General features: G+C 36.6%; 6 protein-coding genes and 2 long non-coding RNA genes across 13 annotated transcripts; 4 read left to right on the top strand and 4 right to left on the bottom strand.

Annotated features, from left to right (window-relative positions):
• Positions 1-259: 259 nt before the first annotated feature.
• Positions 260-924, top strand: LOC130718367 (monothiol glutaredoxin-S11-like). The gene has a single exon (XM_057568952.1). It carries the CDS (start codon positions 395-397, stop codon positions 707-709), a length of 315 nt encoding a protein of 104 aa, XP_057424935.1. The 5' UTR covers positions 260-394; the 3' UTR covers positions 710-924.
• Positions 925-7,437: 6,513 nt separating this feature from the next.
• Positions 7,438-8,606, top strand: LOC130719846 (F-box protein At5g07610-like; the record flags this gene model as incomplete). Its single annotated transcript, XM_057570449.1, has 1 exon — positions 7,438-8,606. A coding segment is annotated over one exon (1,116 nt), but the record flags the coding sequence as incomplete, so codon positions are not given.
• Positions 8,607-13,640: 5,034 nt separating this feature from the next.
• Positions 13,641-14,905, bottom strand: LOC130718892 (uncharacterized). Its single transcript, XR_009012858.1, has 3 exons — positions 14,684-14,905; positions 14,049-14,129; positions 13,641-13,931 (listed from the first exon to the last, which is right to left on the bottom strand). It is a non-coding gene; the product is annotated as an uncharacterized LOC130718892 (long non-coding RNA).
• Positions 14,906-15,120: 215 nt separating this feature from the next.
• LOC130720302 (F-box protein At5g07610-like) lies at positions 15,121-19,681 on the top strand. Of its 6 annotated transcripts, XM_057570932.1 has the most exons (4): positions 15,121-16,978; positions 17,122-17,189; positions 17,946-19,039; positions 19,143-19,681. In XM_057570932.1, the coding sequence occupies exon 1, from the start codon at positions 15,252-15,254 to the stop codon at positions 16,419-16,421; it is 1,170 nt and encodes a 389-aa protein (XP_057426915.1). In that variant the 5' UTR covers positions 15,121-15,251; the 3' UTR covers positions 16,422-16,978; positions 17,122-17,189; positions 17,946-19,039; positions 19,143-19,681. The 6 variants fall into 6 exon arrangements, with proteins under 6 accessions (XP_057426915.1, XP_057426916.1, XP_057426914.1 ...); XM_057570933.1 differs by lacking the exon at positions 17,122-17,189; XM_057570931.1 differs by having other exon boundaries at positions 17,122-19,039.
• Positions 19,682-21,141: 1,460 nt separating this feature from the next.
• LOC130721353 (uncharacterized) lies at positions 21,142-22,290 on the top strand. Its single transcript, XR_009013413.1, has 2 exons — positions 21,142-21,344; positions 21,926-22,290. It is a non-coding gene; the product is annotated as an uncharacterized LOC130721353 (long non-coding RNA).
• Positions 22,291-33,978: 11,688 nt separating this feature from the next.
• LOC130720289 (uncharacterized) lies at positions 33,979-36,579 on the bottom strand. Its single transcript, XM_057570917.1, has 4 exons — positions 36,078-36,579; positions 34,711-34,835; positions 34,540-34,612; positions 33,979-34,440 (listed from the first exon to the last, which is right to left on the bottom strand). The coding sequence occupies exons 2-4, from the start codon at positions 34,815-34,817 to the stop codon at positions 34,309-34,311; spliced, it is 312 nt and encodes a 103-aa protein (XP_057426900.1). The 5' UTR covers positions 34,818-34,835; positions 36,078-36,579; the 3' UTR covers positions 33,979-34,308.
• Positions 36,580-42,754: 6,175 nt separating this feature from the next.
• Positions 42,755-45,904, bottom strand: LOC130719844 (anaphase-promoting complex subunit 5-like). The gene is made up of 7 exons (XM_057570448.1): positions 45,826-45,904; positions 44,976-45,194; positions 44,643-44,787; positions 44,460-44,538; positions 43,581-43,682; positions 43,427-43,449; positions 42,755-42,908 (listed from the first exon to the last, which is right to left on the bottom strand). The coding sequence occupies exons 1-7, from the start codon at positions 45,902-45,904 to the stop codon at positions 42,755-42,757; spliced, it is 801 nt and encodes a 266-aa protein (XP_057426431.1).
• Positions 45,905-53,418: 7,514 nt separating this feature from the next.
• Positions 53,419-53,913, bottom strand: LOC130719843 (uncharacterized). The gene has a single exon (XM_057570447.1). The coding sequence runs from the start codon at positions 53,911-53,913 to the stop codon at positions 53,419-53,421; it is 495 nt and encodes a 164-aa protein (XP_057426430.1).
• Positions 53,914-60,948: the final 7,035 nt, after the last annotated feature.

The raw sequence follows: 60,948 nt of genomic DNA, 5'->3' as shown, positions 1-60,948 counted from the left end.
AAATGGAATAGCCTATCTAGCTACTAGCTAATTGAGGCATATGCATGTAAATAAAGTCCTCCAACTTCCAACTTGCTAGCTTATATATTCAGTCCAAAGTCACTCACACACACAAGAGTCTCTGTCTCCAAAGGCACTAGTACCATCACCTTTATGTCTAATTGGGGCATCTAAAAAGCAAAACTTCTTTTGAATGTGCTTCGTTCAAAGAAAGAATTTGTCCTCTAACCTGTCCCTATAAATAGTACTACCCCATATCACCTCATCATCTCAAATAACCTCAACCCTCATAAATTTTCTCTTCCTTCAAACATTTTCTCCAAATTTAACATTTCTTAATTCGTTCCTATTCAGAAGCATTAACTTGATTTGTGCATTTGATTCGTTAATTAAGATGGAGAAAGTGTTGAGGATGGCCTCAGAGAAGGGTGTGGTGATTTTCACCAAGAGCTCTTGCTGCATGTGCTATGCAGTCAAAATTCTGTTTCATGAACTTGGGGTGATCCCAGCCGTTTATGAAATCGACAAAGATCCTGAAGGCAAGGAAATGGAGAGGGCTATCACTAGGATGGGTTGCACTGCACCTGTCCCTGCAGTTTTCATCGCTGGGAAGCTCGTGGGCTCCACAAATGAAGTCATGTCACTCCACCTCAGTGGTTCCTTGAATCCACTGCTCAAACCATACATAAGATCATCAGCTCTAGCTTGAAGATGCAAAAGCATGTTGTTCCTGCATGCTTAGTGCTACTTTATTGGGAAGAAATAAACAGAGTGATGTCTGAATTAGTAACTATTGTTCTAGTAATCAATGGTGTCTATGATGTGATAAATATGTTAAGTAGTTTAATTTCTAGCATTTGATTAGTTATAATGTATAATATGCTGCATATTAATTCTTAATTAATCTATTTCTATTTATATGTACTTACTCTCTATTGATGCATGTACAACAAGTAAATCAATGAGTTTTCTTAGAATTCTAGTTAGGCGTAACTCTATCAAAAAATTAATTAAGCATTGAAGATTGCACTATCATTTTATGTGGATTATTATTGTAGTCGTATCTTTAGTCAATATAAGACCGTAATATTTCTTGCAATAATCTAGCTAGTATGTTTAGATTACCACGAGGTATAATGTAATTGTTATTCACATCGTTCTTTAATCATGAAGTTTAATTCCCACATATATATGAAATGAAATATCCATTTCATGATTAGTCATTAGTCAGTTACAGTTTAAAGCAAGCACACTCAACGAGAGATTTAGTAACTGTGGGCGGTGAATACCCATGAGGTCACTAGAGAAAATTAGTATGTTTGGACCGGATTATAATTTCTTCAAATATCAATTTTGGCACAAAAAGGCTACTAAGAGACAATTCTCCTGCCAGTTGATTTTGGCCGTGAATACTGAATAGGATATCCAAACAAGTTATATGTCACATAGTGTTATTCCCACAATAGGCAATTTTTGGTAATCTAAGGCTAATAAGAGCATATCCTGCTGAAAGACCTTTTATGCGTCTCACAAAAGAGCAGGCTGCATCATAAATAGCGAAACTTTAACACCACGTAACCTAATGTGTTTCTCAATCTGCTATCCTCCCATGTATTTTAAAGTTGAAACTTTTATATATCCTCTCTTGTTTTGGCTATATATACTTATGCATGTCGTGTGAACTTCGTATATATGCACGGTTGTTGAAGAGGAGCCTCTTCTGTGTGCATATGCTTTTGAAATTCATGAACGATTTTGTAGGCAAATTAACCGTTGAGATATCAAATAGAATAGAATGAAACTTAATGCATTCTATTAAATTCTACTTAATTTCGTATTTTTTATTTATGAAATTGTAATCGTTTCAAGGTTCGATCATGTGACCTCACTCTTACCGCGATCTAATTTGTCTACTTTATTTCTCACTATTTTAAAAGTGAATTGCAAAACTTTCAATGGCACTAGTTTTTATAGTGCTTTTTGGCTCTCACAAAACACACTTTGTGGTTTTTTTTAACTTTACAATTTGTGACAGTTTAAAAGGGGTTGTCTAAATCACCAATGAGAAAGTTTGGGTTACATAACTCATCATCTAATCATATTGGAGATAAGTGAGTTGAAAATAAATTAATAAATAAAATATAGAAATTCCAACTCACCTATCTTTAATGTGATTGGATGATGGATTATTTAACTCAAACTTTCACATGAGTCATTTAGACAACCTCAGTTTAAAATCGTGGAAAAATAAGGATTATGACGTCAGTTACGCAACACTGATGTACATTTCTATTTTACTCAATTTTCCTAAATCCAAGAGTATGTTAGGATATCTAGTTAGGTCAACTTGGTGTTTTTTATTTTATTTTCATCGATCACTTGTGATTTTCCAAGTTATCACCATATAACTTGGTGTTTTTATTAAGTCTCATTGTTGCAAAAATACAAATGCAAACATAATTATATTCTACTACTTTTAAGAATTATATATATTAATTCGAATTCATTATATAAAATGAACATATATAAACGATTTCATTTATAAATCCGTTCAAAATATAGAAGGGGTAATCATTAAAGTTGTGTTTGAGCTTATTACCCAGTTCAAATTTCGTTCCTAATCTCTGCCTGAGATTAAAGCCATAATTTTTCCAGATGCAAGAGTATTTTGCTGCTAATTATTTTCTGATTAGAAAAGTAATTAAGTTAAACCAAGTGACAAAACTAATAACTAATTGGATTACTAACCAATAAAAAAATTCAAGAGGATCGGATATTAGAATTTTGAAGTCACGGAAGAATATGAAAAACAATGTGCTTGAAAGGCATTAACTTTCCGAACTTTTTGCATTGTCCATATGTTTATAAAGTTTCCAGTGAAATTCTCTTCTTTTCCAATACAGACATACAGTGCTGCGATTCTCCAACTGATCACTTTTTTTGTTCTTTTGACGGCTTGGACTCATCAACTTTATATCTGAAAAGAAATATATTATATTCCTTACTTTTTCATTTATAATCTTTCATTCTCTTTTTCAAAAAAGTCTTGTGTGAATCACTCATAAAGTGTTTTACCTTCATAATTATATTGACTAGGATTATTTATAAAATAAAGAAATAAATTTCAAATTTCTTACTCTTTTAAAAAAGCTTCTATAGGTGAAGGCTATGGCTTCTATATGGTGGGAAAACATATATATTTTATAAACACTTCAATATTATACTCCAAATAATCATTTGGAGTACCTGTGATTAAAAATAATAAAAAGTGTAAAATTACAATTATGCTCCAAATAATAAAAATAGAGAAGAAAAGGAAAATTTACCAGTCTCATTCCTCCTTTATAGTCGACTTTCCATTAAAAAAAGGATAAAGGAGTTTGAGAGAGACTATCTCCGACGACATCTCACTGTATTGAAAATTTGTTTTCAAAGAGAAAAAGGAGGCTCAGGCTAATGTAATTGGAGCTGAGAGGAGCAATGGTGCCATTCAAGCATTTTCCATGGAGGTCAAAGTGGCTGAGGTAGGTTAGGGGTGAGATAGAATTGATTGGGTTCCTCTAACGCCATCATGTTGAAATTTAAGAATTGCTGTTAATACCAAATGGAAAATGGCAAAGTATTGAGTAAAAAATTACTAATTAAGCTATAATAGAAGGTGACATAAACTTGGAAGTACAAGGAGACATTGGTGCTTGATGGGATGCATGACTCACGACTAAGAAGGAGGTACACTTGTTTTTTTGTCAAAGGAGGTACACTTCTAAGTCACGCTTGGCTCATTCGAATGGTGTCTTGGGGACATGTGTTCAAGTATCGGGTTCAACGAACTTAATGGATCAGTATGATCCAACATGAAAATGATGGTTAGACCTGAAAGATCAATTTTATGTGAAGGCTCAATAGAGCATGCGAGCCTTTTACTAACTAGCATGGGGTGGGTAACAGTCATGAATGCAGAGATATGTTGAGGACAATAGGACAATTTTATGTGGGATAGTTATAGGCGTAATGCAATTTACAATTAAGTTTGGTTCATTATGTAGTTGAAACCTTGGCTGTATCAATAGTACATGTACTCCCTCTGTGTTCCCTATGGCTGAGTTGGGCTTTCTTTCCTAACTTGCACCTTAGGCTCATTGTGTGAAGTGTGAACACTGAAGAATTCAAATGAGTCAATAAAATTCCTTGAAGTCTCTTTTTGGATAAAATAAAAATTGAATTCCTTAATCCTAAAATCCTTTCTTTGTATAGAGTTATTAAATTCCCTCTAATTATGATTTTTTTCTTTTCATTAATAGTAAAAAAAACATTTACAAAAATTAAAGGATAAATTTTGATATTAAATTATAAATGAAAAATGGAAATATAAATAAAATTGTGATCACAAATCCAACAATATGAGAGAGAGAGAGAGAGAGGCATGAGACTGAATAAAAATATTAACAGTCAAAGCTAAAAACATTGAATTAAAAAAAAACTAATTACATTTTCTTTCCTTTTAAGAAAAAATTTGGTCAAAGGAATGTAAGCCAATAGAAAATGAATCAAGTCTCACTCTTGAGCTTGCATCTTCTGGGAAAATTTATTATGATCACCTAAAAACTTGTGTAAGGTTGCACCTATACCTTTTGACCTGCTACTTCAGGTTTTTTGTATTTTTTATATTTTTGAAAATTAAAATAGTTAATATATTATACAATTATTAAGTCAATAATTAGAAAATGATTAGGGTTCATTTAAGATTAACCCATGTGGTAAATAAGTAAGATAAATCTAAATTAAACCCTCCATCATCTTCATCACCATCTTCATCTTCATCTTCATCTTCATCTTCATCTTCATCCACCCTCCCTCCCTCAACCTTCACGTGAAAGTTCCAGCCACCACACAACCATCTTCCTCCCCACACCTTCAGATCCACATATGTTCTTGTCCAAGAAAAATTGATCCACAAGAAGCTACGGTTCCCACAAAATTTCCTAATCATTTTATGATTTTTTTTGGAAATACATATATTAATAAAAGACATCAAACCCAAACGTACAGAGTCTAGAAAAACAAATTTAAACTGAAAAAAAGCTACAAAACAGCAAAATAAAAGCAGGGACCACGCAGGGCCAAAATAAACACCAGAAAACGAAAGGGAATGATGCAGAAAGCCAGAAAAAAACTGAAACAAAGGAAAGAGAAATAACATCAACTCCTATCGCAGCAAAGCTAAATCAGCTTCCACAACTCGTCGATCACAGACAAATAAACGAAATAGAGCACCTCAGAATCACAAAGGCTTCCTCAACTCATGCAGCGACTTGGACTAGGGGTAGAAACGAAAAGAAACCCGGTTCTTCGAGACCAGGTCGAAGCGGTTTGCCTTGAAAGTGCGAGAAGGAGGCGTTTTGCGGCGGCGGGAGAGAAATTCTGGCGACGAGTACAAGTTCCTCATGAGGTTTTGGAAAAGATTCAAACCCTTCGAACCCAGATATGAGTTTCCTCTTCTCAGATCTGGGTTATTTGTCCTTAGATCTTTGTGCTCAAGTCAGATCGGTGTGATGGGTTACTCAACACTAGATAGTGGAGTCTTGACTGCAGGTTTTGGATTGATGGTGGTTGGGTGGGATGGGGTTTGAAGATGATGAATAAAAGAAATTCAGGAACAAAAATTAGTGAAAGATGAAATGATTAACGATAAATCTACACAAGTTTTACTTAAAAAAATATTAGAATCATTTTTTTCGCTATCTTTTTTAGAGAACCTCCCAAAGTTCCAACTAAAAAATGATTTTTTATCATCTCAATTGAAGTAATGATTTTTATTTACAGAACAAGTAATTAGAGAAGTTACCACACCCACTTAACTATAATCATTCACTAACTATTTCTCTAATTATATCATAATATATTAAATATTTTTATTTTAAAAAAATATAAATCACCTGCTAAACTTCCTATTACAGGTCAAAAAGCAGATGTGCAACCATGCACAAGTTTTTAGAGGTGCATAATAAATCCCTCCGCATCTTCTAAATACTTTTTCCAAATACTTGGGAAATATATAGCAATCACCATATGGTAAAGGCACAGGTCTATTTTTCTAAGGAATTCAACTTGAAGTCAGTCAAAGAACAAAAGTAGTAGTCAATTGTACAAACACTGCAGGTGATGATAAAAATACAAATTATATATGTACAAGTTAGACTTTAGAGACAAGTATAATGCTAGTTGAGGAAGGTAATTAAGGGCATATCTTGCAGATTTAAAACTGGACCTGTATGTGACCACAAATAAATTGAAACGATCAGATACTTTAGCTGCATGAACTGAAAGGTCTCACGTTACTGATTTAGTGGACAAGAAAATTTATTCGTATGTCATGATCAGAATTTCTTTTGTTTTTTTATGGAAACTCATGATCAGAATCTTTATTCGTGAGATGTTGTTTGACGACAGAAGGGGAATGAAATTGAATAAATTAAGAGTGCATTTCAGCAAAAAAAAAAAAAAAAAAAGACTTAATTATTAATTTACTTAAAAGATCAGAATATGTGTCATCCTAATATTGCATCTAAGAGCATCTTCAATGCAAAGTTGTTAGTTGGGTTGCTTAAATACTAATATTCTGATGGACTTTAAATGTCACATCGGATTTAAACAACTCATGTAGAACTCAAACCACTGTTGCTTGTTTTACTTTTAGTTGGGTTCAACTAATATTATATCTCATATATTTAGATTATTTTAAGGTTATGACACTATTCCATAAAAAAAAGATTATGACACTATTCAAAATGATGAATGAAATAGAAAATATAATTTTTTAATCAAAAAACAAGTAGAAAGAGAATAAGCACCGTTGCTAAAATTTAAACAACCATAATCGTCATGTCACATTACTCCAATGATGCTTCAAAATAAGCAACGTTGTTTAAGTACTCCAACTAATTTAAACAACCCCATTAGAGATGCTCTAACTGAACACAAGAAAAACCGTTTAACTTTTAAGTTTTGGATGGAAACTTAGCATTGAACTATAATTCCTTAATTAAAAAGTATGGGATTAAAGTTGCCAAATTAAAACTAGTGGATCAAAATTAAGAAAACATTCTATTTAATTAGTTTTAAAACTGTATTTAAAAATTATTTTTCAAGAAAAAATTGTTTGCTTATAAAAAAAAATTGTTTGAATTAGATGTTTTCTAACACTAACAAAATTGTAATATGAAAACTAAATCCGGAAACATAAAACACATTTTAGCTGTCCACATGGGAAACTAAGGGTGAACAAGTAGACTTATTAGCATCAGCTTTACTCATTGTAAAAATTTTAAATCACATTTAGTCATTTCTCTTTTACCACAATTCTTCTTTCTCTTATATCTTTATCTTATTTCTCTTTCCCTTCTTCAACTATTTTTCATAGCTCAAACATCATGAATTCATCCAAATATTCTTCTTCGATTGCCGGCGAAAGACGTGACCCGATCCAAGTGTGTCTCAAAGCAATGGCTGTCTCTGATATCCAACCCTTGGTTCTGTCACTCCCACACTCACACGTCTTCTCCGTCTTCCCTTTGGGTCCGAAATAGCCGTATAGTCTCCTTCACCGACCAATCTCAGGTAAGGACTTATCTACCTTTTGATGTCGATGAAATCATCAAATGGTCATTTGAGGGTCCTTTCACTGAAATTATACAATCATGCAATGGTCTTCTTCTATGCAAATCCTTACTTTTTGATGGTCGTAATACTAGCATGGGTTGCCCTTACCTAGTCCATAACCCAGTCACTGACAAATTTCTCCTCCTTCCCTTCCCTCCTAAAAGTGACTTTTATCGAGTACCTGAGCATGATTTCGAAAAAATAGCTGCAGTGTATTTGGATTTTGATCCTTTAAGGTCCTTTTACTTCAAAGTTATTTCAATTGTTAAGCTCCTAATTGGTGGTGCTGATAGTGGGAAGTTCAGGATCTATGTGTATTCGTCCGAGACACATTCGTGGGACAAGGGTGAGGTTTTCTTCACTGCTTCACCCGGTATGAAGATTGATTCTGGGGTTTACTGCAACGGTGCTATTCATTGGTGCACTCCTGGTGAGGTTTCAATGTACTTTGATGTGCATGAACAATGCTTTAAGCCACTACCTGAACCCTCATTTAAAAAGACTCGCAGGGATGCTTGCATTGTTGTTAAGTATTTTGGGGAGTTCAAAGGGAATTTGTATTTGGTGTTGACTGAGGGCGATAGCAAGTTGGATTTTGATGTTTTCAAGCTGAAGGAAGATTACTCCAGTTGGGTTCTGATATGCCATGTGGATCTGAATCTTGCAAGGGATGGATTTTTTACCAACATTCCATTATTTCATGTGGTATGTGTTGTTCTTGAAGGAAATGAAGAGGATTGGATGATTGTATTCCTAGTGGTCTCCAAAATGGTGTCCTATAATCTAAAGGATCATGCTTCAAGGATAGTCCATGAAGTGGATTTTATTACAGAATATCATGTAATAGGAAAATCATTTCATCAGTACTTTGAGACTATATGTAACGTCCCCTGAATGTTATTTGGAAGTTTACTTGTGCTTAGAATTTTAATCTTTTTATTTATATCATTTGTTGAACTTATGTAATCTTATTAATATAAAAGTTATAACCTGAATGTGGAAATGTATATTACAATTGCAATGAATTTTTTAAATTGTTGTCTTTTGTATGACTGCAAATTCAATGGTGGACTTGGTTCTGTGAATAACTCTGAGCAGAAGTTTAATATCAATGAAGGACATGAAATGCAGAACACTAGAACATTAAAATTGGTATGTTTAATTCACCACTTTTTAGAAAGGGATGCAAGATATTGTACAAGTGATAGTAATTTAAATGAAACAATTCAATTTCTTAGTATTTCAAATCCTTTGAAAAATCTTTTAGCTTTCTTTATGCATGTATTTTTACGTCTTTAGATTTCGATTGAAAAATTTTAGGCTCTTGTTTCCCATGCTTATATGTTGTGTTTGTATATGTATGTCAAATGTGAAACACTGAATGCAGCTTAGAATTAGGAGTTAGATTAAGCTTATAAGTGACTTGTCCATATTGTAAGAGCAATGCTAGTGCATTTGTAATTGCAAAACTCTACTGCTTGTTTGTTTCTTGCTCAACTTTGACTTTGTGTCATTGCTTAAGCTCTGCAAGTACCATGAACACATCTGCTCCACCTTTGACAGTATCATTGACCTTCATTGACATTATTGCAGTCCCTCATAATATTATATTGAATCATATATGAAGTCTGCAAGTTTTGATTTTCAGACATTCTTACTAACCAATTGACTTTTCATGTTCAGGAAATTTCATTATACCAGACTAGATTTTACTGTGCTAAAGGCCTAGAGTTGGAGGTTTTAAATTAATCGTTGACTCATGACTGTAACTAATTGTTGCTTGTCTAGCTACAGTTATGGCACTGGCTCCTATTCTAAAACTTATCCTAGGTTCAATTGCTTTTGCAATCTTCTGGGTATTAGCTGTTTTTCCAGCAGTGCCTTTTCTACCCATTGGGAGAACTTCTGGTTACCTGCTATTTAACTACTATTTTCAGAGAAGGTAACAGAAGCAGTTTATGTGAATTCAGGGGACAGCTCGTTTATGCTCATAAGAAATTCCATGAAGTTGTTCAATGGGTGTCATAGGAACTTCTTGTCATAGGTGAGACCCATGAAAGTTTTTCTTTGTTTTTCTGCTCTTTTCATTTGATGGAAGTCTCGTTTTTGATAAATTTATCTCTTGATTATTTTCATAGAGCAAATTTTGGCTACTTTCTATCTCTTGACAAGCATAGGGATTTACTGTAAAGAATTCTCAAATTGTCCTCCTTATGACGAACCTTGTTTAGATGATTCTAGTAGTAATCTCGAGACATGTTCAGAATATGACAACACGGACTTGGAGAACTTTGTCTGCGAAAAGGTTTCAGAAGAATTTGAAGCAAGAAAGGAAGCAAGTGAAAGAGTTCTGTTCCATCTTCATATGCCTGGCACCCTTCTGAGTTTTGTTGATGGTATAATATAAGTACCTAACTTTATTGGGGTGCTTTTTCAGTGTTTTCTGTAGTTCTGTAAGCACTAGAAGCTACAAAGACCAGGAATTTACCGATGAACTAAACCCCAGTTTTCAGTTTTGATACTTAATTTTGGGTTTGTCTATATATGCCTTTGCTTTTGGACCTTCTCCTTAACCCAGTGATATCACTGTATTGATGACTGCGAACTGACATGCACAGATGTTCATGTGCTTGTTGATTCAGTATCCAAACAGAGTGAGAAATATAGAGTAGATAGTCACCCTCCGATTCCAAGTAACATGCTACGAGATATTGATTCTTATCTAGTTGTCTGGTATCTCTACAAACAAACTGGCAGATACAAGGATGCTTTCAAGAGCAAGCTGATACCATTGAAAAGTGAGTAACTTGTAGACCTGCTGGAGCTTTTATGAACTTATAACTGTGCCGTGTGTGTACACTAACTTTTAAGTTCTATTCATGTTGTAGGAATGGTGGTTCTGTCTCTTTGAATAATGGTTTTGAAACTTTTGAGATTCATCAGGACAGTGTAAGTTCCTCTAAATGTGTTTACATAGTCACCAGCACACGCTGATATGATTGTTGTCACTCTATTCAATTTCACCAACAATTTCATTGTCGATTCTCTTTTCAGTTTTCACAATTAATTTGATGTGCATAACCTGAGCTTATTATCTTTGAGATTAGTTAAGTGAAATTTGTTTTTGCTCTCTCTTTTCAGGAGCCACGCCTCGCTAGAACCACCGCAACCCAAGCTCGCGGCCAACATCTCCATCATCTCTCCCTCTTGCTGTCGATGATTTGTTGTAGTGCCGATGTGATTTGGGAATTAGTGTTCATACAGATTTGGGAATTGGAGCTTGTTCATGCGAGATGGGAAATATGGGGTTAACACTTTGCAGGTTATCGAACTAGAGAGTGAGAAACAGTACTATGTAAAATTGAAAGGTATAATATTGAAATTTTCTTAATGTGAAATACCTTATTGTGAAATAAGAGCAATATATTCAAGTTTAATTCAATCTGTCTTAATTCTGCAATTGAACTATGGACAAAATAAGAGGTACCAACTGAACTATATTCTGCAATTTCACTGGTATCTTGATCATACTCCATTTTAAAAAATAAATCCCAGTATGCCAACATGCTAGCTCCGCGTGAAAAAATAGAGATGATACTTGAACCAGATAAAATTGGCCACTACTGGTTCATGGATTAAGAAGCTAAAGTGGCCACCATGAAAGCTTCATAGTGCTCTTGATTGGTTCTGTTTGATCCTCCAAAATGTCATACTGTGAGGGTCCCTTTCATCATTCAGTGTAGTCTCCTTCATCTATTTTTCGCTCAGCGTGAATCAATGAATAGCAAGGTCTTATCTCTCTCAGCTTCCTTACCATGATGTTGTTTCTCTGTTTCACCATCGTGCAACTTTTCTATTTCTATTGAAGTATTGATATGATAGTAATCCAAACACGCCAAATATCTTGTCATCAGCCTTTTTTATCACTTTGTGATTCTAAAAGCTAAAGCCAGAAACAGACACTAGTCACACTACCTACGTGTCACTCCTTTTTATATTTTCCTTATTAATTTTTTAATTTCTATTTGATCCTCCCAAATGTCATAGCGTGAGGTCCTTTTCATCATCGGTGTGTAGTCTCCTTCATCTGAGAATCAATGCATAGCAAGGTCTTATCTCTCTCACATTTCTCTTCCATGATGTTGTTACTCTGTCTGACCATCGCACAACCTTTCTATTTCTATTGAAGTATTGATATGATGATAACCCAAACACGCTAAAGATTTTGTCATTAGCCTTTTTATCACTCTGTGATTCTGAAAGCTAGAGCCAGAAGCGGACACCAGTAACACTACCTATGTGCCACTCTTTTTATACTTTTCCTTATTATTTTTAATATTTAATTTCTATTTGATTCACCCAAATGTCACAAGTGTGAGGTCCATTTCATCCTCCGTGTGTAGTCTCCTTTCCGTCATCTGTTTTCTACTCAGCATGAATCAATGTAAAATATGGTCTTATCTCTCTCACCTTCCTCTACCATTATGCTGTTAGTTTGTCTGACCATCATGTAACTTTTCTATTTCTATTGAAGTATTGATATGATGATAACCCAAACACGCCAAATATTCATCGGCATCCACAAGCAACAAGAGGTTCAATCCCTGAGGTGGATTCAAAATAACAACAAGGTCTCTCAATATGTGATTCACCACCTCTCTTGCTGTGCACCAAGCTTGGCAAGATAACAAGCACAAACGTTACCTTCTCTCGAAATGTGATTCACCACCACCCTTCAAGGTCTCTCTAGAAGTTCAACGATATCCTAGAAGAGTAACAAGATATAAACTCAATAATAATAATAATAATAATAATAATAATAATAATAATAATAATAATAATAATTTATTAGGGTGTAATAAACGAAAAAAAATATGAATAATGTGAAAAAAATATTATTTATCAAAAAGGGGTTAAAAAAATCTTATTTACCAAACTGGTGTGTTTTTGGAGAAAAGGCCACGGACACTGGGCCCGAGAAACAAACCGTGGCCTAAAGTAGGGAAATCCCACGGTTTCTCGAAGTGTGGCCTGAATACCGGTTCTTGCCACGGTTGTAGAAGCGTAGACTATAGCTTCTTCATAATCACACCTTCTCCAAAAAATTCGTATAAGTTATTTCCACTTATGAGAAATGAATTGTTATATCTTTGTAATATTTCATATGACTTTAATATATTTAAATAAAGAGCCCATATTTAAATTTCATGAGTTTATTATATTTTAAACATTTAAATAAATAAAAAGCCCATATTTATTTTTATTCTTTAAAATAAATATCTATAAAGAACATAAATAAAAATAATACACTAATATGAAATTATAAAAACATATAAAAATTTATTTCTTCTAAGTGAAAATGCAAATTTTTTGGAGAAAGTGAATTTTATTGAATGTGAAGAAGGTATAGGCTACGCTTCCAAAACCGTGGCTAAAACCGTAGTTTAAGCCACAGTTTGGAAAACCGTGGCGTTTCCCGACTTTGGGCCACGGTTCGTTGCTGGGGCTCTATGTCCGTGGCTTTTTCTCCAAAAACACACCAGTTTGGTAAATAAGATTTTTTTAACCCTTTTTTGGTAAATAATTCTTTTTTTCACATTATTCATATTTTTTTTTCGTAATAAACATTAGAAAGAACCATGCTTTAGTTTTGCTCTTCTTACATCTTACTAGTATAGAATCTGTAGAAATTGTGTAATTTAATAAATAAAAAAATAACGTATAGAATAAATTGGGTTGTGTAAAAGATGGCCCACACTATCGATCGAAACCCTAGAATTAGACAACAACCGCCATTGTTATCCCCATTCTACAAAAACACTCTCCGACCACCGGAGCTATGGTGGCCGGAGGGACGGGTCCAATTTGTTTTTAAAAGTCTGAGGATGGTTTTCAGATAATTTTCCGGCGAGGGACGGTTTTCAAATCTCTCTCAAAGTTCAGGGACGGTTATAGTTTTTAACCCTAAAAAAAATAGCGTATAGAATAAATTGGGTTGTGTAAAAGATGGCCTTCACAGATGATACTTCCCTATATAATTTAGCACTTAATAATGGCTATGACAAATCAAACATGAGCTCTCTTCTCACAAAATTACAATGTGCAGCAACCAATATAGAGCCCTTCATCATTCCTTTTGACAGCAGACCAGAGTTATGCCAATATCCTCACCAATTTCATGCTTCCATATATATTGCTCAGTAGAAATTCCCTTCCCCACAATTTTCTTACACTATATTGGACATACATGCCTGTGGTTCCCTGAACCAGTCCTGAAAGGAGTATTTGAAATCTTTTAAAGGGGTACCATATAAAATTAGATAACTCAAAAAGGCCAACCAAAGGGAATTTAACCATGTTTGAAGCATCAAAATTTGGCATACACATACCTTGGAGTTAGACACACACAACAAGTGCCTTTCTAACTATGTCAATATATCATCTTAACCAGCATGATGATCACTCAAATCCTGTTACATTTACATCCAAGTTAAGAGTTAAGTAAGTTCAATTGTACCTGAGAAAAATCAATATAGATCAAACGAATAATGTAACAGATCAGCAAAACTTTCCAGAAACAAAACCAACACATTAGCAAAATGGATCTTGTCTTCTTCCTCCCTTAAACTTTCCATTACCTATAAGATTGAGCAAAACTCAATTATAAATCCGACTAGAAACAAAACCCCTTCAACCCAAAGTATGAAAATGGATAATAAATTTCGACCAAAATCAAAAAACCCTATAAACAGAATTCCTTCGTTTGAAAATAAAATCCGACAAGAATCAAAAACCCTAAATCCCGAAGTAGGATAATCAGTCAAATCAACGAACCAAATACCAGAAAACCTGAAGTGAGAAAATGCAAAATCGGCGACCTAAACCCAAACCAAATACCAGAAGCAAGAAGATGGAAACAAAAATCCCATAAACTGAAACAGACAACGACAAAACAGAGGGAAGTACCAGATGCAAGAAGATGGAAACAAAATTCTCAGAAAAGGGAAAAAATAGAGGGACTTACCACGTTGACGATGAAGACGCCACCCTCAACGAACCAAATCACCGCCGCCGACGATGAAGAACTGCCTAGTCGACAACCCCGCCGTCCGCCGTTGGTGAATATGAAAAACCCTAAATCAGTGAACTCTCCTTTCAACAATGCCTCTCTATTTCCCTCTTCAGAATCTGGAAACTTGAACAATCTCTATTTTTCTCTCTTCTCATTAATGTTAATTTTGAAAATGCTCATTAATGTTAACCACACTAGTTTAACTTAACCCAACCTCACAATTTTATTTTTCGAATATCTTTTCTTTTATGTTTTTTGAGATGTTTAAAAAAGAAATAAAACAAAAGTCAAAGATTCCAGTCAAATGTTTCTTACTGGTCCACATCACTATGGTATGATACAATTGAGGTATGGTAGCATTTAATAAAAAAAATAGCGTATAGAATAAATTGGGTTGTGTAAAAGATGGCCCACACTATCGATCGAAACCCTAGAATTAGACAACAACCGTCATTGTTATCTATCCCCATTCTACAAAAACACTCTCCGACCACCGTGAGTTTGTTTTGAACGCTGTTTCATGATGGCGACGAGTTCATGCGACAAGGTCATAAAAAACACTGATCTTGTGACGAACATTCTTCTTCGATTGCCGGCGAAAGACGTAACCCGATCCAAGTGCGTCTCAAAACAGTGGCTGTCTCTGATATCCAACCCTTGGTTCTGTCACTCCCACACTCACACATCTTCTCCGTCTTCCCTTTGGGTCCGTAACAGCCGTATAGTCTCATTGACCCACCAATCTCAGGTAAGAACATACCTACCTTTTGATGTCGATGAAATTGTCAAATGGTCAGATGAGGGTCCTTTCATTGAAATTATGCAATCATGTAATGGTCTTCTTCTATGTAAATCCTTACTTTTCGATGGCCGTGTTGGCTGTGCAACATGTCGTTACCTAGTCAAAAACCCTGTCACAGAGAAACTTCTCATCCTCCCCTCCCCTCCCAAAATCAAAAGCTATTATTATCAGGTTGGACATGATGATTTCGAAAAAATAGCTGCAGTGTATTTGGATTTTGATCCTTTAAGGTCCTTTTACTTCAAAGTTATTTCAATTGTTAAGCTCCCAACTGGTGGTGCTGATAGTGGGAAGTTTAGGATCTATGTGTATTCGTCCGAGACACATTCGTGGGACAAGGGTGAGGTTTTCTTCACTGCTTCACCCGATATGAAGATTGATTCTGGGGTTTACTGCAACGGTGCTATTCATTGGTGCACTCCTGGTGAGGTTTCAATGTACTTTGATGTGCATGAACAATGTTTTAAGCCATTACCTGAACCCTCATTTAAAAAGACTCGTAGTGATGCCTGCATTGTTGTTAAGTATTTTGGGGAGTTCAAAGGGAATTTGCATTTGGTGTTGACTGAGGGTGATAGCAAGTTAGATTTTGATGTTTTCAAGCTGAAGGAAGATTATTGCAGTTGGGTTCGGATATACCATGTGGATCTGAATCTTGCAAGGGATGCATTTTTTACCAACATTCCATCATTTCATGTGGTATGTGTCGTTCTTGAAGGGAATGAAGAGGATTGGATGATTGTATTCCTAGTGGACTCCAAAATGGTGTCCTATAATCTAAAGGATCATGCTTCAAGGATAGTCCATGAAGTGGATTTTATTACAGAATATCATGTAATAAGAAAATCATTTCATCAGTACTTTGAGACTATATGTAACGTCCCCTGAATGTTATTTGGAAATTTACTTACTTGTGCTGAGAATTTTATTGTTTTTATTTATATCATTTGTTGAACTTATGTAATCTTATTAATATAAAAGTTATGAACTGAATGTGGAAATGTAGATACTTCCTACAGCAAAACACATACATATATATGTATGTGTGTATGTATGTAAAGGGGGCATATCAAGTGAGAGGAGTGAGTGGCTTATAGTGAGAGATGAGAGCATTACATTATAATTGTTGGATCTACATAGATTGTTCAGATTTAGTTTCAATTTTAAACACTCAAATAACTGAGAATTTGGGATTTCACTCCTGGAGTACTAGTCGTTCTTCTTCCAGTAACCCTCTCCTGTGCACCGGCATGATTTCAAGGCAGTGTTGCTCTGTTTCTCCTTCTCTACCACGCACGACAAGCATCCTCTTGCACGACAAGCAGACTCTCATCTGTTCTTCGTTTGACTGCTGTTTTTGCGCTCATCCTCGTCCAATCTAAAGTTGTCAAAGGTGACTGCCAACCACCCTGCAATGTGACAATGACCATATCTGATCTGTTCAGGTGAAAACTTATACATCTTAGCAGTCACAATTAGTTTATTGTTAGTTTTGATTCTGTTTCTTCGCTTTACTTGTTAACAATTCTTTTGATTCTATTGTTCTCACTCTGATTCTTATCCTTCTTCTATATGTTTCCTTCCTCAGCTCGCAAACCTTCTAATCTTCTACCATCAACTTTCATACTTTCATTTCCCTTCTCGTGAAGAACTGAAGTGAGTGTGGTTGACATTTCTTTGGGGATCAGATTAATTTCCTCTTCCCCCCCTGCAATTGTTATAATCCTTGTGCCAGAGAGTAATATGTTTTACAATTGCAATGAATTTTTGACCGAAATTGTTGTCTTTTGTATTACTGCAAATTCAATGGTGGACTTGGTTCTGTGAATAACTGTGAGCAGAAGTTTTAATATCAGTGAAGGGCATGAAATGCAGAACAGTAGAAAATTAAAATTGCTGTGCTTAATTCACCACTTTTTGGAAAGCGAAACGAGATATTTTACAAATTATAGTAATTTAAATGAATCAATTCAATTTCTTAGTATTTCAAATCCTTTGAAAAATCTTTTACCTTTCTTTGTGCAAGTATTTTTCATGTCTTTGGACTTCGATTGAAAAAGTTTAGGCTCTTGTTTCCCATGCTTATAAGTTGTGTTTTTATGTATGTCAAATGTGAAACACTGGATACAGCTTAGAATTAGGAGGTAGATTAAGCTTATAAGTGACTTGTCTATACTGTAATTGCAAAGTAGTGCATTTGTAATTGCAAAACTCTACTGCTTGTTTGTGTTTGCTCAACTTTGACCTTGTGTCATTGTTTAAGCTCTTTAAGTACCATGAACACATCTGCTCTACCTTTGACAGTCTTACTGACCTTCATTGACATTATTGCAGTCCCTCATAATAGTAAATTGAATCATAAAGGTTTGGTTTTCATCCATTCTTACTAAGCAATTGACTTTTCATGTTCAGGAAATTTCATTATACCAGACTAGATTCTATTGTGCTAAAGTGCTAGAGTTGGAGGTTTTAAGTTAATCATTGACCGGAGCTAATTGTTGCTTGTCTAGCCACAGTAATCGCACTGGCTCCTATTCTAAAAGTTATCCTAGGTTCAATTGCTTTTGCAATCTTCTGGGTATTAGCTGTTTTCCAGCAGTGCCTTTTCTACCCGTTGGGAGAACTTCTGGTTACCTGCTATTTAACTACTATTTGCATAGAAGGTAACAGAAGCAGTTTATGTGAATTCAGGGGATAGCTCGCTTAAGCTCATAAGAAATTCCATGAAGTTATTCAGTGGATGTCATAGGAACTTCTTGTCATAGGTGAGACCAATGAAAGTTTTTCTGCTCTGTTCATTTGATGGAAGTCTTGTTTTTGATAAATTTATCTCTTGGCTATTTTCATAGAGCAAATATTGGTTGTTCTCTACCTCTTGACAAGCATAGGGATCTATTCGAAAGAATTCTCAAATTGTCCTTATGAAGAACCTAGTTTAGATGATTCTAGTAGTCTCGAGACATATTCAGAATATGATAGCATGGACTTGGAGAACTTTGTCTGCGAAAAGGTTTCAGAAGAAATTGAAGCAAGAAAGGAGGCAAGTGAAAAAGTTCTGTTCCATCTTCATATGCCTGACACCCTTCTGAGTTTGTTGATGGTATAATATAAGTACCTAACCTTATTGGGCTGCTTTTTCAGCGTTTTCTGTAGTTCTGAAAGCACTAGAAGCTACAAAGACCAGGAATTTACCAATGAACTAAACCCCGGTTTTCTGTTTTGATACTTCATTTTGGGTTTGTCTATATATGCCTTTGCTTGTGGACCTTCTCTTTAACCCAATGATATCACTGTATTGATAACAGCGAACTGACATGCACAGATGTTCATGTGCCTGCTGATTCAGTATCCAAACAGAGTGAGAAATTTAGAATAGATAGTCCTTATGGAGACCCTCCATTCCCAAGTAACATGCTATGAGCTATTCATTCTAGTTGTTTGGTATCTCTACGAACAAACTGGCAGATACAAGGATTCATACAATAGCAAGCTGATACCATTAAAAAGTGAGTAGTAACTTGTGGACCTGGAGCTTTTATGAATTATTTTTTTATGAACTTATAACTGCTGTGTGTGTACACTAACTTTTAAGTTCTATTCATGTTGTAGGAATGGTGGTGTATGACATGTACTGTGAAGATTTGAGTAGATAAGGGAAAACACGAATAGAGCACACATCAAAGGAGGAAGTGCCCAAGTGACAGGCGAAAACGGAGGATCGAGAATGACCCAAGGTGCGCTAAAATCGGAGGGAGAGGATGGGGAGGTCCACCGACCGACGCTACTACTGGGAAGAGAGGGAAGAGAGCAAAGCTGATGAACCCCTGGTTGTAACCCCTGTAGTGTTAGTGTTGTTTTTTCTTCTTATAAATCATAGTGCATATTTGAACACACTTATAAAAAAATCACGGTGAGTCAAAGTCATAGTGAAAAAATGTAGAGTAGATAGCCATTTTGGCCCCTGATTGTGTACACTTGAGACGAAGTGGTCCTCATACTTTGAAAATGATTCTTTTTCGTCCTTGAATTTGTGGCCATCGGTCAAGTTGGTCCTTAATTGAGTTTTCCGTTAGTCCATCAGACGAAAAAGTCCAAATGTATTTTTGCCACATTGGCTTGACACGTCATCAATGACTCACATTTTATTATGTCAATTCAGTCCCTCAGAAAATTAGTAAAAAAAAACCTTTAATTAAGTAAATCTAAAATACACTATCTGTAAAAAAAAAATGATTTTCCCCAAAAGTGATTTTACAATTGATATAGCAATACTATGAATAAAAATGATTTTCCCCAAAAGTGAGTTTACAATTGGTATAGCAATACTATGAATGAAGTTACTGCTACTGATGGCATTGGCAATGAATTAATTTAAAACCATTAGATTTTTTTTCAAGGAATTGGCATTCATAAAATGTCATAATTCAACTCAATGTCAGATTGCAAGCACTGGTGGTCAAGCGACTTCTTTTCTCCAGATTTCCTGAACTCGTGGTCAAGGCTAGGAAATCAATTTACTCATTTTCATATTAACAATTACTCAAATAAATAATATTTAATGGAATTGAAAACTACATCCTCCATTTCAAAACAATACCAATTTTTGTTGTTCTCATTTTCTATTCAACCATACCAACTTGCATGATTGTCGCCATCAAACGTCCATGAATAAAAAAGATGAAAGTGAGAGCCTCTTAAGCATAATCATAGTTTTAAAACTTGACTTGGACTGACTAGTCTGATCGAGATACGATCACCTGATTGGTTTGAGTATCTCATAGGATTGGTTATGTAAGCGAACCGGTACGACTAGGCGGGGTTTTGGTTTGATCGGTCAGTCACCACTTAATCAATGATCATAGTGGATAGCAAGAAAAAAATGTTTATGCTGGCTAACGGTAAGCGCACTAAGCGGTAGGGGCTGATCAATGAGTTTTCTCCATTCATAAGAGTTGATATTCCAACCCTAACCACTAACTTAATTAAGGGACAAAGTGTTGAATCACTTATATTCTTATTTTAATAATGATTATTACCTTTAAAAGTTTCTACATCTTCTTATTTAATTATTTTTTACTGGTTAAAAACCGAGTAAATTAATTTGATCAGTGCCTCATATAATGTTAAGTAAGTAAACTTTCACATCTTCCAATAACCGAATCCTGAACTAAGTTCTTATGGAATCCAGCTATCTGTAGTATTGAGCCGAGTTTTAAATAATACTCCTAAACATTTTTTTTTGGTCAAGGGTCAATGTATCTCACGTTATGGACATACTCCTAAACTTTGGGTGTGTATGGAAGGAAACAGGTGGATTCTGGACATCTCACGTTATGTATCATTTTGGTTAAAACACGTAATGTATTTGTGGCATTTGGTTCAATAAAACACGTAATGTATTCAGCATGCAAGGGGGTATATTTTGACGAAGTCTTCCGTGTAGCAGTGGGAAAAGTGACACACCGTATGTCACTGAAAAACTATAAAAATTAACCTATGACAACAGGTCAATTACCGGGTATGTATAAACTGATAATTGCTATTAAATCCATAGTATAATTTTTTGATATTTACACATTAGTTCAATTCACAATGTTACTGTGCACTTATATAAGTGTCTCGTATTTGGTTTAAAAGGGGAACAATGAAGGGCGTGCCTCGTCTCTTACAAGACTGTGCAGTGCATTCAATTATTTACATTGCTTCCTGAAGCTTAGCTTATTGGAGCTTAGAATCATACCTCTGTTGTCTGGTGATGAATTCTTTGAAGACGTAGTGGACTTAATCGTAATAGCTGGGCAATTGTTTGAGGTACGAATTGTGAGAAATTTATTTTGAACTCGGTAACGTTAATTCCAAATACAGAATTTATGCGGTGTGTGTGGGAAGTAGTAGTTCAGCGGGTATTGGTTAAGGGCATTCTTGAGGGGGGAAAATGATTTGCAAGAAATTTCGTTTCTACAGCTGAGTTATAGGGTTTTGATTTAGGGGTTCAGTAGGTGGGTGTTGATTTAGGGTTTTCGAAAGGTGATTATCTCTGTTTTCTTAGCTGGCTGTCTCTCCCCTTGTTGCTGTTGACTTGTGGCTCTTAATCTGCAGCTTTTCAAGAATGAAAGTGCTTCGTGGGGTTCTGTCTTATTTTAGTTGAGTAGGATTGTTTTAAGAGGTGGAGGTTTTGAGATGTATATGTGAATCTGCCATTTTGATAGCAGGTGGTGCAGCTAGCTCTTTGGCATGTGAAGTTTTTTGCTCCCCTAGATTTTGTTTTGCTGATTCAATTCTTTGTTGCTGCAATTTCTTTTTTTTTTCTTCTCTTTTTTAATGGGTTGGGACATCTATTATGCTCTCGGTTATTTCATTTGCTTATAGAAAAAAGATTGTTGTTTGAGCAGAACAACCAGAACATTTGAGCTATTTGAGCAGCTTTCCTAGCAAATGGAGATGAGACCTATCCTGTGTTTGGTACTGCTTCTACTACTGGTACACAAGCAACGATGAGAGGTTGGGGTTGGCATCCATCTCAAGCCCTATGACCATGAGTATTAGAGCAGTAACTTGTAGTACTTTTGGATTACAAAATTAGTTTCCTATGAACCTATCCAATTTGATTTTATTGTTTTGCGTATTTGTATTTGTAATGTTTTAACAAGCAGGATTTGATACCTTGTGTTGTGTTTTCGTAGTAAGTTTGGAACCTTGTTGTGCACAACTTAACTTTTATATGTGGTTTACAGGTTACTAGACTTAGTGTGGATTATGTCTCTCTCATTTCTTAATGCTTTTTTTATGTGGTGATTTGATGGGTGGATTACTATGGGGGTTGGAAGTTGTTGTTTTTCCTTCATCAATTCCTTCTGGTTATGTTGATTTACACCGTTCTATGGTTTGATTTAGGGTAGTGAATGAGCAAGATGATTGATGATGATGCTGTAGAGCATGAGTGTGTTGGATTCATCATAGATTATGGAAACCCATCGTGTTGTTTCAGGGGATTGTCTTTAATAATGGACCCATGAAGCTTACTGTCAAAAGGGAGGGGTTTTGAAGGGTTATTCATTCCCCATTATTAGCATGTATATGATCAGTTATGTCAAGTTTTGAATGGGAACCGGAAGATCAGTAACTGGTTCAATTTTTTGTTTATTAGAGTCCAATTTTCTGTTTCTTGTTCTTTTTATGTTGGTTGTTCTTTCTTGCCATTCCTTTCTCTCCTCACTTTGTATTAAGGTTTGAACTTTGAAGCACCCATTGTACTTCGTTTTAATGCATTATTTTGACTTAAAAAAAATGGAAGGGGTGTAGGGCAAATATGTGGTGTTTAAGGTGAGATATTTCGGGGATTAATCTCTTGATTCTGTTTTGTTTTCAACTTATTTATGACAGTAGAAAATTAACAAAGTTCAAATGAAGAAGAATGAGGAAACTTGATTGAAGAAATTTAATTTGAGAACCGGACATTTTTCTGTACTTGCTAATCCAGAATTTTTCTCGATATAATTCTTGCCCTCTTCTATTTACCACTATTCTATTTCTTCAATTCCCTCATTTTATAACTGTTCTTGGAATGAACATTGAAGAGAGGTATAGTACCTAGAGGTGGAGGATTGAGCTAAGAGAGAGTGAGAATGAGAGAGAGAGTGCTGAATTTCATGTGCTATTTTATCAAATGAGCCAAAAGTCCCCTATACTTGATAACTACCTCCTATTTATAGAGCTTGGGTACTACCTATTGGGCCAATTGGGCCTCCGAGGTCAAGGCCCATCTGAAGGTCAGGGCCCCGCCTCAGGGCGAGATACATGCTGGGCGTCGCCCCTCTAGGGGCTCGCCCAGTCCACTAGTCCACAAGACACCGAGCTCGAGGTATGAGAGCTAAGTGTGTCTTTTAAATGCTTTTACATGTCTTACAGTACACCGGAATCTGTACTGCCAAAATGGCTTGAGAAAAGAGAAGTAAACTATATCGCCAACATGGCGTGAGTAAAAGGAAACTAGCATTTTCGGTTACCCAGTCCACTGACTTGACGAGCAATCCGAGCGGGCAAGTCCACAAGTCCACAAGCGGCGAGAACGATTACTTCGTATTGCGATAAGTTGGAGCAGGTGTATGATCGTTCGCCGGCGGGAAAGGTGGCAGGCATGGGTCATGTGCTGATCATTCAATCATTGACTGGCGGTAACCCCGGCGAGCGACTGAACTTCGTTGTTGGTGTCACCCGTCAGGCGATGGTGTTTGATCCTTATAGTGGCGAGGCTTTTCGCGCTTTCCCTTATTTTAAAACCCTTTTAAATCTCTATCCGCCTCACGTGGCTGCCCCACGTGATGCGTCGGTTACATCAATTTCCCTCTTTCTCCGGAACCGTCACTTCCCCTTTCATAACCGTCCCATCGTGCGCAGTAACTCCCCGTTGCACGCGACCCACCTCCCCAAAACCATCATGACTTCCAACCTTCCACACGCGTCCAACACGCGTCACCCTTCCAGCTTCTCCCCTTCCCCTATTCCCCACAGTCATCCCTTTCCGAGACCCCTCTTTACTTCCCTAATCGCTTACCAAACTCCCTCTGCCCACTTCCGCTCCGGAGCCGTCGCTTATCACCCTTTCCGCTACCCACTCTTCACATCCTACTCCGGTGAGTCCCACTGTCCTTATCTTTGCATCACACACATACTCATCTTTCCCTTTCTTTCACTTCACTGTCTTCTAAAAATGGCTTCAAACCCTACCTCCCCTAACCACTCCTCTTCTTCCTCCGGAAGCGACCCTGATGCCACCGCCGCCGGCGGCCTCCGTTTAGAGGCCCCGGAGATCCCACCTTACCGACTAAAAACCTACGTCACTCTGCCCTTCCAGTCCAAATAGCCCCCACTCACGAGGCTATAGACCAACCTTCTATTTTCCAGAACAGCGATCTCATCGTGCAGTTCGTGAACTCCCTGGGTGGTTTGTCGAATGACGATGAGTTTAGCGCGAAACTCAGGATCTGGATTTGCAGTCCTGGGGACCGCCCCTGGCTTCATAAGCCAGACGGCGACGTAAAGAGATCCCATTTCTTCTTTGCGTATGAATACATGTTTAGCGAGCTTGGAATCAGGCTTCCTTTCTCGCCCTTTGTCCAAACCGTCCTCCGCGACATCAATGCGGCTCCCTGCCAACTCCACCCTAACGCCTGGGCCTTCATTCGGTGTTTTGAAATCCTAAGCGCCGCTGTCGGCATCGCCCCATCCCCCACCAGTTTCTTCTACCTCTACGACGTCGACCCCAAGTCCATCAAAAACAAAGGATGGATTTCCTTGAAGGCCCGAGCCGGCCGGAAGTGCTTGCATCCCCACAAAAGTAACGCGAAGTCCTCCTTCGCACGGAAGTACTTCCGTGTGGCGGTTCATCCCGCCTACCCAGAGGCATTCACCCTTAGAGACGGGACCGCCCTTTTTCCTCTTTACTGGACGGAGAAGCCCAATGGGATCACCGACCCTTCAGAGGAATCTTTGTCCGCCAATGACAAAGCCTTTCTTAATCTCCTTGCCCCACTTCCCATCCTTGACTGCACAACTGTCCTTGAGGGCGCTGACCTCTCAAGAACTCCCAAATACTTAGGTTGCCCATAGCTCACTTTTATTATTGACATTTCCTTTCTCGTCTCCTATGTTGTCACTGATCGTATTTTTTATTGTTACAGAAGACATGAATTTCACGAACGCCGAGCTCCTGAAGGCCCGTGAGAGGAGAATGGCTCGCTTTTCCCCAAAATTCAACACTGAGGGCGACGCGAAAAAACGGGGCGGTGCTGAGAACCAAGCCGAGAGCACCAAAGCTCCCAAGAGGAGAAGATTGGTCAAAGCTTCCTCCGGCGCCGGCACATCCAACCCTGGCGCTCAGCCCACCACTGCTGCTGCGCCTAAAGGCAAAAATGTCGCTGAAGCCTCCGTCGTCGCGACTATCGAGCCAACCACCGTACCAGCTTCTACTCCTGCCACCGCCGGTGCGACCGCTGCTGTTGCCGCTGAGTCCTCTATTGGCGCCACAGCCGCCTCTGCCGGCGTCAACGCCACAAAAGCTGCTGCGTCTTCCGACACTCCTATTGGAGAGAAGGAAAAAGAAAATGAAACCCCGAAGTCTCCCCCTCGCCAAGATGCGCCTCCTAGCCCGCCCTCAACACATGATGCGGGCTCCATGCCTTCCCCGCCTCATCAAGGGGAAAAATCTTGTCCTGGCGCTGCCACTACCTCTGAAGCGGCTCAAATTGAACAAGCCCCTGCTCCCCAGGTCGGTTCCTCAAGCTATTATAATATGCTCCCCAACGCCATTGAACCCTCAGAATTCTTACTTGCTGGTCTTAACCGTGACGTCATAGAAAAAGAAGTTTTGAGTCGGGGCCTTAATGACACCAAGGAGGAGACTCTTGCTTGCCTCCTACGCGCTGGGTGCATCTTTGCTCACGCATTTGAGAAGTTCAATGCCGCCACCGTTGAAGCTGAGCGGTTGAAGGCCGAAAGTGCTAAGCATCAAGAAGCCGCCGCTGCTTGGGAAAAGCGTTTCGACAAACTGGCGACGCAGGCAGGAAAAGACAAAGTCTATGCCGACAAGATGATTGGCACGGCGGGGATTAAAATCGGCGAGCTGGAGGATCAGCTGGCGCTGATGAAGGAAGAAGCAGATGAGCTTGATGCAAGCCTTCAAGCTTGCAAAAAGGAAAAAGAGCAAGCTGAGAAGGACTTGATCGCCCGAGGCGAGGCGCTGATTGCTAAGGAGTCAGAGCTTGCCATACTGCGCGCTGAGCTGGAGTTAGTGAAGAAGGCGTTGGCAGAGCAAGAGAAAAAGTCTGCGGAGTCCTTGGCCTTGGCGAAGTCTGACATGGAGGCGGTGATGCAGGCTACGTCCGAGGAGATCAAGAAAGCGACCGAAACTCATGCCGAGGCCCTCACCACGAAAGATGCTGAGATTGCTTCCCAACTGGCAAAGATCAAAAAACTAGAGGACGAGCTAGCGACGGAGAAGGCCAAAGCCACTGAGGTGAGGGAACAAGCTGCTGACATCGCCCTTGACAACCGCGAGCGCGGTTTCTACCTCGCCAAAGATCAGGCCCAACATTTGTACCCGAACTTTGACTTTAGCGCCATGGGAGTAATGAAAGAAATAACCGCCGAAGGACTGGTTGGTCCCGACGATCCTCCCCTGATTGACCAAAACCTCTGGACAGCGACTGAAGAAGAAGAGGAAGAAGAAGAACAGGAGAAAGAAAACAATGAATAATGTAATTTTAACATTACTTTAGCTTTTACTGTCACCTTGTAGTGTACTTTTCCGCCATTCGTCTATGTTTAAGCAACCCCTCGCCATAGCTTTTTATATCGCCGTTGGATATTTTGTAAATCATGTTGGAATGCTTCCGCCGCCTTCTTATGGCTTAAAAGATTTAAGAATAAGTTTCATAGTTTAACCCCTCAACACGCCAGAGAAGTAAGTTTCATAGTTTAACCCCTCAACACGCCAGAGTAGTAACATACTCAACATCCTGAGTGACCAAGCACTCGCCTTCCACCTTATTCATTCGCCGACCTTATATCTTGCGCTATTTTTCACGCGTCATATGATTGAATTACGCCTAACGATTTTGTGCCTTAATTTTAACTAGGACTTGTTGCTTGGTATTCCACCACCAAGACTTTAGACGTTTTCCCCAATAAGAAGAAACGGCCTCCATTCTCGAGGACTTCGCCCGGGGCTTTGCCCGCTCGGGGCTTACAATGCTTGGATCCCAATGGCCATTTGGGGGTCCCAAGACTTTTGCCTAGCTAACGGCGCTCGTCGTATTCTGGCGAGACTTACCCAGCACATCGTTTACGGGACCGGCGATCACGTCAGACTTTCCGGAGGGTGATTCTCAGGCATCAAAGGCCATTTGTGGAATCGCCACAACCTTCAGGGTTCCAGCAAGCCCCTTTGGGGATCAAGCTTGTCCCACTTAGTGATCGCCGTAATTCTTTAAGTCGATCGGCAATTCCGATCGTCAGGGAATCCCTGGAATTTTTGGACACGAATTTCGTGAATTTTCGTTTTATTTTATTGATGGGGCGCCTCATTAAAAAACTCCTTTCGGAGAAAAAGAGCACGCCTTGTTATTGCAATACATTGGAGAATTTGAAAACACTTCGGAAAATCTTAAAGATATCTGGCTCCGGCGATTCCGCCTTGTTCACTTTCTCGCCTGCGATCAACTATAAAAGTAGCGCAAGCTCAAACCATTGAACGATCGAGGTAACCGGCTTCCATCCAGCTCCTCTAAGTGATAGGCCCCATTACCAAGAACTTTAATAATGCGGTAGGGCCCTTCCCAGTTGGGAGTAAGCTTGTTCCCCGGGGCTCCCGATCGCCACTTGAGGACAAGGTCGCCGACCTGCATATCCCGGACGCGAACCCTGCTGTTGAACTTTGCCGCCACGCGCTGCTTCATCGCTGTTTCCCGAATGTGCGCCTCGTCGCGCGTTTCCGACAAAAGGTCCAGCTCCATCGCCATGTTGGCCTGATTTTCCCCTTCAAAACCTGGTTGAGTCCGCCATGTAAAGTTGTCAATCTCCACCGGCAACATGGCGTCTACCCCATAGGTCATTCTAAAGGGGGTTTCCCTTGTAGTAGATTGCTCGGTGGTGTTGTACGACCACAGCACCACCGGAAGTTCATCCAATCACGCTCCCTTAGCCTCCGCAAGCCGTCGTCTTAGTCCTCGCAGGATTACCCTGTTTGCAGATTCCACCTGCCCGTTCGTCTGCGGATGCTCAACAGAGGCGAACCTCATCTGTATGCCCATTTCCCTGCAGAACTCCCTTGTTTGGCTGCTTGAAAACTGGGTCCCGTTGTCAGATACGATCGCCCTTGGGATTCCGAACCTGCAAACAATATGCTTCCAGTAGAAATTGACTATCTTTGCAGAAGTAATCTTGGCCAAGGGTTCGGCCTCAATCCACTTAGTGAAGTAGTCCACCGCCACTAATATAAACTTCATTTGTGCCCTGGCGGTCGGAAAAGGTCCGACTAAGTCCACACCCCACATGGCGAAAGGCCACGGGGCGCTCATCGTTACCAACTCTTTTGGCGGTGCCTTAGACAAATCCGCAAACACTTGACATTTCTTGCACTGCTTCACGAAGTCCATACAATCTTTCCTGAGGGTGGGCCAGTAAAAACCCGCCCTCAACACCTTGCAAGCCAAAGACCTTCCCCCGATGTGGCTCGCGCACACTCCTTCATGTACCTCAGACATTATCGCTTCGTACTTCTCTGGCGGTACGCATTTCAACAATGGCGTTGAGAAACCACGGCGATACAAGTGTCCATCAATGAGAGTATAGTGACTCGCCTCCCGCCGTTGTTCCTTCGTGCATTGCTCCACTTCTGTCGGGTCCCCCGCCAAGATAGATTTTATGGAATCCATCCATGTTCCCCCTCTGTTCACGCAAGCCATGAGCTCGCCTTCGATGCTTGGGTACGCCAGCGTTTCCTGAATCACACTTTTGTTATTGCCGGGCTTCCGCGTGCTCGCCAATTTGGCCAGCGCGTCCGCCCGCTGATTTTCTGCCCGAGGAACGTACTCCACCACGACCTCTTGAAAAAGTGTCATCAAATACCGTACCCGCTCAAGGTACTTGATCAGATTAGGATCTTTGACCTGGAAAGTTCCCTTTACTTGATTCTCCACCAATTGTGAGTCCGTTCTTATCAACAAACTCCCGATCTTCACTTCCCGCGCCAACTTCAAGCCGGCGATGAGAGCTTCATATTCTGCTTGGTTGTTCGTTGCTTTGAACTCGAATTTCAGGGATTGCTCCAACACTAGTTCTCCCGGCCCTTCTAACGTTACTCCCGCGCCGCTGCCACTACTATTGGAGGATCCATCCACGAAGAGAGTCCACTGAGTGTCCACTCTTTCAAACCGATCTGGAGTCAACTCGACCACAAAGTCAGCTAGCGACTGCGCACCAACCGTGCCCCGCTTATCATATTGCAAACCATACTCTGACAATTCAACCGACCAGGCGACCAATCTACCTGATAAATCCGGTTTTTGTAATACTTGTCTCAAGGGCAAATCCGTCCGCACCTTCACGGGAAAACTTTGAAAATAAGGTCTCAACCGCCGGGCGGTGACGAGGACCGCCAGCGCCGCCTTCTCAATTTTCTGATATCTGACCTCCGCGCCCTGGAGTGTGTGACTAACAAAATAAACAATTCGATGCTCGCCATCTATCTCCTGCAACATCACAGAACTCAGAGCACTATCGCTCACAGCAAAATACAAATGCAGCGGGTGTCCCTGTATTGGTTTCGACAAGATTGGCGGTGACGATAGGAGTTCCTTGAGGCGAACAAAAGCTTCCTCACACTCCGCCGTCCACTCAAATGCGACATTCTTGCGCAGACACTTGAAAAAAGGGAAAGATCTGTCACCAGACTTGGGAAGAAACCGAGACAAAGCTGCTATTCGCCCCGTCAAACGTTGGACCTCTTTCACATTAGAAGGGCTTTTCATCTGCTGAATCGCCTTGCATTTTTCTGGGTTTATCTCGATTCCTCTGGATGTGATCATGAATCCCAAAAACTTGCCCCCCTGAACACCAAAAGAGCATTTCTCCGGGTTGAGGCGCATATTGTGCTTCCTTATTTCGCCAAATGCTTCCTCCAGATCTTGATGATGGTCTAAACCACGTACTGACTTAACAATCATGTCATCAACGTAAACCTCCATGTTTCTTCCCACCTGCCCAGCAAAAACCCTATCCATCAATCTTTGGTAGGTCGCCCCAGCGTTCTTTAGTCCAAACGGCATGGTGCGATAGCAATAATTGACTCTGGCGGTCATAAAAGCCGTTTTGTCCTTGTCTGCCGGGTGCATGCGGATTTGATGATAGCCAGAATAAGCATCCATCAAGCTAAGCAGTTCGTTGCCCGAGGCACCATCAACAAGGCTATCGATGCTGGGAAGGGGATACGAATCCTTTGGACATGCTTTGTTTAAGTCTGTGTAATCTACACACATTCGCCATTTCCCGTTCGCCTTCTTCACCATTACGACGTTCGCCAACCACGTCGGATACTTCACCTCCCTGATGAACTCTGCCGCCAGCAACTTGTCGACTTCCTGTTGCACCGCCTTCCCTTTGTCGCCACCCAAGCGCCTCCTGAGTTGTGAAACTGGCTTGACACTTGGATTCAATGCTAACCGATGACATATGAAGTTTGGATCAATTCCAGGCATGTCTTTGCAGCTCCAAGCGAACAAGTCTAAGTTCTCCCCAAGCAGTTTTGTCAGGCGCGTCTCCTGCTCTTCCGTCAGTCTGGTCCCAATCTTCAAAGTGCGATCGCCAAACTTTAGCGCCTTCGTTTCCTCAATTGGCGTGGGCCTATTTACTCGCCCCTCGCCCCGGGGATCAAGATTTTCATCCGAAGCTTCGATTTCATAACATCTATGACCAACCAACGCACTCTTCTTGCCATACAAGTTAAGGCAATTATTGTAACACTCCCTCGCCATCTTCTGGTCCACCTTCAGCTTTCCCACCTTTCCACTGCTTAGCGGATACTTGACCGCCAAGTGGGCTGTTGAAATTACAGCACAAAGGCGATTCAATGTATTTCGCCCAATGATGACATTGTAAGATGCCACCACCTGGAGAACCAAATACCTTACCTTCAAAACCCTGGCACACTCATCTTCCCCAAATATTGTGTCTAGATCAATGTATCCCCGCACCATTACTTGCTCCCCCGCGAAACCTACCAAGGTTCCCGCATATGGAGTCAGATCATTGTCAGTTAGTCCCAACTTGTCAAATGCATCACCATAGATAATATCAGCCGAACTACCCTGATCCAGGAGTACCCTTCTGACGTTGAAACTGTTCATCCTTAACTGTACCACAATCGGGTCGTCCTTATGAGGCTTTATCCCCTCAAAGTCCGCCATCGAGATTGTTATGTCAGGGTGTACGAATCCAAAAGCGACCTCATGAACGGAATTAACGGCACGAACATGGCGCTTACGCGCCGCATGAGTGTCGCCACCGCCGCCAAATCCCCCGGCGATGGTGTTGATGGTCCCGACGGGCGGGCCTGAGTGTTGAGCGAACGTGTCATCAGCCCCTTTTGTGGCGATAGCCGCTGTTTCTTGCTTTTTCTTGCCCTTAGTGTCCGCTCGCTCCTCTTCCCGCTTGTGCGCTTTGTTTTGATCGCCACCGTTGCGCCACTGACCTTGACGATTTCCTTGATATCCCGCCCGAATCAACTTATCAATCTCCCGCTGCAAAGTCCAACAATCATCCGTATCATGCCCGGCGGACCGGTGGAACTCACACCACTTCTTGGGATTGGCGTCCCGTGGCTGATACTTTGGGGCCTCCGGTTCATCCACTAGATTTGCGTCCCTCGCCCCTTGGAGCATATCCGATAAATCTGTGTTCATCACCATATCAGTTTCCTCCCGCTGGCGATGAGACTTAGATTGCCAAGGCCGACGTTGTTCATAATCATCGCGCCGTGGATACAACTGTTCCTTGGTCGGTTTGAATACCGACTTCCCCTTACCTGGTCTCTGCTGCTTGCCATCCCCCTTATCTTCGCCGCTCCTATCTTTTTTCGCGTGCTTGGGCGACGTGTCGCCCTTTTCCAACTTCGCGCGCTTTCTTTTGAAAGCGTCATCCTCCTCGTCGAGAATATAAGTGCTGGCACGAGCACGCATCTCTTCCATCGAGCGCGCCGGCTTACGTGTCAATTTGCTGTTCAACCCCCCCGGCAGCAAACCGTTTTTAAATGCTAAAGCACAAGCTCGAGGCTCCTCGTCCTCTACCTTTACCGACGCCGCGCTGTACCTTGCCATGTATTCTTTCAGTGACTCCCCTTCCTGCTGGCGAATATTGTATAGGTCATTGATCGTCACCGGCTGATTCTTATTTGCCGAGAATTGCACTAGAAACTTGGATGAGAAGTCTCTGAAATTTGAAATCGATCCTCGCGGCAAAGTTGTGAACCACGCCATCGCCGTCGATTTGAACGTCGATGGAAACATCCTGCACTTCACCGCATCTGACGCCGCAATTATCACCATCTTCGTATTAAAATACAGAAGATGATCCTTCGGATCGGAATCTCCGGAGTAAGAATCCAGAACTAACGTTTTCATGTTATCCGGAATCGCCACACTCTCGACATCTTCCGAGAACGGACGGAACTCAGCCACGGAATCTGCTTCTCTGCTTCCATCATCTCGCTGCTCGCGACGGTAGAAATCTAACTGAGCCTGTAGATGCTCATTCCGCTGCTGGATGTTGCCAATGCTGCGCATCAAATGGCGCCATTGCTCCTGTGTCACCGTTGGTTGTTGTTCCGGAGCAGGTGAATTCTCTGGTGAGCGCTCCAGAGACCCCACCTGTGAAGGCGATGGAGGAGGTGGTGGTGCAGGAGGTGATGGAGGAGGAGAAGGCGATTGTACTCCTGTCGTTCGTACCGGAGAATCCAGGTCCACACGATGAGGCCGCCGAGGCGGCGAAATCCGCTGTCGCATTGGTGAATGATGTTGCCTCCTGCGTCGAGTCTCCATCCAAACCAGAAACGATGCAAACTCGATCGGAAAACCAAACACTAGTCACAGAATCAAAATCAGAAAACCAGAGAATTGCCTAATCACAATCAGAGGTAACTTCATGCACAATCAATCCACGTGAATGGGAGTAGAAAGTTTACAGTCCCCACAGACGGCGCCAAATGTTCTTGGAATGAACATTGAAGAGAGGTATAGTACCTAGAGGTGGAGGATTGAGCTAAGAGAGAGTGAGAATGAGAGAGAGAGTGCTGAATTTCATGTGCTATTTTATCAAATGGGCCAAAAGTCCCCTATACTTGATAACTACCTCCTATTTATAGAGCTTGGGTACTACCTATTGGGCCAATTGGGCCTCCGAGGTCAAGGCCCATCTGAAGGTCAGGGCCCCGCCTCAGGGCGAGATACATGCTGGGCGTCGCCCCTCTAGGGGCTCGCCCAGTCCAATAACAGTTTTTCACCGTGTCTGTTCTAAATTCTTAATCTCTTAAGTGTTTGCTAATGTTATAGAGTAATAGAAATGAACCAGTTGAAATTGGATGTTGACAATTTCTTTTTATCATATGCTACCAATGATAGGTTCGTATAGAGCTAAATTATTAACACCAATTTCGTTCTTTAAACCCCAAAGTGAATAATTTGAGTAAGCCTACATAAAACCACTCTATCATTCTTTAAATATCTTATTAACGTTCCCAGCCCCACAGAATGCTATACATATGCATACTTCAAAATAGTTAGCATCCATCCACAAGGGGTGCTTAGAACTTAGTAGGCATATATAATAAATTTGTTTGCTACTTGTTTCTAACATGAAAATAGCCTCATAACATAATACTCATTACACATAATAATGACATGAAAGAAAATAGTCTTATAACATAATACATATTACACATATATAGTGTGGCCAATGCCCATTGTAATGGTCCATTCTGAACATGACATAAATACCCATATACCCATATACTACACCATACCCCACCATAGCCATATATTACACAAAACACATGAAAAAGTTGAAGACAGCATAATACAAAATATGTCTTCATTCCCAGATCGATCGGTTGGGTTCCTTAGGCTAAACACCATTCTATTTCACCATACCAAGCCAAAACCCAAAACATCATCACTTAACATAACAGCCCACACCACCTTCACCTCTACGCAGCCTCATGCACGAGCTACGCAGTGTTGGAGAAAATCATGTCATGCCAGTAACGTTCAGCATTTGCCCCAAGCTCATCCTTGCACTCATTATGATCACCCATTAAAACTTGCATTGCTACTCCCATCCTCACAGGCCGTTCCTTTAACTACATCAAATGCATAGATTTTGATTACATAAATAAATATTTTTATAATTCATAATTGAAACCAAAACCAGTAAATGAGTAGTGGATTGTCACACTTACCACCCCAACAACATTGGGTTTGAAGTAAATGTCCATATCAAGCCACGAAATTACCCACAGTGCTGACAAATCACTGCATGTTGCCAACATACATTAAAGTGAATGAATTAATAAAAGATATGCCAACATACATAAAAGTGAATGAATTAATACAAGACTGGAATTAGTCACCTTCGTCCACAATCTGGGATGCCCCTTGCTTCTACAACTTCCCACTCTCCAAAGTGTTGAGCTAATCCGTTCAGGTAGTCTGGTGGGTATAAACCAGTCTGCAGCATCTCACTCAAAGTCGTGGCCTATTTAAACAATGCGCAAATTGTATTTAGGAATGACCAAGTGTTTACAACCCCAATTAATTATATAGGTTAACAATGAAATTATACAACTATAATTGATGTAGTTAGACTGACCAGTTCTGGTAATGAATTATATTTCTTAATTAAGTAATATTTAAACAATTTTTTTTTACATAAACCCAAAATGTAGCTCCTGACAAAAAAGAATAACAAAAAATCAATGCTGCAAGACCAACCTTTTCTTTTATTTCCTCCCCTCTACCCTCCCCTGGGTCTTACATAATGGTAACCCTCTATCCTAATCAAATGAACTCAGATAATTAAGGCATTTACTAGTAAGTACAACTGTTGCACTATTAATTCAGCCACATGGCTTCCTTCAAACTAGGTCTCTACCTTCTTGTGTCTGTCTTTGCCCTCCACCTGCTTCCAAGACCAGTCATGTGTGGAGGTAATACAAAAACCGGTCCCTGTTTATTTAATATTTGTCATATTACTTTGTCTCTAGCTAGATTTATATTTTTGCTATGTTAATTTGAGACCACTTGATACAAAATATTACCTGATCTGCGGCTTACAAAGGCAATGGTCCTTCAATTACGAGAAAAATACTTTTACTTTTTATTTAGAAGTATCTGTTAATATCTGTTGGTGAAGCTCTCTTTGCCTTTTAGTCCACAGATTGCTTCAGCTGGATCGTGTTGTCTTCTCGGTGCCATTTCGAATAATCTGTTGTATATTGCGAACCTTGGAGACTCTATTTCCACCATTTCCTTCATTCTCTTTCTTATCATCTTATTCAAGTTACTTAAAAGATCAACTTCTAGCAGCTTTACAAATTAAAGAATCTGGTTTAACAGAAGTTCCTACTGTTATAAACAATGCTCCTGTCATATAACCTCCACTAACACCCATACACAAACTAACAAGGAAATGGAGAAAGCTCTTGTTCATGTTTTACTCAATTTTGTTTTTGAGTATATATAACTTTCAGCTGCAACACTAGAATCCCCTTACTATATCCCCCTGATCAATTAATTTATTAATTATCAGATTGAATTCACATATTTCACTTTGATAGATGGTTATAATTAATGAAAAAACTCCAAGCTATCAAATCTTTATTTTGTGTAAAATAATCAAATATACCACACAACAGATTAAAAAAAATTGCTTCATCATGATTTATACAAATTAACGAAATCATAGATCTAAAATTAAATATCTGAAAGCAAATATTACCCAAACCAAAGATCAATGAATCTGGTATAGCTTGGTGAAGATCTTCCCAGGGCGCTTGTTCCCATCAACAAAGGAACCATCTTCACCTCTTCCATGCTTCATCAAACCCCTCATATAGCTCATATCCAAGCTCACATACTTCACCAACCCCAATTTCTGAATCTCCTCAACCACCCCCAATTCCCCGATCGAAACCACACTGAAGTCAGTCGGATACTTCGCCGCCGGGTTCCGCCGCTCGATCCACCGCCACCCTTTGGAGCATAGACGAGATTCCAAATAGGCGCGGTTGTGGCGAGGGATTTGGGGTTAGGGTTCGGAAGAGGGTGATGAAGAGAATGAGGAGGGAGAAGAGGGAGCTCCGGTGGTCGACGACAGCTTCACCTTATGCTTCCCCCACCGTGGTTCAATCCTCAGGTTACAATTTCAAAACCATTTTACAAAATGGTTCTTTCCAGTTTCTGGTTTGATGAGTTCCAAAAAAAGAGAGTTTCTGATTTGATAAGTTTGATGAATAATAGACCCAAATAATACCCCTTAGGGAATTAGATTTCCCACCCCCTGTTTTAGAATTGCCACCCTAGCCTTTTTAAAAAAATGTCGGGACTACCCTCCGGGACTTAAACCTCCATACCAATCCAGAGGTTGATGTTCTGGACTAGTCCGAGAGTTAAAAGTTCGGATTCTTTAGTTACAGTTAAAATAACATGATCGGTGTCGTGGCCGTCTTGGAGGACTTGCCTAACGAATTGTTGGGTTGAAATGTTTGGTTTGTAATTGTGGTGGTGGTTGAGATTGTAATTGATGAATATGCCTTTTGGTTTGGTTTTAACTTACTGCATTCTGCTGCTTGGTAAGAGTTATCCAGGACTTTAAGTTTCGAATCTATCCAGGACTTTAAGTTTCGGATCAATCCAGGACTTTAAGTTTCGGATCAATCCAGGACTATAAGTTTCGGACTGCTTCATAATTAAATTTACCACCCCCCTTTTTTAGACGTCCGAGAGTTGAAAAACCGGATTAATATGAAACTTCAAGATTCGGATCTTTCAAACCAGATACTGTCACAAAGACAGAAACGTGAAAATGCAGTGACAATAATATGGGACAAACAGACCTCGTTACAATACTGAAGGAAAATATTCTTGCTAATAATATGGTTACAGACATGGTTACAGACATGGTTACAACATTACAAACATGAATCATATTATCAATCTTCTGTTATGTCTGTTAAATCAAAGTTGGTAATAACACGAGGACCCATCCAAACAGTGTGTTCAGCCATAAATGGGGGGTGGTTGGGTGGTTGAGGAGTTTATGCAGGTCATAATGGTGGTGAGGTAGGTGAAGCTATGGAGTAATGGTGCTGAAAAAGGTCGTAGAATCTGTCAGAGGTGTCCAGAAGTTGAAGTTTCATACTAATCCGAAGGATGAAGTTTCGTACTGATCCGAAGGTTGAAGTTTCGGACTAAAACACGGAGGGACAATATTGGTTTTTCCCCACTTTTAAATGGGGTGGGAAATCTAAAACAGGGAGTGGGAAATCTAATATTAGATTGAAGCTAGGGGTTAATTTGCAATATTATACATTTTATTGAAACCTGAAGTACAATTCTAAAGCCTTTACCCGGTAACAGATCTACACCATCCATTTTTATATTTATTTATTCAAGGGCTACTATTCAACTGTACCATGGTGGTGCAGTTTTCAACTGCACCACCGAAGCCAAAACCGTATATTTTGCTGGGCTTTATTGTATTACTGCAGTTGCATTTTTGGGCTTCTTAACTTAAATCTGTTGATACATTAAAAAAAACCATGAATCTGAATTTGTGAAAAACAATAACCTTCCCTCCGTTTACAGGAGTTGTAAGTGTAAATAGTAATTAAATACTTTTTTCACAAAGCAGATAGGGATAATTGGTTTTGCAAAGTTTCAATGAAGCATTTCGGCATTAGCTACAGAAACCTGAAGACAGTAGTCAAAAGGTCAGAACTAGGCAACATCAAGAGAAATAAACTATACATGTAGATGCTCTACATAATACAATAAAATGAGAAAATGAACAACATATATAGAAAATTAGAATCAACTAACAAATAATAAGGGAAAAAATATATAATCAACAGATAAAGCATTTTTTTTTTTGAACTCCAGATAAAGCATTGGCTATTAGTAATTGAATAGCCACAATAAAGGAAAACAAAGAAAAAAAATGGAAAATGATAATTAAGTGCATGAGACTGGGTGAAGCAATAAAGAAAACCTCACCTACTCACTGCCACCACCACGAATGAGTCACATGTAACTTTTTTTTTTAAATGATGTCACATGTAACTTGGTATTAATAGAATTTTTGTTAAAAATGATATTCGACAACCATGACCTGTAGAATCAGTTTGCCGATTTCATGTACTCGTAATTTGTAGAATCAGTTTTTGCCAATTATTACATGATCGAACAGTAAAAAAGGTACACAAAGTTTGTAACCAGACGTAATTTCTATAGAGCTTGGTCTAATTAAAGACTTTTGTTTCAAATATCATCTACTTTTTTCATGTCACATGCAACTTGGTATTAATAGAATTTATTTAAAAAAATGACAGAGACATTTTGTTTTTTTGATAGGTAATGACAGAGACATATATATATATGTGTGACCTGTAGAATCAGTTTTAGCATAATTCGTAGAATCAGTTTTTGCCGATAAGGTAATATGACATGTACTGTATTAATTGAGTGTCAAGCCTCAATTCATGTGGTTCAAAGTGCTAAAAACAAAATTTTATCCGGTTCAAGTATCATCTCTATTTTTTCACTGGAAGCATTTTTTGTTTGTTTTGGAATTGTGGAGCATGTAGGTATAGTGAGATTTACTTTTTAAAATGGTATATATAGACAAATTATGCTTAAGTTACATTAGTTACATTGATTTATCCGTATTATATATGTTCATTTAGTTACATTGAAAAAAAATCAGATAACCAAAATGTCATTGACTATTTTTAAATTACTAAAACATCACTAAATCGATGGTGAAATTATTATAATGTCATTATGAGGGTAAATGTGAGTTTTACAGTGACATCCAATCAATGTTTGCCACGAAGGAGTGAGAATTATATTCATTTTTAATTTTAAATAAAATAAAAACATATTTGTTTATTTGACGAAATTTAATTGAATTTCAGTGTAACACTATTTTACACTGGCAGTGTTTATCAATTCAATTCTTAATATAATTTAAAATATAAAATTAAATTTTTAAATATTAGGTTTTCGGATGTATAAAAAAAAATTAAATATTAAATAAAATTACTTAAATTTTAAGTTGCTCAATAATATTTTGATATGTGGCAAGAAAGTTGAAGCCTAAAACACATACTAAAATAAGTTGTTTCAGCATGCATGGGTTCTCGATCATGTAACTTGTTCTTAATAATTGGAAATATGTTTTATGCACTCCTAGGCTACTTAATTTTTCCTGAGTAGTATCATATCCTCACATGCTCTTTTTAATGTTGTTCAAAGCTTTCTACTTTTTGTTGTTAGAAAGTCTCATTTTTCTTAGGGGTCAATTTTGAATCTTTTTAGAAGATTAACTTTGAAAGAAATCAAGGTTTATTGTCTAATGTGAGGGCTAGTGCCTAGTAGGTAGTTCAAGTTGTAAAACACCTTAAGTTAGTGAAAATCAAACGATGCAATGTATTTTTTTAGTATTCCCTGTCAATTTGCCAAAATAATAAAATGCTCATTTTCCATTTTTCTCAATCTCCCTGAGTATTTTTAGAATTCTTTGTCAATTTGCACAGTTTTGATATTGTTTACCTCTGAAGGAGCTATTTCTTATACCAATTTTCTTTCTTATCATGTTTAGTTTATTTCTCTCTAAAGCTTGGTGTGAATTTTCAAAAAAAAAAAGTAGAGAAAGTTTGTAACGAGAGGTGATTCCAATAGAGCAATTGGTGTAATAAAAGACTTTTGTTTCAAATATATCATCTGCATTTTGCATTTCACCTGCAACTTGGTATTAATAGAATTCTTTTAAGAAAATGACAGAGACATATATGACCAGTAGAATCAGTTTTAGCATAATTTGTAGAATCAGTTTTTTGCCGATAAGGTAATATGACATGTACTGTATTAATTGAGTGTTAGGCCTAAATTCATGCATGCGGTTCAAAGTGTGCTAAAAACAAAATTTATCTGGTTCAACCGTTCAAGTATCATCTCTATTATTTCACGGAAAGCATTTTTCAAAAAAAAAAAATTTGGAATTGTGGAGCATGTTGGTATAGACAAATTATGCTTAAGTTACATGTAGTTACATTGATTTGTCCGTATTATATATGTTCATTTAGTTACATTGAAAAAAATAAATCAGATTACCAAAATTTCATTGACTATTTTTAAATTACCAAAACATCACTTAATCGATGGTGAAATTATTATAATGTCATTATGAGTGTAAATACCTCTTTGTCCTGATTTACACTATATGTTATGCGAATGCATGTGATGTATATTGCAAGAATAATTACATTTTCAAATAGTTCGACAAGTTTGTAAACGATGAGATTACCGTTAAAAAAAACGATGAGATAAATAGATTTTTGTTTTGTTGCCTATTTAATATAATTTAAAATCTAAAATCAAATTTTTATCAATTATTTATGTCAAATAATATTTTGCTTGTAATCTAAATAATATTTTTTTAAAGCGTAAATATTTAAATAAGTTTTTATGTTGTAATATATCTTGTTTTCGAATTTGGTTCGTGTAAATTATTTTTTTCATTTTTCAATATCTCTAGAAGTTTAATTTTGTTTTCAGCTGTTAAGTTTTTAATTCAAAAAATAGAAGTCCAAGTCAGCTTTACATGTGTTGTTTTTTATAAATTTCTTGTGGACATGTAAGCATACTCGTGTCATTTTTTAAATTTTATTTTCCCCCACCTCCTCCCCTCTCCTCTCCCACTGCTGCCACATAGGAGGAGGAAACAAAAGAGGAAAAGGAAGAGATTGCGAAATAGCAAGAGGAGAGGAAATATAGGACGGTGGAGACGAAGGTAAAGGGTTTGGGAAGATCGAAAGGATATAATCTCTCCGGGAATGACGTTGAGGCCCACTTTATACCTCCGTATGAGCCACGAAACCCCTCCACATGGTGAGGCCTTAAGGTTTTCCTAATTCCAAGCTCTTCTTGGCATGGAGGCATGTCAAGAATGAATATTGCGACGACTTGAAGGTAGTCACAACATGTTTGTTCCGAGTTTGTAGGTATTTGGCTTTGGGTCCACATTGGCTTTGGTTATTTTAGTGTGATTTCTTCAAACTCGGGTTTAAGTTGTTCTGGTTTTTGTTCAATAGTGTTGGTGTTGCAGCTTGACTCCAATTCGATTCCACCCATTGTTTCCTCAATTGGTTCTCATTCCACCAACCTCTTTTAGAGGGCAAGGTCATTTTTCATTTATGAGTTCTTTTTTTTTCTCCACTATAGCGGGTTTTGAGTTCCCTCATAATGCAAGGGTTTAAAGGTTTGAAGGATTCTGGTCTCGGTTTGAAAGGTTGTTGATGTCGTTAAGGGTTTAAAGGAGTTTGATTTGGATTTGAAAGAGTCCAGCCTAGGTTTGAAAGGTTACTGTTGTCCTTGAGGGTTTAAATGAGTTCGATTTAGGTTCAAAAGGTTTGAAGGGTTTAAGGGTTTGGAAGTAATGGGTTTGAAGTTTTGAGGTTATGGGTTTTGAAATTTAGCGTTAATTGTGGGTGGGGGGAAACCTATTTGAAATTAAAATCTTGTGTTAAAAACAATTTTGTTGCAAGGAATAAATTAAAAAATGAGTATATTAGAAGAACCAAAAAATTATTTTAGCCTATTTACCTCTAGTAATGTATACATTGAAATTTGACCGTAAAAAAAAAAGCGTATACATTGAAATTTAGTTCATTAGTCAGTATAATGGGGTGTCTAAATCCGACATGCTATTTACTCAACATTTATCTTAAGTGATTTTAAAAAATCCGTAACAAGTTGTTTCTGCAAGCATGTTCTAGATCATGTAACTTGTTCTTAATAATTAGAAATATGTTTTATGCACTCCTAGGCTACTTAATTTTTCCTGAGTAGTAGCATATCCTCACATGCTCTTTTTAATTTTGTTCAAAGCTTTCTTCTTTTTGTTGTTAGAAACTAGAAAGTCTCATTTTTCTTCTTAGGGGTCAATTTTGAATTTTTTTAGAAGAACTTCGAAAGAAATCAAGGTTTATTGACTAATGTGTGGGCTAGTGCCTAGTAGTCAGTTCAAGTTGTAAAACACCTTAAGTTAGTGAAAATCAAATGATGCAATGTATTTTTTTAGTATTCCCTCACTACCTTCTCTTTTAATTTGACATAATAAGCTTCCTCTAAAGGACCCCGTTAGAGGAAGCTTAATATGTCAAATTAAAAGATCTTGGAGTTTCTGGACAGCCTCTACATATAGACCCAAAGGTGATTGATCCTCCTGGAAGCAAAGACATGGGTGGGTGTATTGTGGATTCTGGATTTTCTCATTCAACACTCACCAGTGGTGCATACGACATAGTTGTCAACAGCTTGAGCAAACACTTCTCCAAATATCATTTCAAAAAGGATGGAAACTGTATAAAGGGCGAATTGTGTTACAGCAGGCGCTTAATACAAGGGTTCAAGAACATACCGAGTTTCACCTTCTACTTTGAAGGTGCTCAGCTGGATGTGAGGCCGGAACTCACTTTTAAAAGGGAGGTAATGAATGGCGGCAGAGAGTGTTTCTGCCTGCAGATGGATAGCCATCCAAGTATCACTGCTGTTGGACATAATCACCAAGTAAATACAAAATTTATATATGACAATATGTCTAACCAAATACACTTTGGACCTGAGGACTGTGCTAAAAACAGCTGATTTCATGTATGAATGACTGATGATATCAATAAAGTATTTAAATTATGATGATATGACTTTGATTTGATTGTTAGTTAGTTTTATTTTAAGGTACTGCTGATAGTTAAAAACACTTTGATCTGGTTCTTTCCTTCAGAGATTGCAGAATATGACGAAATATTGCTACTGTTAAGCTAAGTCTAGTATTAATTGTTCAAAATTGAATTTGATGGACTAAGGTTCATGTTCAACAATCCAGAATCACCTAAAATCTTGTGGAGAAATGGATATGCACAACTTTTCCACATCATATTTCACTTAATTTAATATAGCAATTTTTACTTGTTCATAACCAAAACTTCTTGTTACTAGCTTAATTGGAGCAAAAAAATCCTGAGCTTATTGCTCCTTTCTTCATAACCAAAACTTCTTGTTACTAGCCTATTGCTCCTTTCTTCAAATGACTGAAAAAAAAATACAAATTGTCATTACAGAAATACAAACAGTCGATAAAACCTTTTCTTGCTATCCCACTTTAGCAATCATAAGTAAATTATACTGTAAAAAAATGACACAACATAATGCTGCTACAAACCTTTCTATCAAGGCTATTTCCAGGGTAAAGATACAAGCAAAAAATCTCATTTTCATCATAATCACGCAAGAATGGAGATTGTAAGAGAACACCTGAAGAAACCTGCAAGAACACTAGCCAATTAAGCTAATCATATTTTAGTATTTCTCATATAGCATTCTGGTCTGATTCTGAATGTCAATGGTTTAGAACCTACTTTCTTTATGGAATTGCAGTGAAAAATGTTTTAATGGAATTCTATGCTTCTAGGTCTTACAATGTATGAGAGACTGAAGTCTGTACTTGACAAACCTAATTCGCCAGCTTCGCGCATTAGTCCCCGGAAAGTTATAATGATAATGTTTAGAGAGATCAATTCAGTATGATAAGATCTTCCAGAATCATCAACCTCGACACGTAGAAGTGAACCCTGTTAGCCACATCATATTTAACATGAAAGCTCGTGGAACAAACTGCAAGTCTGGACAGTTGAAGGAAAACTTGGTATGAAATTTCATCAAGCATCATGCTGGGGTTTACCTCAGAAATTTTCAATACATTTAGAACTGCAATCACATTCTTGCATTCGAAACAAATGAAAATGCAGTTTGAAAACAACCTATCCTCAATATTGCAGAACTAAACATCTTTAGTATGAATTCAGGCATGCTCTTCAGCTCTTATATAATATGACAACAATGAATAAAAGGGAGGGATGTGAAAAGTTGCATATATGTTCATGACTTAGATGAAAACCAGACTATATAAGAAATGAATATAAGTTCATATTAGGCGTTCAGGTGTTTCATACTACCAGACAGCTATGATTTTCTAATACTAATCAGATCACACTCCAGGATCTAGAAAATCAGAATGTAGAAGCATAAAAAGTAAAGATACCTGTTGCAGTTCAGGTGCCAACTTTTGCAGCTGCTGTAGAATAGTTTCAAAACCATTCAAAGAGACAGAACCACCACTCCTACAACATGAGTAGAACTTAAAAGTAAGTGTACAGACTACAGACACAGCACAGTTATAAGTTCATAAAAATTTATTCATAAAAGCTCCAGGTCCACAAGTTACTCACTTTTCAATGGTATACTATCAGCTTGCTCTTGTATGAATCCATGTATCTGCCAGTTACTTGGAAATGGAGGGTCTCCATAAGGACTATCTATTCTAAATTTCTCACTCTGTTTGGATACTGAATCAGCAGGCACATGAACATCTATTATTGGGTTAAAGAGAAGGTCCACAAGCAGAGACATATATAGACAAACCCAAAATGAAGTATCAAAACAGAAAACCGGGGTTTAGTTCATTGGTGAATTCCTGGTCTTTGTAGCTTCTAGTGCTTTCAGAACTACAGAAAACACGGAAAAAGCAGCCCAATAAAGTTAGGTACTTATATTATACCATCAACAAAACTCAGAAGGGTGTCAGGCATATGAAGATGGAACAGAACTCTTTCACTTGCCTCCTTTCTTGCATCAATTTCTTCTGAAACCTTTTCACAGACAAAGTTCTCCAAGTCCGCATTGTCATATTCTAGATATGTCTCAATATTACTACTAGAATCATCTAAACTAGGTTCTTCATAAGGAGGACAATTTGAGAATTCTTTACAATATATCCCTATGCTTGTCAAGAGATAGAACTAGAAAGTAACCAAAATTTGCTCTATGAAAATAATCGAGATAAATTTATCAAAAACGAGAATTCCATCAAATGAACAGAGCAGAAAAACAAAGAAAAACTTTCATTGGTCTCACCTATGACAAGAAGTTCCTATGACATCAACAACTTCATGGAATTTCTTATTAGCTTAAACGGCCCCTGAATTCACCTGAACTGCTTTTGCTACCTTCTATGAAAATAGTAGTTAAATATCAGGGAAATTTAAAACCTCCAACTCTAGGTCTAGCCTTTAGCACAAAAGAATCTAGTCTGGTATAATGAAATTTCCTGAACATGAAAAGTCAATTGGTTAGTAAGATTGGATGAAAATCAATGCAACAATGTCAAATTGTCAAATGTCAATGAAAGCCAGTGATACTGTCAAAGGTGGAGCAGATGTGTTCATGGTACTTGCAGAGCTTAAAGTTGAGCAAGAAATAAACAAGCAGTAGAGTAACTTATAAGCTTATTCTACCTCTTAATTCTAAGCTGCATCCAGTGTTTCATACATATACAAACACAACATATAAGCATGGTAAACAAGACATTACCTGATTTGAAAGTGAAATAAAAGGCTGCGTGCACTTACATGAACTGATACCAATATAAAGAGTGAAAGTAACCTCCCTGATCCATTTCACAAGCACCTTACATGAACTGGCGTGCATCTCCACCCAGTTCACCAACACTCAAAATCAAGAACGCAATAAGGGTCACTTCCTCTAAGTGTTATACATAGGAAGCCAATTCATGACTCATTGTACCAGTACTCAATCAACAAGGGAAATAGGCACATTCTTTACACAAGTTCATGTACAAGTCTTGCTCAAAAGGTGGACACCATTTTTAAAACACATCAATGGTGTTATCATATAAGGTGCCCATGACCATTCTAAATGGCTACACATGAAACAAGTGCCAACCCTCTTCGAATGCAACCAATTTTTTAAAAACATGTCAGTAATGATTGAAGTTATTTAAATTTCATAGATTATGTCTATATTGGTGGTTAGTTTAGTTTTAGTTTTTACCTTTTCAGTTATTGCTTGATGTGCATATTGCAAATCTTATTCATTTTTTTTTTTGCAAATTGTTAAAATTTGTCAATTAAATACAAAATCAGGGATGAGAATGAAGAAACAGAGAGTAGTTCCACTTAGATTTTGTTTGGATGTGAAATAAATTAAAAATAAAGCTTGGATAACAGTTTTATGTTTTCTGATTAACAATTTTATGGTTTCTTGTTTTTTCAATTGATTTTTTGATTAAAAAAAAGTTAAATATTGGATGAAAGTTGAAGGAAAACCAAAACTGCAACAATTAGTTAACGTGAGAGACATTGTAGGTTAATAAATTTCTAGAGGGACCAAAACTGTCAAATAGTGATAAGTGAGCGGCCAAAAGTGCTATAAAGTCAAATATTTTTAATCTCCAATTTGAGAGCTAAATTTTACAATTCAGTTATGATTTAAAATTGTGTGCATTATGTAAAAAAAAAAAAATTGTGTGCATGTTGCATTTCAGTTAGATCATGTTGTCGGACCGCTATTTAATTTTTGACTTAAAATTTTTTTATTTGTATTTTACAATACATTAAAACACATGATTCACCATTAAAAAAATAGAGTATTCTAATTCACGATACCAATCTCAATTTGATAACCATGGCCTAAACCTACAAATCAATTGACATACATCAATTGTATCCATCCAACTTTACTTAGCCAACGATTTCATTTTCTTTGTTTTGTTATTGTTCCTCCTATTTGTATCTTTTATTTATTTATTGTACAAGAGTTGATCACTAAAAAACTTACTCGCATGAACAAAGTGAGAATACAATCTAGCTAAGAAGATTAATAGACAAGATAATCACTAATATAAAATAAATTGATATACTATATTCACAATTGCTCAAGTTAAAAGAACTAAAGCACATTTCAAAAAAAAAAACTAAAGCGATGCTTTTGTATTGACCCAATTCCACAGCAACGGTGTCATTTTGATGAAAGAGATTTTCCTCCACTAACTACTACTATCAAATCCTTTCAAGACTCAACCTCGTATAGTATCAGATTTTTTTTTCCTATTCACAAAGAATTGCTAACACAAATGTCGTTCTCTAGTTAGATTACTCAAATCAAATTTTCAAGTATAACGAGTATGGTGTTGCAATTCTACTCGGACAACTTTGAACCTCTTCCATCAAAAAGTAAGGATTAGAATTGAAATTATCATAGAAACTAACTTAACGCTCCAATTTCTCCAGGGTTAAAATTGTAATGCCACAAGAAATAAAGACAATAAAAGAAGCGGAAAAATCGTAGTAATTAAACATTAATTATCAAGTAAGGTCCCAAGGGCAATTATCCAAATTCGAGAATAAGAAAATAATCAAACCTCCTTTTCCGGAGTCATCACGCATGATGATACTTCGCGAAAAGGAATAAAAATCTGGAAGGATAGAAGGCAACAAACTCGATTAATCGATAGCCCCAACCTTATGAGGCCCCCTAGACATTTTACGATGAACAACTACTCGTCCTTCCTCGTGCCCCACTCTGGCTCGATGCTCCCTCCACTGCTCTCGCGGTATAGCCATCCATCGACAGTAAAAAATGATAGTAATTAGGGAGTAAAATGATACAAATTTAAGCACAAAGGTCAAATAAGTGCCTAAAATAATATCTAGATATACGTAAAAGTGACATCTATTAGACATTCCCTTCTTATTTACATTGATTGTGTCTAAAATGACAATCACATTGGCGATTGATTCAGTCACCTGAAAAAAGTGATTAATTTCAGAATCAGTCCAAAACCGGTCTAGAAACAGAGCTGAAAAACAAGTTCAACCAATTAGTTTTTATTTAGATTTTTTTAATTAAATATATTTTCACCATTTATTTTTTATCATATCAATTATATAAGATGAGCGATATATAATAATTTAGAATTTAATTAGTGTAAATTTTTTAATACCTTGCATAAATATATTACATATTGCTGACCAAAAAAAAATATTACATACTATAGTAAATAATATTTAAAATATTATTCAATTACCATTCAACCACAGTTCGACAATTATTAGACTTTTAATCAACCAATGTCTCAACCAATTTAACAACCGATTCAATTTTCTAAACATTGGGCATATATATATTATATGTATTATGTTCGAGAAAATTTTTTCTATATTTAGTTTTTGGAAACAGTTTCCTATTTTTTATTTTCTGAAAATGAAAACACTAAACACATGTTTGATTAAATTATTTCAAGAAAACATATGAGTATTTTTTAAATAATAAAAAATATAATTATATCTTTATTAATGATTGATGTATGTATAAAACTTATGATATAATTTTTTTGAGACAATAAAGATTGATTTCTTAATATACTTATCTATAAAATAAAATCAAGAATTGAATGGGAATAAAAAATAAAGTAGTACCAAACAAGCTGAACAAATGGTTATAAACATGGGTGAAAAACATGGTTTGTCTTTAAACATAGATAACTTGAGAACACAGATATCAAGTTTAAAAAAAAAAATAGAAGAGTATAAATAAAAAAGGATCTTTTAATACAAAATGAAACCAAATAAGCAATTTTTTATAAACTTATATCATGCAACTAAATAAGATGACCCGTAATGATGTAACCAATCTATTAATAATGTATTTTCTATATTTTACAATATGAATAAGCCCGTATTTGTTGCTTGGGAGAATTGAACAAACAAAACTACAATTTTTTGTAAAGTAAAATTTCACTTTTTCACAAAATTTCCATCGTGTTTTCATTCCTCCCATTTTCAAAGGCTCTCCTGAGAAAATAAGGAAAACGAATTTTTTTGTTTTCAATTTTGAACTGATTTTCAAAAGCGTTTTCAAAGAAAAAAAATTCAAAATTTAAACCAACCACATTTTCTCCTCTATTTTCTGTTTTCTTTGAAAATAAAAAACAAAAAATGGATAAACCAAACATGCCTATATAACGATATAAATTCTCACTTCATTTTAATACGAACTAATGCGAAATGAGATAATTAGTAAGCTCTTCCAACTATTTGTATGAAGTATGAACCATTACAATTATTTTCTTTTGATAAATAAACCATTAAAATTATTGGCATAGATAAAGTTTCCAAATAACATTCAAGGGACATTACATATGGTCTCAAAGTACAAATGAAATGATTTCCTCACCCAGGTTTCATTTATAAAACCTACTTCATGGACTACCCTTGAAGCATGATCCTTTAGATTATAGGACACCATTTTGGAACCCACAAAGAACACAATCATCCAATCTTCTTCATTTCCTTCAAGGACAACGCATACCACATGATATGGAAATCTGATAAAAAATTCATCCCTTGCAAGATTCAGATCCACATGGTATATCAAAACCCAACTGGAGTAATCTTCCTTCAGCTTGAAAACATCAAAATCAAACTTGTTATCGCCCTTAGTCAACACCGAATGCAATTTCCCTTTGCACTCCCCAAAATACTTAACAATGCAGGCATCACTAAATGTTGGTTCAGGTAATGGCTTAAAACATTGTTCATACACATCAAAATACATTGAAACCTCACCAGGATTGTACCAATGCACACTACCATTGCAATAAACTCCAGAATCAACCTTCATACCAGATGGAGCAGTGAAGAAAACATCACCCTTATCCCATGAATTAGTCTCTGACGAATACACAAAGATCTTAAACCTCAAATTATCACAACTCTCGACCTTTACGAATGAAATAACTTTGAAGTAAAGGGACCTTAAAGGGTCAAAAGCCAAATAAAGGGCCGATATTTGTTCATCATCTTCATAGATTATTTTTTCAGATGGAATTTCATGATAGGTACTTTTTGGAGGGAAATGAAGTTTAATATATTTCTCAGTGATTGGATTTTTGACAAGATAACTACATCTTAATCTAGCTCTCTTACCTAGCCAAAGTATAGACTTACAAAGAAGAAGTCCATGGCATGATTGCATAATTTCAATCCGACGACGCATATCATTCATAGCTAACCTTACCTCAGAGTTTTGGGTGAAAGAGAAAATATGATTGTTACAAACCCAAAGGGAAGATGGGGCAGATATGTGAGTGTGGGAGTGACAGAACCAAGGGGTGGATATCAGATCTCGCCATTGCTTTGACACACACTTGCATCGTGTCACGTCTTTCGCTGACAATCGGAGAAGGATACTTGTCACAAGGTCACTATTGTTCATTACCTTATCACATGAACTCACCATCGTCATGTTTGAACTATCTACGACAACCAGTTTTCTTTTCTCTTTTAATGATAATGGTATGGGTGCATGCTCTATTATATATATATATATATATATATATATATATATATATATATATATATAAACCCTCCTTTAACAAATGCATGAAATACATATCCTAATAATGTTATGTGCATGAATAAGAAATCGAATCTTAATTTTTCATGATTAAAAATTTATTATTTCTTTAATGTAATTTAATACGGCAAATCACATAAGAAAAATAATCAATAATAAAATAACTAAAATTTAATATTTAGTAACAGTTACGTGCAATATGGTTCTAGCATTATCGAAGATTTTGATAGTGATTTACACTAATAATTATTATTAAATGCAGTGTTATGGAAAAAGAAGGTCAACCTTAATAACATTGGAAAGTAAAAATAAAAAGATAATTAGAAGTTTTTTAGTATACTCCATTTTATTGTAGTGGTAGAAGGGGAATGAAAATGAAGAAGCTTACTTTTTAAATATTAAAAAATTATTCTTAATTTTCCAATTTTAAAAGTTTATATATATATAAATATATATATATATATATATTTTCCTTGAACAAATGCATTAAATACATATCTTAATAATGTTATGTGCATGAATAAGAAATTGAATCTTAATTTTCCGTGCTTAAAAATTTATTATTTCTTTAATGTAATTTAATATGGAAAATCACATAAGAAAGATAATAAATAACAAAATAACTGAAATTTAATCATATACTATATAGTAGATACTATTTCTGAAACTACTGAGGTCCTCCACTGTTACATATTGCAATGTGATTCTAAAATATTTTGGCTTAGTAGCATTTTTGGTCCTCACTTATTATGATTTTATAGTTCTTGTCCCTTTGGGAATTTATTAGTCTACAATGTCTCTCACGTTTACTAATTATTGTTGTTTTGGTTTTCTTTTAACTTTGATCCAATATTTAACTGTTTTTAATTAAAAAGTCAATTAAAAATAAGGCTTGAAGAACAGTTTTATGTTTTATGATTAACAATTTTATGGTTTTTGATATTTTTAATTGATTTTTAGATAAAAAACAGTTAAATATTGGATGAAAGTTGAAGGAAAACCCAAACTGCAACATTTAGTAAACATGAGGGACGTTATAGGCCAGTAAATTTCTAGATGGACCAGAACTGTCAAATCCCTATAAGTGAGGGATACAAATCTATTAAGCGAAATATTTTTAATCTCCAATTTGAGAGCTAAATTTTACAATTCTTTTATGATTTAAAATTGTGTGCATTATTTAAAAAAATATGTGTATGTTGCACTTCAGTCGAATCATGTCGGACTGCTATTTAATTTATGACTTAAATTTTTTTATTTGTATTTTACTATACATTAAAAGACATGATTCACCATTAAAAATAGAGTATTCTAGTTCACGATACCAATCTCAATTTCATAACCTACAAATGAATTGGCATACATCAATTGTATCAATCCAAATTTACTTGGCCAACAGTTTCCTTTTCTTTGTTTTGTTATTGTTCCTCCTAATTGTATCTTCTATTTCTTTATTGTACTACTGTTCATCACTAACAATCTTACCTCGCATAAACAAAGTGAGAAAACAATATAGTCAAGAAGATTAGTAGACAAGATAATCACTAATTTAAAAGAAATTGATATACTATATTCACAATTGCTCAAGTTAAAAGAATTAAGGCACATTTCAAAAAGCCTGTATTTGTTGCGTGGGAGAACTGAACAAAGAAAACGACAATTTTTTGTAAAGTAAAATTTCACGTATTCACAAAATTGCCACTGTGTTTTCATTCCTCCCATTTTCAAAGGCTTTCCTGTGAAAATAAAGGAAACGAGAATTTTTTTGTTTTCAATTTTGAACTGATTTTCAAAAGCGTTTTCACAGAAAAAAGTTCAAAATTTTAACCAATCACATTTTCTCCTCTATTTTCTGTTTTCTTTGAAAATAAAAACAGAAAATAGACAAACCAAACAGTCGTATTTAACGATATAAAATTCTCACTTCATTTTAATAAGAATTAATACGAAATGAGATAACTAATAAGCTCAACTAACTAACTGTATAAACCATTACAATTATTTTTTTTAATAAATAAACCATTAAAATTATTGGCATAGATAAAATTTGAAAATAACATTCAAGGGACATTAGCTGTCAATATGGGTTCCAACCCGCGAGCCAGCTCGACGGGTTGGCTAAATGAGCCGGGTTGGGTTGGTTAAATTCCAGCTTGAAAAGAACTTGGGTTCGTGCAACCCGGCTCGTTTAACCCGCGGGTTAGATGAGCCAACCCGCGGGTCAAGCGAGCCAACCCGTCGGGTTAGAGTTATTTTTTATTTAAAAAATTATTTTATTTGTCTTCAATTTATGGTTAGTTTTATGGATTAATTTTAGATAGAAAAATGAAAATTTTCATTTCTTTAAATTTGAGACAATTTTTTGTGTTTTATTTATTGTTATTCTATTATTTATCTTACTTTAAATGTGACATTACAATAATTGTGTTCTTAAATCTTGTCAACTAAATTATATTTTACTATATTTTGTAACCAAAAAATTATTTTACTATATTTCAAATGTGACATAAAAATTAATGGGTTGATAAACCTCTTTCTTATGAGTTGATACCAATTTCTTTAAGTATTTTTTTGAAATTATTTTTTTATAACATTTAAAACATTTTCTAATCCAATTTATTTATTTTTTATATTTTTTTCACCCAACCCGCGAGCCAGCCCGCCAACCCGCGAGCTCGTAGCGAGCCGGGTTGGGTTCATATTTTCCTGGCTCGTTAGGGCCCCGGGTTGACACAACCCAACCCGTTTTCAACCCAACACATACGGGTTGACCCGTATTGACAGCTCTAGACATTACATATAGTCTCAATGTACAAATGAAATGATTTCCCCACCCTGTCTTCTCTCATAAAACCTACTTCATGGACTACCCTTGAAGCATGATCCTTTAGATTATATGACACCATTTTGGAACCCACAGAGAACACAATCATCCAATCTTCTTCATTTCCTTCAAGGACAACACATACTATATGATATTGAAAGCTGATAAAAAATTCATCCCTTCCAAGATTCAAATCCACATGGTATATCAGAACCCAACTTGAGTAATCTTCCTTTAGCTTGAAAACATCAAAATCCAACTTGTTATCGCCCTTAGTCAACACCAAATGTAAATTCCCTTTGAACTCCCCAAAATGCTTAACAATGCAGGCATCACTAAATGTTGGTTCAGGTACTGGCTTAAAGCATTGTTCATACACATCAAAATACATTGAAACATCACCAGGATTGTACCAATGCACAATACCATTGCAATAATCTCTAGAATCAACCTTCATACCAGATGGAGCAGTGAAGGAAACCCCACCCTCATCCCATGAATTATGAAGGTATGAAGAACACTAGAAAAGGGGGGTTTGAATAGGGTTTTAAAACTTTTTGAGCTTTCCCTCTCAGATTTATCAATCTTTTCAGTATGTAGAATGCAAAGTTCAATAGATAAGGGAAGGAGAAAATCTCACAATGCTTTTATCATAATTCACTTGATAAATCCCTCAAGCTACTCAGTCCACCCGTCAAGGTGATTTCTTCATTCGTCGAATGAAGGCAATCAACTATTCAATGATTGTTACAACTGCACTAGCAACCTTGCTCAGTGACTAACAATACAATGAACTAGCTATCACTAAGATTCACAACCTTAGTCTTCTCAAGGCTCCTGACCGACCTGGTCCCTTAACGAAATCAAACAACCGTTTGATAAAAGGTTATTGTTTACAATGAGTTGCTTCTATAAAAGCAGAGGTAAACACGATCGAATAAGAACAGTGAAGAAACATTGCTAAGTTTGAGTATTTTCACTTGAGTATGCAATTGGTATCTTAGTCACTTTCTTATCTTCAGCCTTTATATACTCCAAGACTTGAGGTTTGTTTCTGTTGAAAGAATTTGTCCGTTGGAGGGCAGTTCTAGGATTTCCAAAGTCTGCTATGGCTGAGCATTGTAGGTGAGGCAGTCAGAATAGTACATATGCTTTTGTACGAATGACAGTGACTTGCCTTAGCCTAGTTGACTATTTGATCTTGATGTAGCTTCATATTGGAACTTGTGAGTTAAAGCGATCTGATCAGAGTCAGAGTGAAGCTTGATTCTTCTAACCTTCAGAACTACTGCTTCTGGACCGTTCACCTGAACTTCTGGTCTTCAGAACACAAAGTGTCTTTGGTATTTAGAGTCAGATTTCACTTGGACTTCAGAGTCTTCAAGTCTTCAGCTTCTAGACCGTTCATCAGAACATCTGGTCTTCAGAACTTCAGAGCTTGAATCTTTCAGAGTCCATGTCAGAGCTTTAGTCTTCAGAGTATCTGAAGCATTTGCTACCGTTCATCAGAATGTAGTGATTGCTGAAGCGTTGTGCTGGTTACAATTGGTCTTCAACTTTTGATAAATGTATCGTCTTTTAGTCAGAGTCAGAGCCTGTTTGTCACAACTTAAAGGACAAACGTTATAGTACCATAATTGTTCATACATAATAATAAGCTTGTTATCATCAAAACATAAAGTTGTACCACTGACCAAATCTTGGTCTAACAAATTAGTCTCAGACGAATACACAAAGATCTCAAACCTCCCACTATCACAACTTTCGACCTTTACGAATGAAATAACTTTAAAGTAAAGAGACCTTGAACGGTCAAAAACCAAATAAAGGGCTGGTATATGTTCAAAATCAGAATAGATTTTTTTTTCCATGATAATTACTTTTTGGAGGGAAATGAAGTTCGACAAATTTCTCAATGACGGTTAACCCACTCAACATGTCATTTCATCACTCGCCGGAACTCTGGGCTCCATCAGGACTTGCGCCAGACGATTTACATATAAGATGACCGTTTGCTAAAAAATTCCACTGAGGGACCTAGTTCCGACATCGAGACAAAAATAGTAATAGCACTTAGTTTTTCTCTCTTTTTTCTTCCTACTTGTATTGAGTTGAAGTACCCCTTGTACTTCTATTCAATATATTCCAATTGCTTATAAAAAAAATTGACGATTAACCTTTTATTTTACAGTGTTATTAATGTTGACCTTCTTTTTCCATAACACAACATGGAATAAGAATTATTTGTGTAAATCACTATCAAAATCTTCGATAATGCTATCATAATCCTGCTACTAAATAATATTGATTACACGTCATGCACAGTTGGAATAAGAGTACTTTGTCGACATACATCAGACTTTTTCACATTTTATCTCTCATTTTTCTTTTTTAAATACGTAGATCACATATATAAGTTTTTTTCTAATCCTAATTACATGCTAATTCCATTATTTTTTTAATTTTTTATACTTTGAATTAATATACTAAAATCATTTTAATCTTCTAGATGTATATACGAAAACACAATATACAAATTTTTTGAGTTAATTTCCAAATCAATTCTTTTTTGGAAATTAACTCAATTCCTTAAAACTATTTGATATCAAATTTTTTATGGCATATTTGATATCATTTTGAACGTAAAATATTACATTCATTGTTTTTAATATAAAAATTACCAAAAAAAAAAATTTGTTACCGGCGATAAAGAAAGAAAACAAAACAACAAATTGTACTATTGCATCTTTGTCAGCATATATCTTAAATGATAGAAAAATCACAATTGACTTTTATTAATTAATATAATGTCATTAAAACCATTAAATGTCAAATTAATACAATATTTATTTTAGAAAAAAATCACAATTGACTTTTGTTAATTACTCTTTTTTTTATAATTATTCTAATGTTGTTAACAACTATTAAATGAAATATTAATAAATTAATTATTTTTAAAAATACATAATTATTTAATATTTAAATTACAAAAAAGATCATAAAAATATAAATATGACGTCATCTACCTACTAATTATAGTATGCGAGATAAAACTTATGAAAAAAGACATAAAATGAGGAAGTGACACCAGTCGAAGTTGTCACTTTTTAGTTTTAGAAACAGTATCTACTATCCAAAAGGTGGCAACTCCGACAAGTGTTATCTCCTCATTCTATGTCTTTTTTCATAAGCTTTCTCCCTACTATAATTAGTAGGTAGATGATTTCATATTTATATTTTCTAATTTTTTAGAAATTTAAATATTAAATAATTCTATATTTCTGAAATAATTAATGTATTAATATTGCATTAATTAGTTATTAATGACATTAGTATAATAAAAAATATTCAAATGCGGTTTTTTTTTAAATAACTATATTAATTTGATATTTAATGGTTTTTAATGCCATTATAATTCTAACATTAGGATGTATGCTGACAAAGTTTTTTTTTGGAATTATTATGATTATTTTCTATATAACAAATAAAAAAATTGAGTGTATTATCTTACGTTCAAAATGATATATAATATGGCATAAGAAAATTAATATAGTTTTAAAGGATTGATTTGAAAATTAACTCAATTTTTTATGTTTACGTATATACATCTTGAAGATTAAAATGATTTTAGTATATTGACTCAGAATAACAAATTAGAAAACAAAAAGAATTAGAATGTAACTAGGATTAGAAAAAAACTTAAATATGTGATATACGTATTTAAAAAATAAAAACGAGAGATGAAATATGAAAATGTCTTATATATACTGACAAAGTACTCCAATTTCACCTGTGCATGACACAGAATCAATACTAGTATAGTATAAAGATTAAATTTAGTTATTTTAATTTATATTATTTTTCTTATGTGATTTACCATATTAAATTACATTAATTAAATAATAAATTTTTAAACATAGAAAATTAAGATTTAATTTCTTATTCATGCACATAAAATTATTAGGATATGTATTTAATGCATTTGTTTAAGGAAAATTTATATATAATTAATAAATTGGAAATGAACTTTTAAATCGGAAAATTAAGAATATTTTTTAATATTTAAAAAGTAAGCTCCTCCATTTTCTTTCCACTTCTACCACTACAACAAAACGGAGTATACTAAAAACGGCTAATTAACTTAATTTTTTTTTCAGTGTTATTATTGTCAACAATGATATATACACACCTCATTTTCTAAAGACTTCATTTCCACTCATTTTTATTTCTATCTCTCTCCTCTTACCATCTATCACATCTCTACTATCTCTCTCTTACTTTTTCTTTTCTTCCTATCTTTTTCCTCCTCCACCTCTCTCCACCTCATCTTAGAGGTGTGAAGAACATAAGATTATTGTATTATTGTTGACCTTCTTTTTCATAACACAACATGGAATAACAATTATTAGTGTAAATGACTATCAAAATCTTCGATAATGCTAGTATAATACTGTATGCAACTGTTACTAAATATTAAATTTCATTTATTTTATTATTTATTATTTTTCCTATGTGATTTGTCGTATTAAATTACATTAAAGAAATAATAAATTTTTGAACATGGAAAATTAAAATTCAATTTCTTATTCATGCCCATAACATTATTAAGATATGTATTAAATACATTTGTTCAAGACGCAAGTTTATATATATATATAACAGAACATGCACCCATACCATTATCATTAAACATTGAAAAGAGAAAAAAAAAACTGGTTGTCGTAGATAGTTCAGGCATGACGATGGTGAGTTCATGTGATAAAGTAATGAACAACAGTGACCTTGTGACAAGTATCCTTCTCCGGTTGTCAGCGAAAGACGTGACCCGATGCAAGTGTGTGTCAAAGCAATGGCGGGATATGATAACCACCCCTTGGTTCTGTCACTCCCACACTCACACATTTGCCCCATCTTCCCTTTGGGTATGTAACAAACATATTGTCTCTTTCACCCAAGACTCTCAGGTAAGGTCAACTATGAATCCTTCCATTGAAATTATGCAACCATGCAATCGTCATCGTGAATGTAACTGTACAACAAATCCTCATATAGATCCTTATATTGAAATAATGCAATCATGCAATGGTCTTCTTCTATGCAAATCTAAAATTTGGCAGGGTAGGAAAAATCATTCAAAATACGGTTACCTAGTCAAAAACCCAGTCACTGAGAAATTTGTTGAACTTCATTTCCCTCCAAAAAGTACCTATTATGAAGTACCACTGTTGGTAAATCCGCAAGTGTACGAATCCACCCGGTTTTAATTATCGAACCACAGGGATTGTGAGTGACTAAATTCAGTTTAAGCCTTGAGTATGAAGGTTGTTTTATTGAATCAAAGATATGTCGAAGTAGTACAGATAAAATAAACATAAATTCAGAAAAGAACATGCTTTGGGTTCTTGTTCAACTAGTCAATTCAAGTACACCATTCTAAGCACATGAACTCATGAATCTCTCCTTGATGATATAGCCTAGTTACTCACTTATTGATTCCTCACATAAGCAATTCTCTCATACTAAAAGCTAAGCCCAATTCCTTGTGTACTTAGTCATTTATATGAGGTTTTAGATCATGCAATTTCAGGCCATCAAACCCCAACCCTTCCTCTATTCCTAGTAGCAAGTATAGAAAGGGTAATCCCAAATCGGTTCCCTAATCTATAACAAACTTCCGTTCTGATTATAGAAAAGCAAAAAGCAAGCATGCATACAAGCTTAGAATGATATTCAGAAAATGGGATTCAAGGAAAGAAGAAGAACATGTGGGAAAGAACTTAAGATTATAACTCAAATATAAAAAGTCTTCCAAAGAAATCCAAAGCTAAAGAAGAGAGATTAGCCAAGCATGGCAAGAGCCATGCTTGGCTAAGAACCTGAATTACAAGCTTGGAAGCCCTCTCACACTCTCCTAGATGCTCCTCTACCTCTGAATTTTACAAAGTATCAAAAGATATCCCAGATTACAAAAGAAAATGACTAAAATCCTATTTATAGGCAAAATTCCCGAGTTTGGGCTGTTCTGGGCGCTCAGGCGCCAATTCAGAGCGCCTGAGCGCCAATTCCATGCTGAAAAAATGGCCCCTGGAGGTAATTGGCGCCTGAGCGCCAATTCAGAGCGCCTAGGCGCCAATTCCAATTTCTGGAACAGGGCAATTGGCGCCTAGGCGCCAATGGAGCATGCCTAGGCGCTCAGACTCGCTGGAAAGTCCCTTGATATTCATTTTAACTCCTCTTTATGCCTCTTTAAGCCTCTTTAAGCGTCCCTTCAATTTTCCAAACCTCTAGACACTCCATCTTCAGCTGTTACAACCTGAAAACTTGATGACAAAGCTAGGAAAATATCTAGAAATTCAGAGGTTAGTTTTGCACAAAGGCTCCAAAACAAGTGGAAATTGCCTATGACTCTTAAACTCTAATCAAATGCAACTAAAGCCCTTATAAAACTACAAAATTACTAAACTAATGCAAATGCACCAAAAAAAAGTAAAAATGCATGAGAATGCATGAAACACTACATGAGACACAAGAAAAAGACTCAAAACCTACAAGGAAAAAACCTAAAAACATCATATAAACCCGGGTCATCAACCACCTGGAGAAAAAATCTATTATGATATTAAACAAATACCAGCCCTTTATTTGGTTTTTGACCTTTCAAGGTCCCTTTACTTTAAAGTTATTTCATTCGTAAAGGTCGAAAGTTGTGATAGTGGGAGGTTTAAGATCTTTGTGTATTCGTCTGAGACTAATTCATGGGATGAGGGTGAGGTTTTCTTCACTGCTCCATCTGGTATGAAGGTTGATTCTGGAGTTTATTGCAATGGTGTTGTGCATTGGTACAATCCTGGTGAGGTTTCAATGTATTTTGATGTGTATGAACAATGCTTTAAGCCAGTACCTGAACCAACATTTAGTGATGCCTGCATTGTTAAGTATTTTGGAGAGTTCAAAGGGACTTTGCATTTGGTGTTGACTGAGGGCGATAACAAGTTGGATTTTGATGTTTTCAAGCTAAAGGAAGATTACTCACGTTGGGTTCTGATATACCATGTGGATTTGAATCTTGCAAGGGATGAATTTGTTATGAGCTTTCCATATCATGTAGTATGCGTTGTCCTTGAAGGAAATGAAGAAGATTGGATGATTGTGTTCTACGTGGGTTCCAAAATGGTGTCCTATAATTTAAAGGAGCATGCTTCAAGGGTAGTCCATGAAGTAGGTTTTATGAGAGAAGACAAGGTGGGGAAATCATTTCATCTGTACATTGAGACTATATGTAATGTCCCTTGAATGTTATTTGGAAATTTTATCTATGCCAATAATTTTAATGGTTTATTTATCAAAAGAAAATAATTGTAATGGTTCATACAGTTAGTTAGTTGAGCTTATTAGTTATCTCAATTCGTATTAATTCTTATTAAAATGAAGTGAGAATTTTGTATCGTTAAATATGATTGTTTGGTTTGTCCATTTTCTGTTTTTATTTTCA

The sequence above is a fragment of the Lotus japonicus genome, chromosome 5 (genome assembly GCF_012489685.1).
Source record: "Lotus japonicus ecotype B-129 chromosome 5, LjGifu_v1.2".
Taxonomy (NCBI): Eukaryota; Viridiplantae; Streptophyta; class Magnoliopsida; order Fabales; family Fabaceae; genus Lotus; species Lotus japonicus.
This window is presented reverse-complemented; position numbering and strand designations above follow the sequence as displayed.

Coding starts and splice junctions, on each gene's coding strand:
- LOC130719844 (XM_057570448.1), bottom strand. CDS start 45,904: ATGCACGCCAGTTCATGTAAGGTGCTTGTGAAATGGATCAGGGAGGTT. Junction 44,788..44,975: donor CCTTCTGAGTTTTGTTGATG/GTATAATATAAG, acceptor ACCCAATAATAG/ATGTTCATGTGCCTGCTGAT. Junction 43,450..43,580: donor GAAATAGCCTTGATAGAAAG/GTTTGTAGCAGC, acceptor TTTTTTTTTCAG/TCATTTGAAGAAAGGAGCAA.
- LOC130718367 (XM_057568952.1), top strand. CDS start 395: ATGGAGAAAGTGTTGAGGATGGCCTCAGAGAAGGGTGTGGTGATTTTC.
- LOC130720302 (XM_057570933.1), top strand. CDS start 15,252: ATGATGGCGACGAGTTCATGCGACAAGGTCATAAAAAACACTGATCTT.
- LOC130720289 (XM_057570917.1), bottom strand. CDS start 34,817: ATGCTGCAGACTGGTTTATACCCACCAGACTACCTGAACGGATTAGCT. Junction 34,613..34,710: donor ATCCCAGATTGTGGACGAAG/GTGACTAATTCC, acceptor GGCAACATGCAG/TGATTTGTCAGCACTGTGGG. Junction 34,441..34,539: donor AACCCAATGTTGTTGGGGTG/GTAAGTGTGACA, acceptor CATTTGATGTAG/TTAAAGGAACGGCCTGTGAG.
- LOC130719843 (XM_057570447.1), bottom strand. CDS start 53,913: ATGAAGGTTGATTCTAGAGATTATTGCAATGGTATTGTGCATTGGTAC.